The sequence below is a fragment of the Tachypleus tridentatus genome, chromosome 13 (genome assembly GCF_004210375.1).
Source record: "Tachypleus tridentatus isolate NWPU-2018 chromosome 13, ASM421037v1, whole genome shotgun sequence".
Taxonomy (NCBI): domain Eukaryota; kingdom Metazoa; phylum Arthropoda; class Merostomata; order Xiphosura; family Limulidae; genus Tachypleus; species Tachypleus tridentatus.
In genome coordinates, this window is record NC_134837.1 from 201,251,928 (window position 1) to 201,323,304 (window position 71,377).

Genomic DNA, 71,377 nt, shown 5'->3' on the forward strand with positions numbered 1-71,377 from the left:
CTATATTTGTGGTACATCTGCTGTAAAGAAACAAAGGCAAAACAATACAGAATTCGTCAAAAAGCGTATTACGCGAATTTTGCAATACAACGTTGAGACCAAGCCAAATCATAGGCTCTGCACTAAGTTTGTACTGTTTGTGTCTAAGAGTTGAGACAATGGACTAAAAATGACTGCTATTTTTACTCAAGGCCACAACACTAGAAATAAAAAAGAAATTTCAACCTATTGTTCATGGACCTGACGTACCTGTACGTAAGCCAATTTCATCTGATTCTAAATCTGGAGGACCGGCATGGCCAGGTGGTTAAGGCACTCGACTCGTAATCTGAGGGTCGCGGGTTTGAATCCCTGTCGCACCAAACATGCTCACCCTTTCAGCCGTGAGGGCGTTACAACTTGATGGTCAATCCCACTATTCGTTGGTAAAAAAGTAGCCCAAGAGTTGGCAGTAGGTGGTGATGACTAGCTGCCTTCCCTCTTGTCTTACACTGCTAAATTAGGGACGGCGAGCGCAGACAGGCCTCGAGTAGTTTTGCGCGAAATTCAAACCAAACCCAAACTCTAAATCTGATGTCAACGGAAATGATGATAGGGATTGTGTTCAACCTGAAACATCTGGTGAACCACAACGTTTCACACAAAGTGAACTTACTGGTGTAGTGACACATTTCGGTCTTCCAAAGGATTATTCAGATATTTTGGGGTAAAAGAAATAATACTTTGATTTAAGTAAGTTTTCCTGATTCGCAAAAAAAAAATATCGTTTTTGAAATCGTTTTCGCTGAATGACGGAAAATTTGTTATTAAAACCAAAACAACTGTCGTGAAGTATGAATTCGCAGGCTTGTGTTATTTACCATTTTTTGAGAAGGCGAAATGCTTCTAAAACACACTATTTACTGTAAGGTGTATATGTTTTTCTTATAGTAGAGTCACATCGGGTTATCTGCTGTGTTCACCGAAGGAAATCGAACACCTGATTTTGTAAACCTAAAGACTTACCATTGTACCAGCGGGAGACTCCAGTAAGGAACATCAAAGAATAAATAACAGATTTTCTTTTACGATTAAGAATATATTGTGACTGTGTCTTTGAATGACAATAAGAGAAGCCTCTAACTATGTACTGAGGGAGTTCAGGTGGTCAAGCGTGCTGGACTGTCACTCTGGAAACTCATGGTTCGCTCCCCGTTACGACCGAAAAATGAAATATCGAGCTTCGCGCTGTAGGTACGTTATAAAAGTGAAGGTCAAATCCTACTATTCGATTATTTAGCAATGAGTGGTGTTAACAATGTCCCTTCAAAATTAGGGACAACAGTAACTCTACCTAAGAATAATTAATATACTTTAACCTTATCGTCTCACTGTTCCTCTCTTCATTATTACTTAGTATTATGTTATTGGTAATGATTATGATGGTGAAAATCATAAGGATGTGGAAAAAGTACCACTTGTCACTACAACTTGGGTTTTCCAACCAGTAATGGAGAATGGTACCTGCTAAAAAGATAATTTTGCTACTTACAAACAAAAGTGCCTTAACGAGGCAACAAAGTTTCTCAGGTTAACATCAGTAAGTTCTAAAAGTTAATGCGAGCATGAATAAATTATCATATTTTGCATAAAATGATTTATTATGTAAATATCCGTAGCTTCAACAACAATTCACTAACTGAAACAAAACTTACAATGTCTAAAAGTTAAAATTTGTACATAAAATATTCGTTCCTTTGGCACTTTATTTTGTGTGTAACAGAAGTGGGTTCCGGTGAAACGGTATAACCTATAAACTGAAAGACATCAATACTTTGATGTTAAGTCTGGAACCCAAAAGGTTTACTAACATGATAAATATAAACAATAATCAACTCTAACTCACCGTTCCCTGGTGGGTCAGTGGGTACGTTTGCAGATTACAACACTAACATCCACGGTTCGATTTTCCACGGTGGTTACAATAAATAGTCCAATGTGAATTTGCTAATAAAAAACACAACAAAACGAAATACTCAAGACGTAAAAAAACACGATACAAACATTTTTATAAAGTTAAGCTTACTGTTCGTCAGTTAGAAGATTGAGAGTGTCCTGATGACATAGATATGGTCTCACGATGGTTTTTTTTGTTTTCACTGATAAAGAATAGAGGGAACATCCTTCGAAGTATTCTCCACGAAGGACAAAAGTCAACTTTTAAATGAAAAACAATTGTGGCAAGTAGGAACAAAAGTCAGTTTGTACAAACTGGGCAATAAGAGAGGTTTCGTTATCTTACATTTTGTTTGTTGAATTTCGTGCAAAGCTACTTAAGGGCTGAAGTCTGTTATTAAGACAGGATAAACTAGAGGGAAGGCAGCTAGTCAACGCTGTCCTTTTGACTACACTTTGCCAACGAACAATTATAACGTCACCGCGGCTGAAAGGGCTAGCACGTTCGGAGGTGGGATTTGAGCCTTCGACCCAGATATTTTGAATCGAATGCATTTAACAAACAGGTCCTTCGGAGTCTAATAGGTGGTAAAACTGGAATTTTAGTTCTTTGTTTATAAGTTTGGATGGTTTTGACAGAGAACAAATGTTTCTGATTGCATGGTATATAAGAATATCGTACGTTTTCATATTCCTTTTTGTAAATACAGTTATTTTGATATGTTCATATTTTCACATAATACAAGTCTAGCCGCCTTTGTTCTTTCTCATTCTTTTGATTTGATATTTGGTCTTACAGTGGGAGGTACGGCTGTTATGCTTACTTTGTGCAAGGATGTCGACAGCAATGTTATCCAATCGTAAATTGCGTGCTACCTCGTGGTTGCAACCGCCACTAAGTTTAAATTAGAAAGACCAATCGCATGGAAAGTGCATGTTTCTCAAAGTAAATCTGTTACTTTTAAATAGTCAAAGAGATTATTCAGGCACCTATGACTGAACGTCTGCCGTCAAACAAATAAATACTGTATTTGTGTTAATGCAAATAATATAACATTTATACATTGTATCCAGTCTTCTTACATCACGAACAAAATTATTGAGATAAATTCAGAAATACCCTCTTGCTATTAAGCTGGCCTATTAAAATATTGTACCACTTGAAACTGGGTTTTGATACCCATGATTGACAGAGTACAGACAGTCCTTTGTGTAGCTTTGTCTTTAATAATAAAATAAGTTTCACCTAATTATACCTAAACTGAACAGAGCAAAGCTGTATTTGATACGCAACGTTTTTAGATAGTAATTATTGGAAGGAATGGCCAACGTCATTACAAACTACTCTAGTGAAACAGAGCTAAAAGTAACAAAGAAAAGTGATGTTACGTAAACCCTGTTATACGTTCGATTTAAAATACTTAATTAAGTAACACAATAGGAAATCCAAGTTCTTGGTTCATTTCAGTTACGGTTGTATCTAAAAGTCAGGTAAATCGATTACAAAATAAATTCAAAGAAAAGTAGAGAATTTTCAGTGCACATCTATAATTACACGCAAATTAAGAGTTCCTCTATTTTTAAAGCTAACTCAATTATGGTTTATCCATTCTTTTTCTGAGTATTTTAGGAAATATCATGAGAATATTAGCCATTGACAGTTGTTTGACCTAGGAGAAATTATGTTGTTCGAAGGAAATACAAGTTTCTCAGCTTTCCGAATGCCATATTTGTGGTAAACTTTATTGTAAGGTTCTTTCGTTTTACATCAGGTTTGAAACTTGTCTTCTAAAATTCATGGAACAGATTAAAGCTAAAAAACAGCCAAGAAAAATGAAAGTATTTACAGATTTCTCATCGCCAATCACAAGCTAAGCCTAACAGTAATACGTAATAAGTAGACGTCAGTCACGCATGAGAAAAGCAGTTTTTTACCCTAAGGACGTTCAGGACAAGGAAAAAAAATATTGCTCTGTTAAACATTAGTGAAAAAAGTGATGAAGTAACTCTACACATTCAGGGCTAAAGCCAAACACCTACCATTGAAAAAACAAATGCAACCATCAAAATAGTCAAGCTTCTGTTTCTCATCACTAGGACTTTTATTTGTTTGATGATAAATAAAAAGCGAAACAAAGTCGCGGGGTTCAAACACAATTTTAGCGTCAAAAGCTCAGATATTTGTCGCTGAGGCGCATGAAGTAAAGGTGGAAGAACAATTGGGATGTAAAAAAAAATCTATTAGATAATACCAGACAGAAATCAATCAATCAAACCAAACGCTTAGCACCAAAATCAGTGAAATTATTTCTAAACGATTCTTGCAGAAGGAATATTCATGTTTTATCTTTAATGTTGTATGGGAGTAGATATTTTACCTTTAATGTTATATGTGACAAGATGTATTACCTTTAAAGTTAGATGTGACTGTATATTCTACCTTCAATGTTATACATGAATATATATTTTATTTTTAATGTTATAGATGACTATATATATTACCTTTAGTGTTATATGTGAGAAGATATTTCACCATTAATGTTATATGTGATTAGACATTTTATCTTTTATGTTATAAATGCTATATATTTTACATTTAGTGTTATATGTGACTAGATATTTTACCTTTAATGTTATGTGTGACTAGATATATTACCTTTAGTATTATATGTGATTAGTAATTTTATCCTTAATGTTATACATCACTATATATTTTACCCTTAGTGTTATATGTGACTAGATATATTATCTTTAATGTTATACATGACTATATATTTTACCTTTATTGTTATATGTGATTAGATATTTTATTTTTAATGTTATATATGATTATATATTTTACGTTTAGTGTTATATGTGACTAGATATGTTACCTTTAGTGCTATATGTGACTAGATATTTTAACTTTAATGTCATGTGACTAGATATATTACCTTTAATGTTATATGTGAATAGATATTTTACCTTTAATGTGATATGTGACTAGATGTTTTACTTTTAATGTTGTATGTGAGTATATATATTACCTTTAATGTTATATGTAATTAGATATTTTATCTTTATGTTATATGTGACTAGATATTTTCATCTTTAATGTTGCATTTGGCAAGGTATTTTATCTTTATTGTTATACATGACTATATATTTTACCTTTAGTGTTATATGCGATTACATATTTTATCTTTAATGTTATATGTGACTAGATATATTACCTGTAATGATATACATGACTATATATTTTACCTTTAGTATTATATGTGACTAGATATTTTACCTTTAATGTTGAATGCGACTAGATATTTTATCTTTAATGTTATATGTGACTATATATTTTACCTTTAATGTTATATGTGACTATATATTTTATCTTTAATACTGTATGTGACTAAATATTACTTGAAAACTGCTTGCATGTTTGTATTAGCAAAGAATTACACCCTCCACTCTGTTTCTTTAACATTAAGAATTTGGGGGAGAGAACTTTGTTTTTCAGGTTCAACACACATCGCAAAAGACGTTTCATATAGAAATAGACTTCCAAATAAACTGTGATGTAATGTTGATACATACAAGTATTCCATTGTCTGTTTAATGTTTTCAAATCCGGTTTCTTAACCGGTACAAGTTATTCTATGTTTAAAGGTACATCGGAGCACTTGTTGTTGCAGTTTTTAAGTAATAAACTAGATTGAAAACAAGACAGTGAACGCCACCACCGTCTACTGTTGGGATTCTCTTTAACAGAAGTGTGATTGACCGTAGCAACATAGTACTGCCACAGTTGAAACAACAAGCATTTTTAGTAACAGGTTTCGTTACGGTGACCCGCATATTTTGAGTATAGCGCCCTAACCTTATGAGGCCCTCTATTGGTCTAATCCATATTTTTAATTCTTAGTTGTATACTAGTTAACTAGAATTCATCATGAACTAAAAAGAAATCTTGAAGACGTCATCAGAGGGAATTGTGAAGCATGTTAAGATATTGAATATTAAAAGTGTGCCTTAGTTGGATTTCATATACCAAGCATTCACCAACGTCACTCATTCGATGGGCTATACAACCTATATTATCGTTTATTTAACCTAAACATTTAAAATTATGATAATTTTTAACTTGCTGAAAGATACTTTTTTTCTTTCGAATTTCGCTCATAGCTACATGAGGACTATCTGTGCTGGCAGTTCCTAATTTAGTAATGTAAGACTAGAGGGAAGGCAACTTGTCATCACCACCCACTGCCAATTCTTGGACTACTGTTTTATCAACAAACAGTGGGATTGATTGTCGAATTATAACGCATACACGGCTGAAAGGGCGAGCATGTTCGGTGTGATAGAGATTCGAGCTCGCGACTCTCAGATTATCAGTCGAGCGCCTTAACCCTCTGGCTATGCTGGACCTACAGACACTTAACTACACATTAAAGAAACACGTATATAGCTAGATGAAGAATTAAAGCGCTATTCACACCAGTTATGTGAGACGTATTAAGATAAACAGTGTAATAATAATTTAACTGTACGCACTGACTTTCGAAGCTAGAACTTTTCAGTGGAATAGGGTCTAAACCCCGAGAAGTTTCTATAACATCTCAGATTCCGGAAATCTGAATTTTCATTTCATTGATCATTAAGGGAAAATTTTGGTTCATATGATTTGATTTAGAATTACAAAAAGTTTACTTCCATTTTTGGGCTTAGAATTAATAATTTATTGTTTTGATTTTAACGATTTCCAATAGAAACATAAGTAGGTCTACAGATGTTAGGGTGTTTATCTTATATCATCAGCCTTCCAGTGGCGCAGCGATATGTCAGAGGTCGCATACCGTTAAAAACCTGGTGTCATTACTCGTGGTGACCATAGCACCGATAACCACATTGTGTAGTTTTATCTTTACAACAAACAAAAATATTACCAATCCAGATGTATATATGTATGTTTTAATACTATTATTTTACAAACGTTTGTGTGTTTCCGCTTATAACTGGTCAATCGCTGGCCCGATTGTCACCAAATCTGGTATGTACCATTAAGGTCTTCCGAGAGAGATATAAGATGTCAGCAATCGGGTCTGAATCAAGTCGTTCTTGTGGAGTTAACGGGCACATCAGCTAGTCTTACTTAGATTCATATAAAAAACACACCCACTGTAACAAAGTGTCCTTTCTTTTACGCTTGATAAAAATCTTTGACTTGCAGTTTAACATGCAAGTTTAACTTACTCGGGTTTTTCATATCTAACATTGTAGTTATATTTTTTAGTTACACAACTAAAATGTGTTTATCAATGGATTCTTCGAGTTAGCAATCATGACCTTTAACTGACTTTTCCCTCTGTGTGCTCTTTGCTATCGTATTATCAAACAGAATATATAATAGCAGATAAACATGCAAAGATACAAATACAGTAGCTTATCTCATTTCTTTATATGTCACTTGCTACAGACAGTTAACTATGTGAATTTGTAGTGATTGGTCTACAGAACCTATTATTCTAGCATGATAACTAGTCCTAGCTGTATTATTATAACGTGATAATTAGTTCTAGCTGTATTATTCTAACGTGATAACTAGTCCCAGCTGTATTATTCCAACGTGATACCTTGTCCTAACTGTATTATTCTAACGTGATAACTAGTCCCAGCTGTATTATTCCAACGTGATACCTTGTCCTAACTGTATTATTCTAACGTTGAAATTAGTCCTAGTTGTATTATTCTGACATGCTAATTAATCCTAGCTGTATTATCATAACATGATAACTAGTGATAGCTGTATTATTTTAACGTGATAACTAGTTCTAGCTGTATTATTTTAACATGAAAACTAGTCCTAGCTGTATTATTTTAACATGAAAACTAGTCCTAGCTATATTGTTCTAACATTATAACTAGTCCTAGCTGTATTATTCTAACATTATAACTAATTCTAGCTATGATGACAAACTGTTTACATCTGCTGTCTTTAAACCAGTATTGATGCAGAAAAACATTGTGTGTGTAGGACTTGTTTAACATACGTTAAAGTAACTGGGGCAATACAGAGAAAAAAACAATACACATTAAAATTATTTCACGATCAATTAACCATACAGTTACCAATATCAGTACAGTAATTGATGGGTAAAGCCGTTTCTATTGTTAAAATAAATACGAATTTCACTCCCACCTCCCCTTGTAAACAAAAGCATGCGAATGAGGGTACTTCTTTGACTGACTTATCTTCAATGGAGGCATATTCAAAGTCGTACTGACGCCCTAACAAATATACAAGTATTCCCCATCATACACTGAGTAAGTTGTTTTCTAGTTCTCTCCAAGTGTTTATTTTATGCAAGGTTGTTGTTCAATCGTAATGTGAGATGATTACTGGTTAATTCAAAGTATTTTTAAAACTATATTTATGGAGTTCCATTTGTAAAGTAGTAGCATTTGAACTTTTTGAAAGCGTCTTTCTTTAGAAATTGTAAGTTTAAACATATTCACTACAGAAAAAGTCAAAATTTTGTTTGTTTTTGTTTATTGGAGGAAAATATTATATAACCGTATTTTTTCTCCTCCCTTTCTTATTTAAACTGCCTACTGGTGGCTCAGCATTAAGATCTAGACATTATAATGCTAGAATTCGAGGTTAGATCCTCACAAAAGGACTTGAACACGTAGTATGTTGTGTAGTTTAATGCAACAGCAGAGAAACTAAATTATTTAAGTCTGTTTTTGATATTCAGGTATAAGAAATTTCATTTAAGAATTAAATTATAAATAGTGGCGCCGCCTGTTGGAAATGTAAAACTGGTAGTTATACGGCCTAACCGGGCACAAAACATCTAATAGTCGAAACTAAAATCAAAATAATTCTAATATGACTTTGAAAATACACATAGTATACAAGGAATCCAAATGGTTTCAAAGAAATTTACAAAAATATCTGGTGAAATTTTTAACGTGTAATGTAGAAACAATGACTTGTTCTTTGTGACCCAATCAACTGAAATTAAAATGCAATTAATTTTTGTTTTTGGACTTAACTTTATTTAAACCAGAAGGCGAATACTAAAGTACAGCTGAATTAAGTTTGAATTTTATTCGCTCAGAAAAGTGTTCTTTTATCATATTTATATATATATCATATATCACCAGCATGTGACTAATTTAAATATAAACACTATTTACTTATCCTACTAGCCCCCTGCTAGTACAGCGGTATGTCTACGGATTTACAACACTAAAATCAGGGATTCGATTCCCCTCGGTGAGCTCAGCAGATAGCCTCATGTGGCTTTGCTATAAGAAAACACACTCACTTATCCCACTTAATACGATTATTGTGCCCGACTGTGAAACCTAGAGTCCATGGTTCTTTGGATCCATTAGTGCGTTATAAGAGTGATCATTAGATAAGAGTAGCCCAAAAGTTGGCGGTGACTCCTCTATAGTTTATCAACCCGAAACTGGGGGCAGATAGATCGCTTTATGTGAATATTCAAATCAAATAACTTTTTGTAGACTACCTTTTGGTAATAATATGATTGACTTGCAACTATAAGTTCTGAAAGTTAAGGTTTATGATATGTTTACTGATATTCGGACAAGATCTATGTGGCTACAATTTCTAAGGAACTGTATAAAAATGCCGTGTTTAAAATGTAATAATAATAATGTTTTAGGTTAAAATTAATTAATTATATATTCCCTTTCATCCTAAACATTCGCCATTTCAAATGTGCATACATTATAATGTGATGATTGATCCTACTATCTGTTCGTAAAATAGTATCTCAAGAGTTGGCGGTGGGTGGTGTTGACTAGTTACTTTCGCTCTTGTCTATCACTACTAAATTAGGAACGACTAGCGCAGAACGCCCTCTAGTAGCTTTGGGCGAATTAAAAATACATTAGGAGAAGTTATATAAAAGAAGCTGATACAGAAGAAACTGATAAGTAATAGTAAAAGTAAGGAAAAGTTATATAGGAGAGACTGATAAAGTAATAGTACAAGTAAGGAGAAGTTATACAGAACGAGCTGATAAAGTAACAGTACAAGTTAGGAGAAGTTATACAAAAGAAAAACTGATAAAGTAATAGTACAAGTTAGGAGAAGTTATACAGAAGAAACTGATAAAGTAATAGTACAAGTTAGGAGAAGCTACACAGAAAAATTAATCTTCTGAAAATAAGTCCAATATTCTTCATTTACAAGATTCACAGTTCTGTACAAAATAAAGATATACAAGCACTCATGGGAAAATAATCTAGGTACGTCCAGCAAAGACAACACTTATTGGAAAATAATTTAAATACGAATATCCTGTAGCTGAACGTTCTGACAGAAATCTATCACCTAAAACCATGAAAGCTTGTTAGAATAGAAACACCATGAAGTGTTGCAGCACATTCAAAGGACTATAAAGATACAAAAGTAACTAAGACAAATCGTTATATGTATCCAATCTACTTACTTTAAGTGTGGCACTGGTTTAGTTCACTAAGTGTTTGTAGGCCAGAATATGCCACAAAAAAAAAAAAAAGAAAGATAAATTAATCTTACTGTAGGATATGCTCGTGCATATCGACGAAAACGAGTGAAATATGCCAGAATAAATTCAAATTCAACTCACTAGGCGGCACTATAAATAAAAGTTTCCAAATAATACGAACTACATTCGTAATAATTGGATTGTTAACGACAAAACACTTATAAAATTGCAACATATATTTTATCGCATGAACCTTGAGATAATTCTTCATAAATTCCAGCTTGGTTGAGTGACCTTGGTTTCATTTGAACTTTGAGCTAGTACCTTAATTACTGATGTTTCAGAATTCCACATATGGGCAACCTTTGAAATCTTCAGGTACAGTATAGTTGTGGCCTAACCTCATATTACATTAATAACGGCCTGAACCAACGTTCTTAGAAAAAACCCAATTTCTCATCTTACCTTAACATATGATAGCGTCGTTTTCTATATCTTATAACATTTAGATGAATATAACAAACACAAGTATGAATAAATTAGTATAAGTTCGAATTTCTTTGTTAATCTTTCTTAAGTCTGACACTACAGCAGAATTTAAGAGAGGACAACAACCCTATTATCAGGATTCGCATGCTGTCCAGAGAAGTACGTGTCAGCAAGTTTATTATTTATTTAAATACAGAGGTGAAGAAAGTATCTTGTTAATATTAAATATTGACCATGTATAAATACACACGATGTAAGAACTGTGTGTAATTACAAACACAATACATTATTGTTTAAGTTTGTTTGTTTTTGAATTTCGCGCAAAGCTACACGGGGGTTATCTGCGTTAGCTGTCCCTAATCTAGCAGTGTCAGACAGAGGAAAGGCAGCTAATAATCACCACCCGCTGCCAACTCTTAGGCTACTCTTTTACCAACGAATAGGGGATTGATTGTCACGTTATAACACCCCCACGGCTGAAAGAGTGAGCATGCTTGGTGCGACGTGGATTCGAATTCACGACCCTCAGATTACGAATCGAACGCCTTAACCCACGTGGCCATGCCGGGCCACTATTCTATAAGCTATCAAAAACATATCAATATTTTTGATGAGGTAGTAGTTTCGTATGAATTTCGCGCAAAGTTGCACGAGTACTATTTGCTTTAGCTGTCCTTAACTTATCAGAGAGAAGGCAGCTAGTTATCACCACCAACCGTCAACTCTTGGGCTACTCTATCACAAACGAATAAATAATTAACGGAAGTTATGTCTAATTACGCCTCAAGTTGCTCAATGGTAAGTCTGAAAGCTTGTAACGCTAAAAACCGGATTTCGATACCCGTGGTCGGAAGAGCACAGACGTACCCATGTGTAGCTTTGTGCTTAACAGCACAGAAACAAACGAGTAATTAGTTTACACAGTTTCTAAACAAAGATTCACTACGCGCTAAGTAATTAGATTCTACAATAGTGGTAAAAATATTTTTTGTTTTAGAAAGGCTCTGTCTTGTAATATCAATTAATATCGTGAAGGTGTGTTAAAGTTTAACGGTGATACCATTACAGATGGCGCTAGTAACTTTTTAAAAAGGGAACTGAAGTCAAATACGTGTATGTGATAACCATGAACACACGAATTAAAAAGACAACGCAGTGATTTATTTCTCAACATTCGAAGGTATGTTTGACGTACAGTCTAAATTGTTTGAATAACTATATGTGAAAGGATACAACAAAATGCTTCCTTCTTTATAATTTAATTTTGTTTGTTTTTGGTTGAAGTTACGCAAAGTTACTCAAAGACTATCTGCGCTAGCCATCCCTAATTTAGAAGTCATCAAGTGAAGGGAAGGTATCGAACGCTAACAATTGGACTCATGTTGTTTAACGAAACAACAGTATTTTATGAGGCAGTTTTTAAAAAACTTTTAATACGAGGTTCACTATTCTGGAAGATTGTGGTTTACTTGCGTAACAGAATGATACATTAAAACGATAAAAGGACAGGAGGACGGAATGAAGTATAACTAAGTTAAAAGGAACATGTTACTTATTTCAAGTGATAATTCAATAATTGACGGATTATTTAAAAACTGTTTCAGTTTAGAACAGCAGTATCGTTATCAAACACTACAGATTTGTGTGAAACTACTTTACTAAATGATAATATAATCGTTTCACGGAACTAACCAAACGTTTTGAATAAGTGGCCTGTGATGTATCACTAATACAACGATTTATTAAAAGACGATACTCTGCAGTATGGACGTTCCTCATTTCCATGCTTGACAACTTGACACTCGTGAAGCCTACTATAGTTTTATATTACCTTAATAATCGACCTTAATATTAATTCTTCGAAAAATACAATTTTTTGTCTTCATTTAAAGTCACATTTTGTATGCTACTTGTGAACTTTGTTTTCTGTTTTTCACTAGGACTACGTTTTTTTTTGTGGTTTATTCATGTCATATAAATTAGTCTTGTGTTGTTTTTTAATTACTGCAAGTCCGTTCTTCTCTCCCCTTCAAACTACCGTCCAATTGCTTTGATGAGTTGTCTCTGTAATATCATAGAGAGGATAGTTAATGCTTGTCTTGTTTGGTTCCTCGAATCAAATAACCTCATCTCGCCCACCAAGTGCAGGTTCCGACGACAGCGCTCTTCGATGGATCACCTGATTCGACTTGAAACATCAATCAGAGAAGCCTTTCTCAAACGACACCTTGTATCAATATTCTTTGACCTTGAGAAGGCTTATGATACAATATGGTGGTATGGCATTTTGTGAGACCTCCATATATATGGGTTATGTGGCCATTTGCCCATTTTTATTAAAATGATTTTTAATGGACAGGAGATTTCAAGTTCGTGTGGGTTCGACACTTTCCCGTTCTTTTCTACAGGAACTTGGGGTCCCTCAAGGATGTGTTTTGAGTGTCAAACTTTTCAGTATAAAGATTAATGCCATCACTGAACAACTTCCTCTTACTGTTCCAAATGGGCTCTATGCCGACGACTTTCACATCTGATGTCGTTGAACATGAGGTATATTGAGCAGCAGCTATAAACTGCCCTCAGTCGTTCACTGAAGTGAACCACAGCAAACTGTTTTAACTTCTTTCTCTAAAACCGTTTACATGCACTTTTGCCGCCAACGGGGTATTCACCCTGATCCTGAACTCCGTATCGGTGAAGTTGCGCTATCTTTGGTCCCTGAAACAAAGTTCTTGGGGCTTATCTTTGACCATAAGCTGACCTTTATACCACACATCAAGCAGTTATGGATCAAGTGTATAAGAGCACTGAACATCCTCTGTGTCTTCTCTTCCACCACTTGGGGAGCAGATCGATGTACTGTGCTAACGATATATCGTGCTCTTATTAGATCAAAACTAAACTATGCGTCACTGGTTTATGGCTCTGCCAGTACCTCGGTCTTGAAGATGCTTGACCCCGTTCATCATCAAGCACTTCGGTTCTGCACCGAGGCTTTCCGTACTTCCCCAGTCCAGAGCTTATACACAGAGCCGCATGAACCTCATCTACACCTCCGTCGTTTGCAACTGTCTTCGTTATATGCTTCGAAATTTCGATTCTTGCCTCCCACATGCGAATGTGTTTTCCTTCCTCAGTGGCCATACTTTTTCAGAACAGACGACTACCTCAGTGGGCCACACTTTTTCAGAACAGACGATCTTTCGTTATTCCTTTTGGTCTTCGTATCCGGCCAAAGGATAAATTGGGTCTGTCCTTGAATAACATTGCTGTATCCACTGGTCAGCCCATCCCACCATGTCTTATTACAATACGTTGTTCGCTCCTCTACTTAGAATTTTCTCAACCCATACCAGCCGTTTTTACACATATATTTTTCTCTACAAGTGGGTTTTCTCGTCATCACGAATCCCTGAATTTGACCTATCTTTAAGTCATTTTGAGAAAATCTGATACTCCCGATTGGAAATACTGTCTTTTATTTTCTGAACATCATTCGAAACATCCTTCCATTCCTATTTATACAGATGGTTCGAAATCAGGTGACTGTGTGGGCTCTGCCATGGTTTGTTGCGGTTCGGTGGTTGCGCGCAGAATTCCCTCTACAGCTTCTGTGTTCACTGCTGAACTGTATGCCATTTCTCTTGTCTTGGATCACATAGAAGCTAAGCAGTACTCAAACTGCACTATTTATACTGACTTGCTTCATTCTCTACTGGTCCTGGAATCGCTACACGTTAGCTCACACCCTGTTCTTGCTGATATTCAAACCCGACTGGCCCATTTCTCTTTAACATCTACTTCTATCCAGTTTTTTTGTATACCAGGCCATACTGGTATTCGCGGGAACGAGCTCGCCGACGCCGCAGCTAAATCTGTCTGTTCTGGTACTATCACTGCTGTGCCTATTCCATACATGGACTATGGTCCTGTATTCATGGCTCGGCTCCGTGCCAGTTGGAAGTCGACTTGGGGTAAGCAACGTGAAAACAATCTTTTCCAAATAAAACCCTCTATTGGACTTTGGGTCTATTGCTTCCTTAAGGTTCAGAAAGAGGAAGTTGTCCTCACTAGACTAAGTATTGGTCATGGTTTTTAACTCATCGTTTTCTTTTATCTGGGACTGATGCACCAATGTGTTGTCCGTGTGAATCGTAACGACGGCACCATTTTAAACATGTTCTGTCCCAAGGTTTATCCATAACGTTACACAGTGTTATTGGTGATGGTGACACTGTCCACCTTGAAAATATTTTTAGTTTTTCAAAAGCCATTAATCTTTTTAATGCTATTTAAGTTTTTATTTTATAAATTAGACCTTTTTTAATTTGATTCATTTTTAAGAATCAAAGTCCAACTAGTTCGATTTGAAATTAGAAAATGGCCGTAACGTCACATAACTCAAACCAGAACTGGAAAGGTCAACTTCAGGTGACTAACGCTGGTGTTTGAACTATCCGTTAGTCATCCTGGCGAGTTATGATAATTAACATTATGCTACAGAAAGTCCTTTACAATTTGTATTACTGAAGTTTCTCTCTTACTGCTGTACGCAAGATATAAAAATTGGATTTAACGTTATTTATATTTTTAATTTAAAAATTAAACTTTGTTTTGTTTTACCTTAATTCCTTTTTACGAATTTTACTTTAATTTTAACTTTTTACTGGATGTTTAGTGTAGATAGCCTAGTTGCTTTGTGCCACAAAACACCAACCAACCGTTTTCCTCTGAATATTTTTATTTTAGGGTAATTAATATTCTTATTGACTTCCCTATATTTTTCATCTTTGTTTCTTTGCTTATACTTTGGGCAGATGATTTAAATATTGTTACTCTGTCTGACTGTAGACAGGAAGATCCAAGATTTGAGACATGGTATGTCTTTGAACACTTCCAGTTACTGGACAGTTATTCCGTTAAAAGCAGAAGTGTCGTGAACTGATTTTCCATTTGTCTGAAGCTGTTAGACAGGAATGGCTATGTAAGAACGCTGGTGAACATTAACTTTTCTGTTTAACTCACGTATCACATAAGAACCGTTAGAAATACTAACCAGGAAATCAATGGAACATGAGTGAAACTTCCCACTTTTGACCCTAGAAACGTTTTTAATCAAAACATTCTTACTTAATACTGCCACAGAAATAGTTTCTTTAATACCTAGATGTCTCAGATTTTCCATATATTAGTTATCAGTATCCCTCTTTTAGCTAAACACTTGTTCAGAGCACTATTAAAGTCATTGAATTACATGAATATAGAAGCATCATACAGGATCTTAAATGTTGTATAAACACTAAGTCTTCCAAATCTTCCATCTGTTTTGTAATGTGTTATTCTATGCTAAAACATTGGCACTAATTGATTCTTTTTTCGGAAAACGTCAATAAATTATAAAGAACAACATGAATGTAATTATGTGGATGTCTCAGAACCTTCAGTAAGGTACAGATATAAATACTGGTAATTCACCGAGAATATTATAGATGTGTGTGATTTAGTCTGCATTACATATTGTTTTTTATTCAAATTCTTTAAAGTTGTTTATTAAACAGTATATAATGTTTCTGGTGTAATTATCATTGTTTATTTCGGTATTTTTAGCTTCCTGAAGATATAATTTTATTAAAAGTCTCATATAATCACGTTCGTGTTTTTTTCTATAATTGAACTTTTTGTTATAGGACAAATGAAGTTAAACTCTCTTGATGTACTTGTGTCATTGTACAAAGTTCATGTCATGTATAAACATGTTTACATCTGTAATGTGTAAAAAAATAATTCATTGTGATTTATAACGTGGTTTGTGCTTTTTTTTAGTCTAATGGTTTCTTTGTTTCAGAATTTTCGTACAAGCTACACAAAGAGTCATCTGCGAATAGCTGTCCCTAATTTTGAATTAATATACCAGACACAAAGCAGTTAGTTAACCAATCGCCAATCCTTGCCTAGCTGAATGGTACGTCAATGTTATAATACCGTAATTATAGCCTGTTTCTTTTCTTTTTTCATCAGTGTGTCGCGAACCGTATATTTTTCTAATGTAAATAAATAAAGATGGATGTTGAATTCTAAGAATAAACGGAAGGACGGGAGGGAGGACAGTAGTGCGACGCGAGTTTTCTGAATGTATATTTCATGAATATTTTGAAGGCGTCTTCAAAAGAAAAGAACACTAGGAATCCACTGTGGATGTAGGGAGACTGAACTGGATCCTTCTGAAACGTCGTTTATTAGATGATCAAATATTAACTATGGTTTGATTTGCTTGTTGAATTGAATTTTCTCTTCTTCCAGTTTCATATAATTACAACATATGAAGGAAAAAAAAATTATGATTCTGTCATATCATATTATCTGGGCAGCCATGTTTCAGATGTTTCTTAACCTTTCTCAGAGATAATTAGTTTTGAAGTAACCACACAACACTGAAGTGAACGAATGTATTATCTAAGTAAAAACATTTCTTTATGAGTTGATTCAAGGTGATATTTTCAACAGACAGAAATAAAAGTAAATTCCACACTTACATATCCATTTGATTATAATAGACTTTGAAGAAAAATACGTTAAGTTTTTGAAACGATAACTACGTCATACTTCGTGACCATAGTAACTGGATCAACACATTAACATGAGTATTGGAAACTATTCAGAGTCGCAGCCACCCAGTATTCTTTCTTATAATCATTTCATTCTTTTTTTAATTTCTTTCAGCGAAAAGGAAATAATTTCAAAGTTGATATTTCAAGAAATCTTTATATGTTCTATACAAATCTGTCGCCGTTACACCACTCCTCTCCTTCGTATAAACTCAATCACCTCACATTTGAAACTCATAATATTTGTCCAATTCAGCTAAAAAAAAAAACCTATAGAGAAACGCCAAAGATAAATATAGTATATGTTTGTTAAAGCTATCAGTGCACTGATATATACCGTGTGTATACATATTTTTAAATGCATTTGACATAAAAGCTTGTATATATTGTTATAATGTAACGTTATTCTTAAATCTTATTTGATGTTGATACTACATAAAACGCTTTATGTCACAAACTTCTACAGATTTCAATGTATAAACCAATAAAAAGCATTACATGATTCACAGTGTGTTACATGAAACGTCTTCCAGGTCATCCTAGAATCCTAAGTGCATGTCATACTTTTACTAACTAGCTTTATAATAGCTTCAGAAATATATCAGTATCGAATGGACGAAAATATTAACAACGTACGTCTACCAACTTACATGTTATATCAATATCGAATGGACGAAAATATTTAGAATATGTGTCTACTAACTAACACGTTATTGTAAACATGCGCGTGCATACTTATTTGTTTCTGGATCCCAAAATGAAGGCTTATAACGATAAAAATCGGGTTTCCATACACGCAGTTGGCAGAACATGGTCAGCTCATTGTTTAGTTTTCTATCTAATAATAGATTATGTTTCCTTAGACCAAATCTACAGAATGGGTTATCTTTAGGCGAGGAATCATACACCAGATTCTTGTGTTGTAGGTCCAGAGACTTGCAGATGATTCACTGGGGTCCATATAAAACAATATTGTAAATATAATAAATAATATCTCATCCATGATAGTCCAGCCAACGACTGAGGTTTCTAAACAGTCCCTTTGTAAACCGTTTGCTCTTAAGTTTAATTATAATATCGGTCGGTCATCTTTTATCTATTCCAAGTTTTAAAGTCATCACAGCTATGTCCACTCTGCTACCTGAGAGAAGTTTGAACTGAAAGTGGGTCATGGTTCCCATCTTATGGGGAGTTGTCAGAACTGACTCATCCTAAACTTAGAAAGTGATCCTTCATGTGGGAGTTGTTACACGCACGCTCTAGTGTTGAAGGCCATCGCTGGAAGGCAACTTCTTTGTTTCTTAACAGGTTGCACTTACTTGGGGTGCTAAATAAAGAGAGTTTCCCATAACAGTACATATGGGTTGGAAATACTGCAAGCCACCATTTTGGCATAAACATTTAACGACAATGGTGTCAGTTAAGATTCAGTGGTTTTAAAGCCACTCACATGTTATTGTTCTGAATTCATAAACTAATACAGATATCATTTTGATACATATCCATTATTCGGTACACACGTAAATTACTTTCATTTAGCCGGAGGATTTTTTGGTTTTTCATAATTCTTTTTGCGCAAAGCTATTCAAAGAATTATATACGCACACTTGTCCTCAGTTTGAACTGGTAAACAGAGGCAAGGCAGATAGTCAACAGCATTTGCCGCCAACTTTTGGGCAGTTCTTGTCTGACCGAATAGTGGGATTTAACCGTCAGCCTTATAGCGCCTTTCTTCAGTAACAGAGTTTTGAATTAAGCACAAAGCTACACAATGGGCTATCTGTACTTTGCCCACCACGGGTATCGAAACCCGGTTTTTAGTGTTGTAAGTCCGCAGACATATCGCTGAGACACTGGGGGGCACTGCGGCAACAGACCGCGAACAATGAACCCTCGTATTCATAGTCTGGGCACTCTAGATTATACCTGAGTAAAGACTGATATTTAAACATATATTGAGGAAATATTAGACAAATTCAAAGTCATATGATAAATTCAGTAAGGACATATTGTTTAACTACTTCGTACGTGTATATCGACAGTGAGAACTTAGAACTTATTACACATGGTAGTGTAATCCAGAAACCTATTTACTGAATCCAAGTAATACTTCACTGACTCGCATCCCGAAATCCCGGCTGAGATTCTAAATCTTTTCCGTTCTTTACATTTTATAATTCGCCTTTGTTTAAAGCAATTAAACTATCTTAATACCTTGTTTAAAGCATATAATTAAAAATACAGTTACTACACTCTTATCTCTCACCGTATGAAAGGGCCCCGGCATGATCAGGTGCTTAAAACACTGGACTCCTAATTCGAGGATCATAGATTCGAATTCCTGTCCCACCAAACATGCTCGCCCTTTCAGCAATGTGGCGTGATAATGTGAGGGTAAATCCCACTATTCTTTGGTGAAAGAGTAGTCCAAGAGTTGGTGGTGGGTGGTGATGACTTGCTGCCTTCCCTCTAGTCCTACATTGCAAAATTAGGGACGGCTAGCGCAAATAGCCCTCGTGTAGCTTTGCGCGAAATTCAAAACAAACTTTAGGAAAGATAGGGGGCGTCTTCCTCTAGACCTCCTCCTCCAGAAGGAAGAGGTCTAGTGTACCTGATTCTCTCGGGTATACAAATTTATATACCCAAACAACTAGAGAGAGAGGGGGCGTCTCTCTGCATGAAAAACACGAGAGGGGGCCGTCTTAACGATGTCTAATAAAAAATACATTGATTATACAACTCTTTGAAAGCTGGGACATGAGGAATCTTTCAGAAAAATACATTTATACATTTTTCATAAAATAAAAACGATAACAAAAATTTATTTGGTGATTTATATCGTCGAATGGTCTTAACTTGAAGGCTTAAACCACAGTCTGTTACGTGGACTATGTCACAGAACGAAATTTAAAAATTCACAAACATAAAAAGACAGAAATGTTAAATGAAATCGTATAAGTTTCATGAAAAGAAACCACGGAAGTTTGTCCGGAGTTTTATGTAACTTAGTTAAGTATCGTTACTGTTTGAAGAAAAAATCAGGGGATAACAGTAGCTCCCCACCCCCGGTCCGGAAATGGTTAGCATAACCCTAACAATTCCACGATCCTCTTCTGTACATCGATCAGTAAACGGAATTACAGCCCCGAATAATGATAGAGAAGGTGTTTGACAAACGAACAGAAACAAAGGTGTACTAAGGTTAAGTGAATGTTAATATATAGCGATGTTGACATATTTAATGTGTACTAGGGTTAGGTGAATGTTAGTTTATAACGATGCTGATATATACAATGTGTACTAAGGATAGATGAATGTTAGTAGATAATAATGTTAATATATATCCAATGTGCACTAAGGTTAGGTGAATGTTAGAATATAATGATGATCACATATCCAATGTGCAGTGAGATTTCATGAATGTTAGTATATAATATGTTAATATATATGATTTACTAAGTTTCGGAGAATGCTAGTGTATAGTGATGTTGATATATCATGTGTGTAGCAAAGATAGGTGAACGTTGATATATAATAATGTTGATATATTAAATATGTACTAAAGTTATGTGAATGTTAGTATATAATAATGTTGATATATATCCAATGTGTACTAAAGCTAGGTGAATGTTAGTATGTAGTGAAGTTGCTGTATCCAATGTGTACTAAGATTAGTTGAATTTTAGTATATAATGATGTTGATATATCAAATATGTAATAAAATTAGGTAAATGTTGGTATATAATGATGTTGATATACCCAGTGTGTACTAAGGTTAAATGTATGTTAATATATATCGGTATTGATATATCAAATGTGTAATAAGATTAGGTGAATATCGGGCCTGGCATGGCAAAGCGCGTAAGGCGTGCGACTCGTAATCCGAGGGTCGCGGGTTCGCGCCCGCGTCGCGCTAAACATGCTCTCCTTCCCAGCCGTGGGGGTGTATAATGTTATGGTCAATCCCACTATTCGTTGGTAAAAGAGTAGCCCAAGAGTTGGCGGTGGGTGGTGATGACTAGCTGCCTTCCCTCTAGTCTTACACTGCTAAATTAGGGACGGCTAGCACAGATAGCCCTCGAGTAGCTTTGTGCGAAATTCCAAAAAAAAAAAAAACAGTTAGGTGAATATCAGTATATAATGATGTTGATATATGCAGTGTGTACTAACGTTAGTTGAATGTTCGAATATAATGATGTTGATATATCATGTGTGCACTAACGTTAGATAAAATAATGTCGACATATCCAATGTGTACTGAAGTTAACTGGATGTTAGTGTATAATAATGTTAATATATATCCAAAGTGTACTAAGGTTAGGTGAATGTTAGTATACAATTTAATTAATATAAAGCCAATGTGTACTAAGGTTAGGTTAATGTTAGTATATCTTACTGTTATTATATATCCAATGTCTACTAAGATTAGGTGAATCTTAATCCGTGATGACGAGAAAACCCATTTGTAGAGAAAAATATATATGTAAAAACAGCTTGTATGGGTTGAGAAAATTTTTTATGTAGAGGAGCGAACAACGTTTCGACCTTCTTCGGTCATCGTCAGGTTCACAAAGAAAGGTAACTGACCGATAGCTGACCACATGTTTGAAGGAATTGTGTAACTGAGTGTAGGAATGTAAAGGGCGTGCTTAGATATTTATATTTATTAATATAGATATAAAGGTGTTCCTTTGTATTGGTTTATTTTGGGCTTGAGTTGTTGTGTAAATAAGGTCTTCTTTAATTTTACGTTTGTTTATGTTTGTTTCTTTATTTAGAATTTGGGTGTTTTTCTATGGTTATGTTGTGTTTTTCTGATTTGCAGTGTTCAAAAATGTGTGAAGGTGTTTTTGTGTTCTTTAAATTTAGTTTCCATTTTTCTGCTTGTTTTTCCAATATAAAAGACGTAGCAGTTGTTGCATTGTATTTTATAAATTATGTTGGTGTTGTGTTTGTCAGTGTAGTTTTACATGGTATGGACCTTAGTTTTGTACCTGGTTTTTGAATAAATTTGGTGTTTACTGAAATGTTGTGTTTTGTTATACGTTTTTTTCCAAATATTCATTATTTTTTCGCTGATGTCGGGAATATATGGTATGCAGCAGTATAAGGTTTTGTAATTTGTTGTATCTTGGGATTTATTGTTGTTTGTTTATTGTTGGTGTAGGTGTAGGCGTGTGTGTGTAATGTTTTCCACGGTTTTTTGAGGAAATCTGTTGATGAAGTGTTGTTTTATTTTGTTAATTTTATCTGGTGAGCATAGTTTTATGGCTGTGTTTATTTGGTTTCTTAGTTTGTTGAGTTTTTGTTTTGTTTCATGTGCTGAGTCCCAAGGAATTTATAGTCCAGTATGGGTGATTTTCGGTGGATTTCTGTTTTAAATTGTGTATCGGTTCTTGTAATTTTGAAGTTAAGAAATGATATTTGATTGCTTTCTTCCTGTTCATATGTGAAGTTAATGTTGGGATGTATAGTGTTAATGTGAGTGAACAAATTAAGTGTGTGTTCTGTAGATGTGAATTCCGCAATCGTGTCGTCTACATATCTGTACCAGTATACTGGTGGATGTAATGCTGTTTTAATGGCTTGTGTTTCAACTTGTGTCATAAAAATATTGACGAGAACTGGTTATACTGGGTTGCCCATGCTTAGGCCATTTGTTTGTATATAGTTGCGATTGTTGAACATGAAGTTTGTTTTCATCGTGGTGAATTCTATGAAGGTTGCTAGTTGGTTGTTGGGAATGTCTATAGATGGGTTAGGGTCTCAGATATAGAGTTCAAAGGCTATTTTGCAGGCTTCAGATGTTGGAACTTCTGTAAAGAGGGATATAACATCGAAACTGGCCATTAAGGCTTTATGATTAAGTTGATTAAGAGTAGACTTGAAATTAAAAGAGTCTTTGATGAATGAGCTGGCTGACGTTACATATTTGGAGAATGCCCATGTTATGTATTTACCAAGATTATAATTAAACGATTCATATGTGGACATTATTGGTCGTAGTGGACAATCTGGTTTATGAGGTTTGGGGATGCCGTATATTTGTCGTGTGCGTGAGTCGGTTTTGCGTAGGTAGAAATAAAGTGTTTGTGAAGTTGTGTTGGCTTTTTTCAATTTTAGTAGTATTTTGTTTAGTTGCGTTTCGTGTGGCTTTATTAGATTTGTGTGTATTGGTTTAAATTTGTTAGTGTCTGATAGGATGTTCTTCATTTTTTGAATGTATTCATTCGTGTTCATTATGACTATTGTGTTTCCTTTATCTACTTTTAGAATTTTTAAGTTTTTGTCTTGTTTTAGGTTTTTAATGGAATTAATGTCTCTTTTTGTAAGATTGTTTTTTGGTTTCTATTTTGTGAAATTATGTTGATGGTTTTGTGAGAAAATTCTTTGAAAAAATCGTTTAAGATGTTGTTTTTAGGTGTTTCTGGAAAATATAAATTTTTAATTTTTCTGGGAAGTTTGGCTGTTGGATTTCAGTAAAATTGTCGAAGTTATCTTTTTTCTGTTGGTTGTTTTCCATTGTTTTCTGTGAAAAGTATCACAAGTCTCCTGGCTAGGTCTTCTTAACATGTTTTAATTTCTGAGGTTGGAATGTACTTTGGTGCAATGGCGAAGTTGAGTCCTTTGTTAAGTAGATGCATTTCGTCTGTGTTTAATTGTCGGTCGGATCTGCTAATTATGAGGTTAGTCAGTGGTTTGTCATGTTGGTGTCTTTTCTGTTGTTTGTATATTAGTTTTTCTAGTTTGTTTTTTTGTGGCAGGTTGTTTTCTCCCTGTCATTCCTAGTGTTGATTTCGTTTATGTTTCTTGTACAAGTCCGTAAATCTCTGGTTTAATGCAACATGCCAGTTGATGGTCTAGGTTCATTTTTTTTTATTTTTGTAAGTCATGTAGTTCTTTGTATTTCGTGTTCAACATGGCTTTAAGTAGTTTTTTCTGTAAATTTTGGATAATGTTTGTGTATTTATTAAAATTTTTTGATAGTTTTACCTTTACAAAATTAGGGATTAGTTGTTCCTTTCTACGTTGTTAAATGAAAATTGATGTCATTTCTTCTGTTGATAATTCTTCGGTTTAAGTTTCTTTACGATCGTATGAGCATGTACTGTTAATAGTGGTGTAAGGTATGCTAGTTCAGACATAATGGTTACATAGATAAGTACAAATACATAAAGAAAATAAATACACAAAGATTTACACTTCTCGTACAATCGCTGTCATGAAATAATAATCAGTGATGACGAGAAAACCCACTTGTTAATATATATATCCAACGTGTACTAATCTTACGTGAATGTTAGTATATAATGATGTTGATATATCGAATGTGTACTAAAATTAGGTGAGTGTTAGTATATAATGATATCGATATAACCAATGTGTACTAAGGTTAGGTGGATGTTAGTATACAGTGATGTTGACATATCCAATGTGTACTGAAATTAGATGTATGTTTGTATACAATGATGTCGATATAACCAATGTGTACTAAGGTTAGGCGAATATTAGTGTATAATGATGTTGATACATCATGTGTGTACTAAGGTTTGGTAAATGTTGGTATATAATGATGTTGATACATCATATGTGTACTAAGGTTTGGTAAATGCTGGTATATAATGATGTTGATATATCATGTGTGTACTAAGGTTTGGTAAATGTTGGTATATAATGATGTTGATACATCATATGTGTACTAAGGTTTGGTAAATGCTGGTATATAATGATGTTGATACATCATATGTGTACTAAGGTTAGGTAAATGTTGGTATATAATGATGTTGATACATCATATGTGTACTAAGGTTAGGTAAATGTTGGTATATAATGATGTTGATACATCATATGTGTACTAATGTTAGATAAATGTTGGTATATAATGATGTTGATACATCATGTGTGTACAAAGGTTAGGTGAATGTTGGTATATAATGATGTTGATACATCATGTGTGTACAAAGGTTAGGTAAATGTTGGTACATAATGAGATTGATACATCATGTGTGTACTAAGGTTAGATGAATGTTAGTATATAATGATGTTGATACATCATGTGTACTAAGATTAGGTGAATGTTGATATACAGTGGATATTCAACTAGCACCGGTCAGAATCAAATTGTACTTTAAATATTTCCTACTTTGTATGAAGTACATGAGTGTATGTAATGCTGTGAGTAGTAATTTCTATTCTTCTTACGTTGTAAGTGTTTTAGTGAAGTAACGCCTCCTGTGGCTCAGTGGTATGTCGGAAGACTTATAACGCCAAAATTGGGTTTTGATACCCGTTTTGGGTGAACACAAATAGCCCGCTATGTCGTTTTGCTTTTAATAACAATATAATGGTACACACATAGCCGTGTAGTTTGGGCGCACGATTCGTTAGCTGTGGCTCGCGAGTTTGAATAACCATCACACAAAACATGCTCGCCCTTTCAGCGGTAGGGGTCTTATAAAGTTTCGCTCAATCCTATTGTTCGTTGGTAAAAGATTAGGCAGTGGGTGGTGGTGACTAGCTGCCTTTCTCTCTAGTCCTACTAAATTAGGGCCGGCTAGAGCAAATAGCCCTCGTGTAGGTTTGCGCGAAAATTCAAATACATCAAAACAACTCTAACAATATATTTTTGGCGTCATCTAGTGGTAGAATTTCCCAAAAAATTTCCAAATACAGAAACATCTTGCACAAACATAAAAATGCTACTTCTGAGAGTTCACCTGACTTCGTTATACATACATCGCGTGTTGTTTAAATGTTCTATACAGATAAATTACTTGTGGCGACATCTAATAGATGGAAACAATTTTTCAACAAAGATTAAAAACTACTGTGTATTAAATCTAACGGAACGATAGTTTTGTTGCCAATATTAAAAATGAAAAGAAGAGACGAAACTATTGCAGCTTTCTTTAAGTTCACACAGTTTACTCGTTATATATAAACCATGTGTGATTATTGTCTTCACCACAATTAAAACTGGCCGATATTGAACTTTATCCTAAACACAGAGCACAAATTGCCCGTTGTGTAGCTTTGTGCTTAATTCCAAGTAAACAAACAGTTTTTTCCCCATTTTTTCTTCTAGAACCACAAAATTTAATTACTCTCTGTTTGTTATGAACAATATAAATACATTGGACCAAGTACTCTTTTAATTGGTAGCATGAATGAGTAGAAGACAATTTATTGTGCACACTTTTCGAAAGTTTAATAGTCTCAAAGTTTTAATGTACTTTAAATTGCCTTTCAAAATAATATGCGTTTTGTCGATAAAAGAAACAAATTAAAAAAAAGTAAGTACACGAAATGCAGTAGGGAACACTGGGTGGAGCGCTTGCAACGCCAGCACCTAAAGTTCACGGATTATTACTTCAGCTCCTACAAATTTAACAAGATATGTATGGCCTGGCCTGGCCAGGTGGTTAAGGCACTCGACGCGTAATATGAGGGTTTCTGGTTCGATTCCTCGTCACACCAAACATGCTCGCCGTTTCATCCGTGGGAGCGTTATAATTCGACGGTCAAGCCCAGTATTCGTTGGTAAAAGAGTAGCCCGATAGTTGGCGGTGGGTGGTGATGACTAGCTGCCTTCTCTGTAGTCTTACATTGCTAAATTAGGGACGGCTAGCACAGAGAGCCCTCGTGTAGTTTTGTGCGAAATTCAAAAAGCAAACAATTAACTGCAACATTTCATTCACGTGCTGTAAAACAGAACTTACCTGCAGTTTGACTGTACTACAATCGACGAAACTAAGATGAAAGTAAACTCAGGTTTAGCACATCAATAAACTGATATCATGTGAGTTACAAGCTGCTTTATCTTCCTGTGTTTATGAAATATCACCTACATTTAAGTTAAAAAACAGAATACTTATTACTTTATTTCTTTTGTTCTCGCGCAAGAGTTTCAGGACTGAATTTAAGTATTTAATTCCATTCATTATGCAGAAATAGAAGATTCACCTTTTAAGCGTTCTTGGCATGTGTCACAATTCATGGTCAAAATTAGACTTCCTGTCTTCAGTCAACTTTTCTTATTGAAATAGAATAATGGATAAAACTTGTATAGGAGAGGATAAATTACCTATAAGAGATGAAATTAATTTTGAACTCGAGGGTTTTACTTAAATTTACTATATTTTTTCTTGGTTGATGGAACAAAAAAGAAAAATTTACGTAACCATTTTAGGAATTTTGAGATGTACGTTAGTACATTTACACAACTCTCTTTTTATACAATATGAGCGTTGTTTCTTAACCAGGATGAAGATTCCAGTTTTGTTTATTCAGTTTTAGTTAAGCTGAAACTATTAAGGTACTTAAAAAGTTTTCAATCCATAATTCATTTACCTGTTGGTAGTCAGCATTTAGTTTTCCTTAACTGAAACCATTAAGTTATTTTTAAAAAATTCAATCTATAACTCATTAATCTGTTAGCATTTTACAACAGTCGTTTTATGGTTTCGTTAAATTTGTTTCCAATATTCGCGCAAAACTACACAATAGGTTATTTCAGTTTTGTTAACAGCGGGAAGTCGAGCCTCGGATTTTAGCGTTACAAGTCTGTAAACTTACCGCTGACTTGAATGGGACGAACAGTTTGTGGAAAACGTATTTAGTGATATGCAGGCAAATTTAATATAAATATAGACGAAAAACACCTATTTGAACTGAAAACATAATTAACCATTTTTTTGAAAAATAAATAAACCTAAAAAGAAGTGGTTTGTTATATAAAGTCGAAATTTGTACGTCAAAACTAGCTAATCGTTATAATTTGGCATATTATAGTGGCTTACAAATTTCAGCGGTAAATTTACAGGCTTACTTAGGGTTCTATTCACCGTGGTAGTGAGAGTGCAGAAAACCCATTATGTTGCTTTGCTCTAAGAAATCAATAACAATAACGTACTTTAGTTGACACGAGTGATTCTCAAACTAGTTAAAGATAAACAAATGAATAAAAATTGTAATGTTTATTGACTTCCAGCTGAGGTACTAATCCCCTGGAAGGAATGTATGTAAATTCAGTACTGTTTTATTTATATAGATAAGTAGTTACATGGACATACAACAGGCAGTACTGTTATAAAGGTAAGTAGTTGCGTGGCCATACGACAGACAGTACTGTTATATTTATATAGACAAGTAGTTACGTGGCCGTACAACAGGCAGTACTGTTATATTTATATAGACAAGTAGTTACCTGGGCATACAACAGGCACTACTGTTATATTTATATAGATAAGTAGTTATGTGGACATACAACATACAGTACTGTTATATTTATATAAATGAGTAGTCATATGGACAAAAACAGCCAGTATTATTGTATTTATTTAGATATTAATTAATTTTGATAATAGATGAATCTCATTAACTTAATACTAATGATAACTACAAATAACTTACTCTGTTTAGCTACCTTCAGTTCTGAAAGTCGGAATTTAATAAATTATGCAAACATTAACGTGTTAAGACCAAGATATATTTTTAACTCAACATGGTTTTCCTTGTCCTAGGCTCCTAGCTGCTGATACCTTCCGTGACAATAACAGGATTTTACAATAAACAAACTGCATATCAACAGTCAGAAATATATATCTTCCAACTGCAGTAACATATAAGTCAAGTATGTATGTTACAGTTTAACATTAAACTTTAATATTGAAAATCATGTATGGATGTTCTGTGCATAACTGTATCATTATTATATTCTGTACGTCACCGCCATCCCTACATCAGTTTACATTTACAAAATGTGTTATATTATTTGTTCTGTGGCATTTCCATCCGACAGTTTACTCCTGCATTTCATGAATAATAGAGGAATTAGTTCCTTAAAAGATCGATTGTATAATGTACAAACCAATAAGTATTCTACATGTTACAATTATCTAATATTCATCTATTATTGGTTAGTAATTCTTGTTTCACTACTTATTTAAGGTTTTTGAAGGAATTGCAGATGTTTGTAAAAAAGCTAACTTCAAGGGGTAATTATAACTTCTTTTTACACAACAATTATGATTTTGTAATATTTTAAACAACATGTTACACTGTCCATGAAGAAGTAATACCAACTTGTGATAGTCTGGAGACAACGTACCCTACTGCTACAGAAGATATTCGCCATTTTTTACCGTTAACTCTACATGTCTCTGGATAAAGTTACCATAAACTAATAAATACCAGCTACGATAAATTAATACTCCAATTTTCGCTACTGATCAATATTTTAACCTTGTTTCTCTTTCCTTTATTTTACTTAAAGATAAACTCAAAATAATTTGTATTTCAGATTTTTCTGTTATATATATGAATACTTTAGAAAAAATAAAGCGTTCTAACGTGACTTGTTAACCTGGCATACTTAAAATGGTATAAGTGAAAAGTAGATTAAGGTGAAATTGGATTGTTTTCAAGTATGTTTTAATGGTTTTATACACACTAACACACAATAACTAGATAATTTAAAGAGCACACCTGTTTGGTATACTTATATAAGAACACGACCAGAAAACTACATTTATAATACGACAGGCAGTAAATTTTGGATGACTTAACAGCAATACGTTGAGTTACTTTAGATTTATGTACATCTTAAAGGGAAGGAAGAACTAAGCTAACATATAGAGTTGATTGGAGTAAAAGAGCGGGAACAAAAAATTTAGACAGCAAGAAATTTACATGATGTCGTTATAAATTTGCCCCTCGAGGTTTCCATGAACGTCCTCGGTTCCTTTGAACTTACGCCGGCGGCGTCTTTGTACAGCCCTGAAAGAGCGGTCACTGCATTAGGAAGTTAAAGAAACTCATTCTGTGAATCAAGAAGCTGTATTATTGCTGACATGAACTAAAACTAAAAGAAACTTTCGTTCTAACTTACTTTAAAATAACTCTGTATCACTGGTGTTTCAACTCACTGAGTGTATTAGGACTTAAGTTTGTATTAGTCGCCACACGAGGGACGGGTATGAATAAATAGCTGACGTCATGCATAAACCAACTGAAAATATCCCCCTTACGTTTGCTCTAACTGTAGCATAACTAGCTTCTAATAGGTATTTTCCTTTGAATATATCCATACCTATCGTTTAACATTCACACACAGGAGGATACGTGCTACTCTTTAAACATACCACAGAACTGTTTCTTGGTTTATTTGATTTTTTACTTTTGATAAGTTTATATTAGAACAGATAAATTTGAAGATATTAAAAACCTAATTTATTCACACACTGACCAAACCATTCTTCTGTTACACAATTGAAAGAAAAAACAAAAAATAAGTAATTGTAGGAAAACCCAACAACGAAACTTTCGTATAGAGAAATTGTCCATTTTATGTTTGGCCTCAATGTATATATTTTATTGTCATATCAACAACTGTAAGAGCAAAATATATAATCCAATCTACAGAATAACTATATGTAGACAGATTCTGATATTCACAAACCAAATCAAACAACAACGATTTTGCCTTTCAAAATCAAGCCTCTAATAATAAATGACAAAATAGTTATCTAACTGAAGGTTTATATACAGACTTACCGGTAAGACTTCACTGACCATCTATAGTACAATCATTATATAGACAATAAAATCTTTCTTCAAACATTAAAACAATATTACAATCATTATATAGACAACAAAACCTTTCTTCAAACATTAAAACAATTTTTAACAATGCAGCTTGGAGGAAAGAAAAAGACATGTGGAATTAATGTGTGTGTGTACTTTCGCTCACGTTAACATGTTAATACATTAATTTCAGTTAATTAATACCACTCTTGTGTGATGTTCTAGACAGTTGATCTAAGTACACCTACGTGTGTGATGTCCTAGACAGTTGATTTAAATACACCTACATGTGTGATGTTCTAGACAGTTGATCTAAGACAACATACTTATGTAATGTTTTAGACAGTCGATCTAAGTAAACATGCTTTTGTGATGTTTTAGACAGTTGATCTAAATACACATACGTGTGTGATGTTTTAATCAGTTGATCTAAGACAACATACGTGTGTGATGTTCTAGACAGTTGATCTAAGACAACATACATGTGCGATGTTTTAGACAGTTGATCTAAGTAAACATACTTGTGGATGTTTTAGACAGTTGATCTAAGTAAACACGCTTTTGTGATATTTTAGACAGTTGATCTAAGTACACTACACATTTTCTGCCACCTTACAATGAGTTTCTTTACCAGGGGTTCGTCACTTGGATGAATGAAATGTTCAACCCTTCTTGTTGGGTTTTCTTGAACAAGTAAAATGTTTAAATCACTGATTCGTCGAGATACTCGTCATGAATGAATAAAAATTGTTGTCCTTTCCTTGTCGTGGAACTCCTTTTCAATGAGTAAAATGGTTAATACCTACTTACGAGAGTTCAGGAGTGTTGCTTGCGCCCCAAGAATCAGTTACTACTCAATGAAATTAAAAATGTAATTCCAATATAATATAGTTTACTTAAGGTACATTCGGGACTTTTTTACATGAATAAAATGTTTTATACTTCCGTATTCTGGATTCGTGTCAATTTTTTTATATGTTTATTTTTCTTATAACAAAGCCACATCGGGCTATCTGCTGTGTCTACAAAGGGGAATCGAATCCCTCATTTAACTATCTAAATTCGTGGATTTACCGTTATTCCAGCGGGAGAACGCCTGAATTCACTTTGTGAGTGAGTTTTATGTTTAGTCAGTGATTCTATAAGATTCTCTTTGTGAGTGTGTTTTATGTTTAATCATTGGTTCTACAAGGTTCTCCTTGTAAGTGTTTTATGCTTAGTCATTAGTTCTACAAGGTCCTCCTTTTGAGCGTGTTTTATGTTTCGTCATTAGTTTTACAGGGTTCTCTTTGTGAGCAAGTTTTATGTTTAATCAATAATTCTACAAAGTTATATTTGCGAGTGTATTTTATGTTTAATCAGAGATTCTACAAGGTTCTCTTTGTGAGTGTGTTTTATGTTTAGGCATTGATTCTACAAGATTCTCTTTGTGAGTGTGTTTCACGTTTAGCCATTGGTTCTACAAGGTTCTCTTTGTGAGTGTGTTTTATGTTTAATAATTGGTTCTACAAGGTTCTGCTTGTGAGTGATTTTTATGTTTAATCATTGGTTCTACAAGGTTCCCCTCGTGAGTGCACTTTATGTCTAGTCATTGACTCTACAGGAATCTCCTTGTGAGTAAGTTTTATTGTTGTTGTTTTGAATTGAGCGCAGATGGGCTATCTGTACTCTGCCCACCACGGGTATCGAAATTCGATTTTTACTGTTGTAAGTCCGCCGAGATATTGCTGTATCACTGGGAGACAAATATGATGTTTAATTCCCCATAGCTGGACCACATATCTTATTTGAAAATATCTCAGATAGTCTGCTGGCTTCAAAGAAAGTAATAGTTATTATTTTTCTGGGATAGATTACGGTACTTATTTGAAGATCTCGGCTTTATGTGTAATAAATAAAATTCAATAAAAATGAACATTTATCAACATACACAGACACGGTTAGTAACCTAATTATTAATTACTAGAAACTGATTAGCGCAGAAGCAGCACAGTATAGTAGACGATATATAGGATATACGACCTAATTAGTGTCCAGTAACAAAAAAAACACAAAAAAACACAGTAAATAACTAACAATTAAACTTAAGTGACGCATAGGTTATTTTACTGTTAAAAACATCTGGCTCTAGTCCATGTTAGAAACTTGTTACTTAAAGAACTGGCTTTGTTGTGTTATTTAACCATCAAACATGTTGATATATTCACTGAAAAGTAGGCGTATACCTAAGCAACGGACAAGTAAAATACGACGAAGGACAGTATTAAACATAGCACGTGTCAGGTGTCAATCACAGAACAATAACAGTACGAACCTCGTGAAAAACAACTTAAAACTAATCTCACTAGGTCGAGATCAAACTTTTCAAGTGATTAATAAACTGTTTTTAGTCCCCTGGTGAGCATCTTTATTAACTTAGACTCTTAATAACCATCACTTCCAACAGCAGATACAAAAATTACCCAATGAAGCTTTGATATATATGACACCTGTGTATCATACTTTTATGTGAATGATATATTTTTACAGCGTGGTTTATTTGTATCATATCTTTAAGTGGATGATATATTTTTATAACATGGTTCATTTGTATCATATCTTTAAGTGGATGATATATTTTTCTAGCATGGTTTATTTGTATCATATCTTTAAGTGGATGATATATTTTTATAACATGGTTCATTTGTATCATATCTTTAAGTGGATGATACATTTTTATAGCATGATTTATTTGTATCATATCTTTAAGTGGATGATATATTTTTATAGCATGGTTTATTTGTATCATATCTTTAAGTGGATGATACATTTTTATAGCATGATTTATTTGTATCATATCTTTAAGTGGATGATATATTTTTCTAGCATGGTTTATTTGTATCATATCTTTAAGTGGATGATATATTTTTATAGCATGGTTTATTTGTATCATATCTTTAAGTGGATGATATATTTTTATAGCATGGTTTATTTGTATCATATCTTTAAGTGGATGATATATTTTTATAGCATGGTTTATTTGTATCATATCTTTAAGTGGATGATATATTTTTCTAGCATTTTATTTGTATCATATCTTTAAGTGGATGATATATTTTTCTAGCATGGTTTATTTGTATCATATCTTTAAGTGGATGATATATTTTTATAGCATGGTTTATTTGTATCATATCTTTAAGTGGATGATATATTTTTCTAGCATGGTTTATTTGTATCATATCTTTAAGTGGATGATATATTTTTATAGCATGGTTTATTTGTATTACATCTTTAAGTGGATGATACATTTTTATAGCATGGTTTATTTGTATCATACCTTTAAGCGGATGATATATTTTTATAACATAGTTTATTTTGTATCATTATGTTACTAATCCTTTTCTGTAGCATAACCTATTTTGCATAATACCACCTGTTTCAAATGTTTTAATTTATGTGTTTGTTTAAGAGATGGAGATAGTCATTACGCCATAATCTAAAAAGTTATTGCACCATGTGCGATAATCAGTGAAGTAGTATATCAATCATTTAGTTATTGAGTTCGGTATTAGTAGTGAGAATTATCGTGCTACATAGTTAGTTAGGGCCCGACACGGCCAGGTGCTTAGCAATCTGAGAGTCGCGGGTTCGAATCTCCTTTCCTACCAAATATGCTCGCCCTTTCAGCGATAGAAGCGTTATAATTATAGGGTCAGTCCCACTATTCGTTGGTAAAAGAGTAGCCCAAGAGTTTGTTGTGAGTTGCGATAACTAGCTGCCTTTCTTCTAGTCTTACATTGCTAAATTAGGGACGGCTAGCGCAGAGAGTCCTTGTGTAAAAACATACTCTACTAATAACAAAAGTTGGTTAAACAACTACCAATGATGGTCACGTTTGACTTCACCACTAAATAAGTACTAGACTGTTTACATGTTTTTACTATTTTTTTCCTAATCTAACAGGTTATGCTAAGATTTCTTTTGTATATCAATGTGCCTAGTTCTTAAAACTAAAATTCAAAAACTTAGACCATCTGTGACTGTGTCCCACATAGGTCAATTGTCGCATCAAAACAAACAAGGTTCACCCCATCCATGAATCTTCTTTGTCTGAAGTTACCAGCACGACTCTTGAACACTTTCCATTACCTCTCTGCAGTGACATACTGGTTGTATATTGTTTCTTTTCTTCTAAACACTATTCGTACATTTCTCGGTGGGTTATTATACCTTTGTCCAATACGCCCACATATATTTTAATTTTGCTTTGACTTAGGAATTTTAAAGAATTTTATAGGGTCAGATTTTAAATAACCCAAAAATGTATATTCTGGGCTCCTGTGCGGTCATATTACAGCTATCAAGATGACATCTGGGACAAATAAATGTTTCATAAGCCCAACGCTCTGGTGTCAAAATTGGCCATATTTTGAATGAGTGCGGAAACATGTTGCATTCGTCCGCGAATGTTGCCCTATTTAATGATGACATACACTGCTGGCCAAAATCTTAAGGCCAATGAACATAAAGAAAAAATATGCATTTTGCGTTGTTAGACTCAACCATTTATTTGAGTAGAGTTTCGAAAGATGAAAATAAGAAAAGGGAAAATAAAAATAAAAAACATTTTCAGCATTTAATAGGGTAAAGGTGAACACTATGAAATTAGCCTAAATACCAGCTGGTCAAAAGTTTAAGACCATACTGAAACAAAGCGTTAATCGGTCAACACGTAACGAAATTTAGTCATTTGTGTTCAAACATTAGCGTTGTCAACATCTCCCACTGACATCTCCTGTGTTACATTGAGTAAAAACATGGCAAAGGCTAAAAAGTTGACAGATTTTGAATGTGGCAGAATTGTCGAGCTGCAAAAACAAGGTCTTTTTCAACGTGCTATCGCTGGTGAGATTAGGCGTAGTAAAACTACTGTTGCAAATTTCTTAAAAGACCCTAAGGGATACGGAACGAGAATTTCAAGTGGTCGGTCCAAGAAAATTTCGCTGGCGTTGAGCGGGAGGATTCGATGGGCTGTCCAGCAAGACACCAGCCGATCGTCGAACCAGATTAAGACCCTTACGGACGCAAAATGCAGATCAAGAACAATAAGACGGCATCTACGAGAGAAAGGCTATGAAAACCGCAAACGTCTTCAAAGGCCTTGCCTCTTTTCACACCAAGAAACAGCTCGGTTAAACTTTGCTGAGAAGCACCAAACATGGGACGTAGAAAAGTGAAAGAAGGTTTTGTTCTCTGATGAGAAAAAATTTAACCTGGATGGTCCAGATCGCTTCCAACGTTACTGGTACGATAAGGATATCCCACCGGAGACAAAGTGAAGGAGGATCCATCATGGTCTGGGGTGCTATCTCCTTCCATGGAACATTGGAGCTTCAGGTTATACAAAGGCGTCAAACAACAGCTGGCTACATTTGCATGTTGGAGAGAGTATCCTTATTGAGTGAAGGCCCTCGCTTGTGTGGAAATGACTGGATCTTTCAGCATGACGACGCTGCAATTCACAATGCCCGCAGGACAAAGGAATTTTTCATGACAAATAACACGATTCTTTTGGACCATCTAGCGTGTTCGCCCGAACTAAACCCCATTGAAAATGTTTGGTGGTAAATGGCAAGGGAAGTCTATAGAAATGGACGTCAATTCCAAACAGTGCATGATCTTCATGAAGCCATCTTCACAACTTGAATAACATTCCAGCCAGCCTTCTGCAAACGCTTATATCGACCATGCCAAAGCGAATGTTTGAAGTTATACGCATTGACACCTGCAACTCACTACTAACACCTCTGCATTTTCTACCCTGTTTAGGACTTCTTTTTGGTATGGTCTTAAACTTTTGACCAGCTAGTATTTAGGCTAATTTCACAGTGTTCACATTTTCCCTATTAAATGCTAAAAAAAGTTTTTATTTTTATTTTTCTTATGTTCATCTTTCGAAGCTCTACTCAAATAAGTAGTTGAGTTTAACAACGCAAAATGCATGTTTTTTCTTTATGTTCATTGGCCTTAAGATTTTGGCCAGCAGTGTAGGTTAAAAACTTCGACTATAAAGGTTTCTGTTTGTTATCGAGATGAAACGATCAAAGAACGGTTCTGTTCCCACAAATAACAGAATGAGGGTGTTAAGTTTGTGTAAAATGTCTTGCATATCTGCTCGAGAGCTGTTTGTGCTAACTGTACCAACCGTATAAGACAGCTAGTCAAGACCACCCATCGAAACTCCTAGGCTACTTCTACCAAAGAAGTGTTGGATTGACCGTTACGTCACAGCAACCCCAGGGTTGAAAGTTAGAGCATGTTCGATAACGGTATTCGAACCCACGACCTCAAGAGTCCAGCCCAGGGTGTTTACATGACAGATGCAGAAATGCTTGGAAAATAGTATTTCCTAATTCGAATAATATTCTGTATCACAAACTAACGTCAGTATCATTACACATCCATTTAAGTTCTACATCTCAACAAAAAATTTTATAAACTTCTTGGAATGTTTACGCAAAATGTTCAGTAATAAAATTAGTAGAATTAAAAAAACAGGGATATCCCACGTTACACTAGGTTTCTGTGTGTATTACTAATGTATATATTGTTTTAATTCAACATATGCTGCCGTCTGTGGTTCAGTGGTAAGCCTAAAGGCTTAAACGATAAAAATCAGGATTCGATACTCGCCCTAGGTAGAGCACAAATAGCTCGTTGTGGAGCTTTGTGCTTAACAACTAATAAACCATGTGTGCTGTCATAAAACAAACACATAGATCGCGACTGTGTACGTGTTTGGAATAGCTTGTGAAACGACTTAAGTGTATTAGTGTAATATACAGAGAAATATACCACACAAGCTAGCGCGAAAGTCACCAGGTGCGTCATTGTAGCGACTGATCAATCCAGTCATCGCCATTTTGGATTACTGAGCTCATCCCGATGACATTTTCTCCAGGGATCACCCGACCACTTGAAGCTATGACATAGATCCAGTATATCATCAGGATCTCGCCAGGTCTTATTAAATAGTGCTAATTCAAAGGAACTGATAATTACAAATACATATTCAGTGTTAAAGGTGAATACATAAATTATTAATCCTTACTCTAAAAATCTGATTGTTAGTTTGGCCTCGAATTCCTGTAGACGGGCGGCCTTTGGGTGGCCCCCCTTGGGTCAATCGGCTGGTCCACTTGGGCTAGAGTCAACCAAGTACCAATGTTGGAAGTTCTCAACGGGTGTTGCGGACATTGTGCCTGATGCTGGTGTATGGGTATAGTGCTCACGAAACCCTGACGTTGCTGCATTGTCCTTGCGTGACTTTGTAGTGCGTCCCCTTGTAGGGCTACATGGTGGGTGGGATCAGTGGGTACCGAAATTTTTTCTTTTTCCTATGGATCCTCTAAAAAATTTAAATACAATTGTAAAAAAAACAGTCAATGGGTAAGCGACCACGTCTTGAATACTCAGAACAGCAATCTTCAATATCAGTAACCCACGTACCTCATTTTCTTATATTACATTCTCTTTCGGAAAAACCTTTAGGGCAAATGTCCCCTTTTTTTTTTATTCAAAAGGGACTAGAGGGACTTGCTGGCTCTCCAAAGTCAGTAAAGAAACTTCGATCTGGTGACATATTGGTTGAAACATCCACATCCCAACACAGTGAACTCCTCTTGAATTCAAAGGCAATTGGGGATATACCTATTGAGGTTACACCCCATGCTACCTTGAATTCTTCACGGGGAGTTATTGTTAAAAGAGATTTGAAGAACGTTCCCGAGTCAGAGATTTTCGCTGGTCTCTCCACTCAAGGAGTTTCTGCAGTGCGGCGCATCTCCACTCGCAAAGATGGAGTTACACTGCCAACAAATACCCTCGTTTTAACATTTACTTCACCACGTGCACCTGCCACCATCAAGGCAGGTTATCTCATTTGCAAGGTTCGGCCATACATACCAAACCTTCTTCGATGTTTCCAATGTCAGAGATTCGGCCACTCAAAGACATCTTGTCGCGATTCCCTGACATGTGCTCGTTGTGGAGGCAAGGACCACGATGCCTATGACTGTGACATGAACCCACATTGCGTAAACTGCAATGGTTCTCACCCCTCTTACTTTCATTCTTGCCCAAAATGGTTGGAGGAAAAAGAGGTGCAGCGTTTGAAAACGACACATAACCTTAGTTATCCTGAGACTCGGAAATTGCTGTCCACAACTCCATCTCGGACATATGCTGCTGCACTTTATTCCACAACTACAGTGGTAGTGCAGACAGATCTCTCTGTGCTTCCAAGAGAATCGTTTTCAAAACAAATGAAAAGCCTTTTGACCTCTGTGGTTAAAAAGGTTGATGAATCGACTTCCACACCCATCTCTGTTCCTCCCATACCTGTCAGCAAACCTCAAGATCCACGTCCTTCAGTTTCAAATACAGGCATTTCTTCTGATACATCTTTTTCTCCCACCACAAGAGACAAAACAATTATTCGTTCGCGTCCTCAGTCACTGGATTCCCCTTCCAATAACAAAAACCTGCCCACCCGACCCAGAGCAGGATCCATGGAGGTTGATAGACCTCCTCCGACTAAAGACAGTAAAGAAAAAAGACGTGGTCGTAAACCGAAGGGTTCTCCAGCCACTTCACCTACCCGTTCTTAAAAATGGCCAGCTTGATACAATGGAACTGTCGAGGTTTACGTTCTAATTTGGATGATATCAAAACGCTGATTGCTTCCTACCATCCTGTTTGTCTTTCTTTACAAGAAACATTTCTCAAAACTGCTGATACTGTCTCCATTCGGCAGTTTTCTCTGTACAGAAATGACAGGTTGTGTGATGGTCGAGTACATGGAGGGGTGGCACTGTTGGTTGATCAACACGTACCCACCCTGTCTTTGTCACTCAACACACCATTGGAGGCTGTAGCCATCCGTGTTTCCTTGGGTCATACCATCACTGTTTGTTCTCTGTACCTGTCCCCTGGAGAGACATATGATCAATCAGATCTTGATGCTCTCGTTGAACAATTGCCATCTCCATTTCTAATCCTAGGGGGAATTTAATGGACATCATCCCCTCTGGGGAAGTGCTATTATTGGTGGGAGGGGCCGATCTCTAGAGCGGATGCTCTCTGATCACAATCTTTCTCTTTTCAATACTGGTTCTTCCACTTACTTTCATGCACCTAGTCAGTCCTTTACCGCTATTGATCTCTCAGTTTGCTCCCCTTCATTATTCTCCCATTTTTCATGGAGGGTTGACAGTAATCCACTAGGCAGTGATCATTTTCCGATCCTTTTGAGAGAGACTGGCCGTGGTCGATGCCACCCTACCCGCGTGCCCCGGTGGAAGCTGGATCAGGCAGACTGGTCCACTTTCACTGCTCTCGCAGAACTTGATCCTGCCATCGTAAATCAGCCATCAATAGACGACTGTGTAGCAGCGGTAACTGACTGTATTACACATGCAGCTGCTCAGTGTATTCCTAAAACCTCGACACGTTTTCCACGATATCCTCGTCCGTGGTGGAATCCTGCTTGCCACTTAGCACGGAAGGCTCAAAAGCGGGCCTGGGATACTTTTCGTAGATATCCCACACTTTCAAACCGGTGCTTTCCAACGGGCCCGTGCACATGCTAGGTAGGTAAGACGTCAAAGCCAGAAGGAATCTTAGATTAAGTTCACAACCAGCATATCTTCTACCACCAGTTCCAAGATCATATGGGACAGGATTCGAAAGGTTAATGGGCACTACAATTCTATCCCCCTCTCGATCTTACTCTCTGATGGTCAGGAGGTGACTGATGTTCGGAACATCGCTAACACTCTAGGTGAAAGCTTTTGCCGGGTATCTAGCACTTCTGCTTGTTCCTCCACCTTCCTGACCATCAAGACTCGGGCAGAGCGATCACATCTTTCCTTTCGAACTGACTGTTTCTTTAACTATAATTGCCCCTTTACCCTGGTGGAACTAAAAATGGCCCTTCATCGGTCTGCCAGTACGTCTGTTGGACCTGATGATATTCATTATGACATGCTGCACCATCTATCTCCTGCTTCTCTTGATGTCCTTCTGATTGTTTTCAACCGGATCTGGCAGGAGAATGTTTTTCCTGATGCCTGGCGCCAGGCTATTATTTTACCTTTCTCTAAGCCAGGGAAAGATCCCAAGATTCCTTTAAACTACCGTCCAATTGCTTTGACGAGCTGTCTCTGTGAGACATTAGAAAGGATGGTTAATGCTCGTCTTGTTTGGTTCCTTGAATCAAACAACCTCCTCTCGCCCACCCAGTGTGGGTTCCGTCGACAGCACTTCACCACAGACCACCTAATTCGTCTTGAAACATCTATCAGAGAAGCCTTTCTCAACCGCCAACATCTTGTATCAATATTCTTTGACATAGAGAAGGCTTACGACACAACATGGAGGTATGGCGTTTTGCGAGACCTCCATACATATGGGTTACGTGGCCATCTACCCATGTTTATTAAAAACATTTTAATGGACAGGAGATTCCAAGTTCGTGTGGGTTCGACACTTTCCCGTTCTTTTGTACAGGAACTTGGAGTCCCTCAAGGCTGTGTATTGAGTGTCACACTCTTCAGTATAAAGATAAATGCCATCACTGAACAACTCCCTCTCACTGTTGCGAATGGGCTGTATATCGACGACTTTCACATGTCATGTCAGTCGTCAAACATGAGATATATTCCGCCCTCAATTGTGTACGGAAGTAGACTCTGGCGAACGGCTTTAATTTCTCTCTCTCCAAAACTCTATGCATGCACTTTTGCCGTCGACGGGGTATTCACCCTGATCCTGAACTTCATATCGGTGAAGTGTTGCTGCCAGTGGTCCCGGAGACCAAGTTCTTGGGGCTTATCTTTGATCGTAAACTGACCTTTATACCACACTTAAAGCAGCTTTGGGTCAAATGCACAAGAGCACTGAACATCCTCCTTGTTTTCTCTTCTACCAGTTGGGGGGCAGATCGCTGTTCAATGTTAAAGGTATATCGCGCTCTTATTAGATCGAAACTCGATTATGGATCAATGGTCTATGGCTCTGCCAGACCCTCGGCCTTAAAGATGCTGGACCCCATTCATCACCAAGGACTTCGACTCTGCACTGGGGCTTTCCGTACCTCTCCAGTTCAAAGTATATACATTGAATCTCATGAACCTTCTCTACAAATTCGCAGTTTGCAACTATCTTTACAATATACTTCGAAACTTCCTTCCTTACCAAAGCATCCCACCTGGAAATGTGTTTTCCTTCCTCGGTGGGCAGTACTTTTTCAGAACAGACAATCTGTCATTGCTCCGTTTGGCCTTCGCATCCGGGCGCAATTGGATGAATTGGGTCTGTCCTTCGATAACATTGCAGATTCCACAGGTTGGCCCATCCCACCATGGCTTATTACAGCCCCCAAATGTGACCTTTCTTTCAGTCACCTAAAAAAGGCAGATACTCCAGATTGGAAGTACCGTCTTTTATTCAATGAATATCTTTCAAACACTCATTCAGTTCCCATTTATACAGATGGTTCCAAATCAGGTAATTCAGTGGGCTCTGCTATGGTTTGCTATGGGTCAGTAGTTGCGCGCAGAATCTCTTCTACAGCTTCTGTGTTCACTGCTGAACTGTATGCCATATCTCTTGCCCTGGATCATATTGCAGCTGAGCAGTACTCCAACTGCACTATTTATACTGATTCGCTTAGTTCTATACTTGCCTTGGAATCGCTACACGTTAGCTCACATCCTATTCTCGCTGATATTCGAAACCGACTGGCCCATTTCTCATTAGCGGCTACTTCAATCCAGTTTTTCTGGATACCAGGCCATGTTGGTATTCGCGGGAACGAGCTTGCAGACATGGCAGCTAAATATGTCTGCTTCAGCACCATCACTCCTATGCCTATTCCGTACATGGACTATGGTGTTGTCTTCAAGGCTCGGCTCCGTGCCAGCTGGCAGTCCACTTGGAGTGAGCAACGTGACAACAAACTTTTTCAAATCAAACCCAAAATTGGACTTTGGCCATCTAGCTTCCGTAAAGTTCGGAAGGAGGAAGTTGTTCTCACTAGGCTACGCATTGGTCACAGTTTTTTAACTCATCATTTTCTTTTATCTGGAACTGATGCACCAATGTGTAGTTTGTGTAACACTCAAATCACTATCAGCCACGTTTTACTTTCTTGCCATCGTTACAATTCTCAACGACGGCAATATTTTAAACATATTTTTTCCCAGGGTCAGTCTGTAACATTGGACAGAGTTATTGGTGATGGTGACTCTGTCCACCTTGATAATGTTTTTAATTTTTTAATGGCCATTAATCTTTTTAATCTCATTTAAGTGTTGCATATTTATTCATTACACCTTTTTAATTGTGGTTCCTTTTTTACAGTTTTAATCTCTCTCCTTCAATTTGACATTGGACAATGGCCAGAACTTTAAATAACTCGACACCAGGACTGGAAAGACCAACTTCAGGTGACTAACGCTACTGTTTGAACTATCCGTTTGAACTACTCGTTAGTCGTCTTGGCGAGTTGTTATTATACTTTTGCTGCATATCATTTCACACTTTTACTACTTAACTTTTTAGTACTGGCCATATTGACTCATAACCCGGAACCAGGACTGGAAAGACCAACTTCAGGTGACTGACGGTGGTTTTTATACTTACCTGTTAGTCTTCCTGGCGGGTTATGATCATTACCATTCTGCTACAGGTAGTTCTTTACAACTTTGTTGACTGGATGTCAACATTGGTTTTTACGCCATTTTCTGTTTTAATTGCCGTTTTGCTTTTATCTTCAATTACTTTTACAAATTTACTCCATTTACTTGACTTTTATCTTTTTACTGGACATTTGGCTACTCATTATTACGATTTTGCGGAGTGTCTTTTAAAACTTTTATTCTTTTACATTTTGATAATAGCTACTATGACACATAACCCGGAACCAGGACTGGAAAGGCCAACTTCAGGTGACTGACGGTGGTTCTTGAATTTACCTGTTAGTCTTCCTGGCGGGTTATGATCATTACCTTTTTGCTAGAGTAAATACCTTACAACTTCTTATACTCTGCCTTCTATCTTAACATTGTAGACTAGGTGTCAACATTGGTTTTATACTTTTTTGTTTTACCTTCATTTCCATTTATGTCTATTACTACATTTATTTTTTTTTTACATTTTTACCGAATGTCTGGCGCAGATAGCCTCGCTGCTTTGTGCCATAAAACACTAAATCAATCAATTAAGAACTTACCCCGCTCCTAAATCACCTTGTTTAGAACCTTATTATTTTCTATCTTGTTTTCAACGTACAGGTCGTATAACTATTCACTCTTCTTTTGTTGTGAGCACGTGGTCTAATAGTATGTGTGAAAAACTAAAGCATTTGTTTGTTTGTTTTGGAATTTCGCACAAAGCTACTCGAGGGTAATCTGTACTAGCCGTCCCTAATTTAGTAGTGCAAGACTAGAGGGAAGGCAGCTAGTCATCACCCCCCACCGCCAACTCTTGGGCTACTCTTTTACCAACGAATAGTGGGATTGACCGACACATTATAACGCCCCCACGGCTGAAAGAGCGAGCATGTTTGGCGCGATTCGGGCGCGAACCCGCGACCCTCAGATTACGAAGCGCACGTCTTAACGCGCTAGGCCATGCCAGGCCGTAAAATATGTGTGTGTTTTCCTTATAGCAAAGCCACATCGGGCTATCTGCTCAGCCCACCGAAGGGAATCGAACCCCTGATTTTAGCGTTGTAAATCCGGAGACATACCGCTGTACTAGCGGGGGACAAAACGAGAACATCCCATGCCGAAACTAAAGCAAAAATTTCAACTTCAATTATTATAAAGTAAAGAAATCAAACTTAAGTCAATACTTAAATGACAGATATATATAAATATATAAACTGGAACTGAGATTTGTGTTATGAGGTTAGGAAGAAAATTGTCCACAGTCAGTTCATGTCGTTATCTTCAACGGAACATGTCTGTGGTCATAGCATCCGAAGGTATAGCCGGTTGTGAGAAGGCATTTAGCCATAACACACTAACATAAATTATAGAGTCTAAAAAAACCACATGGTAGGCCGGTAGAGACGGTATCAGTTCAGACTTACCTATATTACAATATACTGTGCACTATTATGTAATTTTATAGCATCAGTACGATTTGCCTGTATATATTGTAATGTGGTAAATATATTTTTGTGCACATGTTTCTGAAGTGGTTTTATCTTTACAATACTTTTCAGGTTGAATGAATATTCTAAATTCAACACATTATCGAAGATGTTTAAACACACAACAAATATACGTTTTTTATCAAGGTACAGTTTTTCGCACTATAATTTATCTCCTACAGTTTTGTCTCATGAACCATGGTTCATTATAAACGTGGAGTGTAAAAAAGTACTTAAGGAAGCCTGGATATACTGTAAACATTACTTACTCAAATTACAAACCATATTTTGGTTCTATGCTGTTACCTAAAATTACATTTGATGCAGTCCAAACAGGTAAATAACGTCTACATTATCCCTTGTCTTGTTTTCTTAGTTTTTTTACGATCTCTGTTTGTGTTTTTAATTTCTCAGTTTCTTATCTTATTTCGTCCTTTATAGTGCCCCAGCATGGCCAGGTGGTTAAGGCAATCGACTCGGAATCAGAGGGTCGCAGATTCGAATCTCCGTCACACCAAACATATTTGCCCTTTCAGCCGCTAGGCGTTATAATGTGCCATAAATCCCACTGTTCCTTGGTAAAAGAGTAGCCCAAGAGTTGGCAGTGGGTGGTGATGAATAGCTGCCTTCACTCTAATCTTACACTGCTAAATTAGGGACGGTTTGCGCAGATAGCCCTAGTGTAGCTTTGCGCGAAATTCAAAACAAATCAAACATTCAAATCGTCCTTTCTATACGACGTCCTACTTTTTGGTCTTATTTGAAAAGTTATTTTATATATATAGAGAGAGAGACACACAAACATACATATCATAGTTGTTATATGTATCCACACATAAAAACATGCATGTTATAGTTGTTATATGTATACACACATACAAATATGCATGTCATATTTGTTATAAGTTAAACAGTTACACAGGATTGCATGAAACATCCGTTATATAGTGGTACTCGAAACACCAACATTTCTGTTCTAATGACTCAAAACACCAGTGTTATTACACACTATCGGGTGTACTCGAAACACAGCATTCCTCTTCCAACTTTCGAACGACTCAAAGCACCAGTTTTATTACACGCTGTCGGGCGTGTTAACTTGCTCTTGTGGTACGAGGGCTTATAGCGTACTACAGGTAAGAACACTTCATGATAAATCACCTGAAGATCGGGTCGCAATGAATCAAAATTATTTATGTAAAAAATTAATTGTACATCTCGTTAAATCCACGCTCGCTAATGAAGAACACCCGAGTAAACCTTAATTAACTACCAGAAACAAAGACAGGAGGGGTAAATCATACGCGACCGGCCTCAACATGGATATGTTTCCTAGCGGAAACAAAGCAGTTCAGATGTTTGAAACGCGAGCAAATATTATTACTACCCTAATAAGTTGTCCTGCTAACACGCATGTTATGAAGCAATAATCAATTACAACTGTCACATTTTCCAGACGACAATACTTTTGACAAACTTTATTAAAAACAGGAAGACTCGGATATCATATAATTGTCGCTAGATTACTTGCGCAGGTCCCCGAAAGTGTTTTGTTTCAAGAGAAAATACAAAAAAAATTAAGAGGAAGAAAGAGTTTTTCTTCCTCACTTTTAAAGTTAATATGCCATGCTATGCTGCAGTCTACAGAGTACACAATTCTTCTCGTGATTCATTATGTGCGCACGTTTTACTCACTTCACGGTAGTACAAATTGAAACGTTAAGCATCCCTTATGTGGCGTCATTTTTAGTGTCTACTGACTAACTGATAGACAGAAAACAGTATAGTGGTACGGTGGTACGAGTGATTAAATCAGGTGATCACTTCGGGCGGCCTTTGGTCCATTTTGAGGAAATAAAAATAAGCTAATACTCAAATTATATTCGAGTTGTTTCACGAACCAAACCTGGTGTAATTGTTATCGTATTGGGATTGTAAATTAGAGGTTCCATGATTCGCGCTCTGTTGTTGCAAGGAACTTGTTTTGTGGGTACGCTCTAATAATTGTGTTTGTGTGTTAGCTTGATTGTTGTTAAGCACAGAGCCATACAATGAACTATTTGTTCTCTGCTAAATATCACGAATTTTAGCATCATAAGCTCTCAACCTTACCTTACCAGCCACATGCTAGTGTTAGTTCAAAACTCAAGATGGTCCCGCACAGAGTTCTTTGTTTAAGCTTTCCACGAAAATACTCATATTTATTTAAAAATAAGCAAAAGTGGCAGCAAAGAAAAGTGTGTATTTTTCACACGTACAAAAAAAAACTAGGCATTTACAATATTACAGGCGAAACTTCTCTTTGTAATGAGTATAGATTTAGGTTCTGAGAACTATCTTCCATTAATATTTATAAGCAATTAAACCAAAGTATTAGTTAAATAAATGCTGTAACTAAAATAGTAGAATTCTTCAAAACATTTTAGAGTGGACTGGAGTATCAAACAATACAACCTATGAGCTATCCAGCCTCAAATTAAAGTTTTATTGTGAAAAAAAGAGTACTATAAGTTGTCATAAACAAAAATATACAACACTTGAAGGTAATAACTTTATCTTCGACCGAACTGTAGAAGAATATCGTCGGTGTTTGGATAAGAAAAGTTCATACCCTGGAGGGTCAGGTTCTCTGTGACCTCTTCCTCCTCCCCGTACTTATGTTCTTGACGGATTGGTATTTATAACTGTAGAACTGAATATTATTTTGATCCTTTTCAGGGCAATGTCCATGTATTGTGGCTTGTATACAGTGATTATTTTATTCTATCAGCAGAACGTCAAGTTTGTTGGTGGCATTTTTTTAAAAAATTGTTTAATACATATATATATATGTATATATATTTTTATTATTTTATTATTATTATTTAAAATTTATATTTTTTATTTATTTTTATATTTAAAATATAAGTTAACTGGGGAGAGATGTTTAGGACTAACTTCATCATGTATGAGGTACCTGTCTAGTTCGCATAGTAATTCGCTTTTCATCCAATTCTTATTAAAGTACATTATTGTAATATGTAGGAGTCTATCTGGTATGGTTGGTATGTTCGAGTATTTGTGAATGAACTGAGATGATATAGTTCTTCAGTATGCTGTTGTGAGGAGTGTGTTTTGGATTGTTTGTAGTTTAGTTTTAATTATTTTATTGCTTACAGTTATCCATGCTGGAGCTGCATAATCTATTACAGGTCTAATATATATTTTATAGATTTTTAGTATGTTATCTGTAGATGCTCCACTGTTTTTACAAGTTAGACTCCTAGCATAGTTAGTTCTTCGCCAGACTTTATTTTTAATTTCATTCACATGACTGGTCCAAGTTAATTTTGAATCATAGGTCAGACCTAAATATTTTGCCGATGGGGCGATCTGGAGTAGTGTGTCATTCATATATAATTCTGGCTGTTGTTTTTTGTGTTTTGTCAATTTCGTAAAGACTACGAGTTGTATTTTTGTTGTGTTTATTTTTATTCTATATTTTTGACAGTATTCATTTATTCTATTTAGTTGCGGTTGTATGTTAGTGGCTGCTATCGTGGGTGTTGCGGCACTTTTCCAGACTGCCACATCATCTGCGAATGGTGAAAACCGAACTGTAAAGTAGAAGGTTTGTTTGTTTTTTAATTTCGCGCAAAGCTGCAGGAGGACTATCTGCGCTATCCGTCCCTAATTTTGCAGTGTAAGACTAGAGGGAAGGCAGCTAGTCATCACCACCCACCGCCAACTCATGGGCTACTCTTTTTACCAATGAATACTGGGATTGACCGTCACATTATAACGCCCACACAGCTGAAAGGGCGAGCATGTTTAGTGCGACGGTGATTTGAACCCGCAACCCTCGGATTATGAGTCGAGTGCCTTAACCACCTGGCCATGCCGGGCCCGACAATTAGGGTTTCGAACAGTTTACCGACCTTCTACTGTGGTCCACTTGGTAAATGAGTAGCCCAACAGTTGGCGATGGGAGGTGATGATTAGCTGCCTTTCCTCTGGTCTTACTCTGCTAAAGTAGGGACGGATAGCGCAGATAGCCCTCGAGTAGCTTTGCTCAAATTCAAAAGAATCGAAATCCTAATTGACAGATTGTCAAAGAATTTTATCCAATTTGTTTAAATAATTACAGTGTAAAATAGCTGAAAACAAAAGGCTAAAATATATGTTTAAGTTAAAAATATATACATACAATATACACATAATATTAGACGGTCAAGGCATTTTATAATATAAATTAAAATCCAAATGTTACACAAAAACAATATTTTAGAAATTACCTTACACGAAAAGCGAATAGTTTCCACCAGATGGCACTCATGAAATGCTCAGACCAGAATTATTCATGAGTACATGACTTCACAACTTGACAATCTGTTTGATTAAATAAACAATTTTGAAAACCGCATGCCATCTGTGTTATTAGAAAACACACAAGTTTTGTGTGTTTCTCGCATTAGAACAAATCAAACTTTGTTACAGTTCACAAAAGTCTATGTTTGGTGAACACAATTTGTTCTGTTATGAAACAACCCAATATTTCTATTAATTTACAGTAAACCTTTTTACGGTGATATTTACACAATTTACAGCTAACCAACGTATTTTTTGCACGCTTTTAAAGAAAAACGTTTGTTTTTTCTAACAATAAGATAAGCGAAAATTACAATTATGTTGGGAGGTAAAATATAATACAACAATCATTCGTTAAGTGTGAAATAGTGTAAAACGTCATGCAAAAATCATTCGTTAAGTGTGAAACAGTGTAAAACATGATGCCACAATCATTCGTTAAGTGTGAAAGTGATATTTGGGTGAGAAGTTCTATCAGGTAAATATTTATATTCATTAACTACTGAAACACCAAATTGTTAAAAGACCTTCACATTAATGACACATATTGAAAGAGTGGCAAATACAGAACTTGACGAAATAAAAAATATGAATTGCTCTAGTAATAAAATCTTGTATTAAATATTTATCTTTTATAATTTTTGCGCAAAGCCACACAGAGGCTATCTGCGCATATCCGTCCCTAAGTTTTAACTAATATACTAGAGGGACAACAATTAACCTATCAGGAAAAACTTCCAGGAATGTTTGGCTACAGCGAGATTTGACTGTCACTCTTATAGCGCAAATAAGAAAGTACGAAAGTGTGGATTGGATTTTGGCTGTAACAAACCACAAAACACTAACCTTGTGATTCATAGTCCAAGCACTGCATTAACTGACTCTCTACCAGGAAAAAAAAAATGTAGTTGTTTTTTTAAACATCTCAGTATTTGTTTTAATATATGTTAAATTACTAGTGGTAGCTTTAATAGCAAAAACAATGACTTGCTGTTGTATGGCTTATGGTATTCAATTATTTCGGAATAAAATATTTTGAATATTATTACTTAAGTCTGACACACATTTCAGAATATTCCTTGATTAATCGTAATGGGTTTACCGCATGATTATAACAAAGTACTTAGTAGTAACGTGAGTGATGTGTTTAAACTAAAACAAACTAATGATATACATGAATGAAATAAACACTTAACTGTACCATAACTTCATAAAAGTAATCGTAATCGTCCTAATGAATATAAACCTATTCGTCGACTACAATTAAAATTCATTAGATTTAACCACTTCAACGATTTATAAAAGCCTTAATTCAAATATAAACTGGTAACTTTCGCAAAATATAGGGCCTAATTTTATGTGACCATACAATCCAAACAACGAAAACCATCTTTTGAAAATGTCACAAGACCCACAAGAGAGTTCAAATGGACTATTTTTTTCTCTCCTCTCTTGACTAAATGAAATTCGGTTGGAATTTAAAAAAACGACTGTGTTTTTCTATAACTTTGAAACAGAAAGATCCATTTCCCCCCTTTAATACATGTTTTTTGTTCTGGCAAAATGATAATGCTTCAAACTTTTGTACTCAAAGATATGTTATTAGTCTTATTAATCTAGTCTGTTTGTAACAGATAATATTTTAAATTTATCTGTTTTGAATTTCATATCAGAAGTGTCTTTATCTGTAATTATGCTTTTTTGTTACCTGTAATAGACTGTTCTAAACTTTATCGACTGTGTTAAAAATATGTCGTCAAATGTAACGTTTTAGCGCGTTTAGCCTAATTAGGCCTTTTGGTTTAGTAGGCTTAGTGAACTCTTTGATCAAATAAAGTACTAAGCTGCTTGTTAGCACACTGCACTACTTAAATATCCAATCAATTTTGAGGAATTTATAATCTAGATTAAAATTAATTTGATACCTACCAAAAAGTTCGACATATGGCGAGTGAAATTAGTTACAACTGACTTAACTGGTTTATCTAAGCACTTAAAACCTAACCTCACTCGCACATAACTTTTCCCAAATATGTATCGATAACTTAAGTAAAAATCTCTGTAGCATAATCGGGCCTGGCATGGCCTAGCGCGTTAAGGCGTGCGCTTCGTAATCTGAGGGTCGCGGGTTCGCGCCCGAGTCGTGCCAAACATGCTCGCCCTCCCAGCCGTGGGGGCGTTATAATGTGACGGTCAATCCCACTATTCGTTGGTAAAAGAGTAGCCCAAGAATTGGCGGTGGGTGATGATGACTAGCTGCCTTCCCTCTAATCTTACACTGCTAAATTAGGGACGGCTAGCACAGATAGCTCTCGAGTAGCTTTGTGCGAAATTCCAAAAAACAACAACAACTGTAGCATAATAAGTATTAATCATATTTATACGCAATTTAGTTTAATTTTAACTCTGAAGAGGACAGTATCCACTTGATCGATTAAAATCATCTTAAATAATAGGTTGAACAATCGCTTATGTTTATGTTGTTATAATTATATGTTTCTTTTCACCAAAACGTCCACGGCCACGTAATTAAAGCACTCGACTCGTAATCCAAGGATCGCGGGTTCGAATCCTCTTCATTCCAAACATGCTCGCCCTTTCAGCCGGGAGTGTTGTAATGTATGGTCAATCCCACTATTCGTTGGTAAAAGAGTAGCCAAAGAGTGAGCGGTAGGTGGTGATGAGAAGCTGCCTTACATGGCTAGCGCAGATAGTCCTCGCGTAGCTTTGCGCAAAATTCAAACAAACCAAAACATCTATTAACTAACAAATAAAAGTTGGTACAGAACATAGTTTATGGACTTCCATAACGATAAACTTCGTTATAGCATAAAATTTATGACATTTGGAAACTTATTCAGCTTCGAAGTGATGAAGGTTAAATTCGAAAGAACCATATGGGTACTTTCAATTATGATTACTAGATGGCATCACAAAAGCATCCGTAACCTAAAGCTTTTTTCGAATAACTATGAATCATTTGTAACAACAAAGTCAAGATAGCAAATTTGATTAACGGTGCTTATTTGAATAAATAGCGATAAGTCTACCTAAAAGTTATTTAGTGAAAACTGTTTGGAATACCTCTCCCATAGACGGAAATTATGTAAATTCATGCTCCCCACACAAGCACAACGGTATGCCTGCGGACTTACGATGATAGATTCCGAGTTCCAATATCCAGGGTGGGCAGAGCACAGAGACCCCATTTTGTTGCAGACATGGAGGGTTGCTTCCCTCATATGTAGTTGTATAGAACACTAAAAAACTCATAGAACGTTCAAAACAGAAAATGCAAAACTGAAAATTTCTATGTATTCTTGGACGGACGTAATGAATCTCCACACCAATGCTCTGAAGATCCATTCACACTTTGCTAAGTAGCTACATGGACGTACAATAGACAGTACTGTTATATTTATATGGATATCTGAATCAGGGTTTGTTAAAAACTCAATATAAAACCACAAACCCTTTTAATTTTGAGACATTTTATCTAACTTTGTTCTTGACAGAACTTAAGGCTTACTTTACATTATCAATTTACATTTTTGTACCTTCACTGAAATATTTTAGAAATAACATTTATTTATTTATTGTGATGCAATAAAATGCGCTTATAACCTATATATGCTGTGTTCACCGAATGGGCAAATTCCAGGTTTTAGCATTAAAAACACTAAAATGCACCACTAACCCACCAGGTGTAGGAAAAATAAACACATCTAAAGTGTGTTTGCAAAATAAACTATTATATATTAAGTCAAATAATTACACATTATTCATGACTCCAAAGCCTAGAGAAATATATGTTCATAAATTACGATAATTTAAAAACGGAATAACCCTTTCGCAGATTTTCTTCAAAGATTAATTTAGTAATCGATATTGCCCTTTCTAATGGCTCAGTTGTAAAACTCAAAATGGCCCGGAATGGCGGAGCCATAAAGGCACTCGACTCGTAATCTGTAACCTAAAGCTATTTCCGAATAACTATAAATCATTTGTAAGAACAAAGTCATGATAGTAAATTTGATTAACGGTGGTAGCCCTTTCAACCGTGGGGGTGTTATAATGGTACGGTCAATCCCACTATTCATTGGTAAAAAAAGTAGCCCAAGAGTTGGCGATCGGTGGTGATAACTAGCTGCCTTCCCTCTAGTCTTACACTGTTAAATTATGGACAGCTAGTGCAGATAGCCTTCGTTTAGCTTTGATCGTAAATAAACTGTTGATACTTGAAAACAAACAGATATTAACCAATGAAGTAATTTCCTGTAAATTTAAAAAACTAGAAGTTATTAGCTATTTAATGCTTTTAGCAATGATTGTTTGTTTGTTTTAAATTTCGCGCAAAGCTACTCGAGGGCTATCTGCGTTAGTCGTTCTTAATTTAGCAGTGTAAGACTAGAGGGGAGGCAGCTAGTCATCACCACGCACCTCCAACTCTTGGGACGTTCTTTTACCAACGAATAGTGGAATTGACCGTCACATTATAACGTCCCCACAGCTGAAAGGGCGAGCATGTTTGGCGTGACGGGGATTCGAACTCGCGACCCTCGATTATGAATCGAGTGCTTTAACCACTTGGTCATACCGGGCTTTTTTGCAATGAAAACAGGAAATCCAAAAAGGGCTGAGGGCAGGGATGAGATTCAGTACTTTACGTTACACGCACAATCTGGAACACGTTTTGTAATTGACTAAAAACACAAATATAACAAAAACTGTCCGAAATTACCTTATAGCTTATACTTCCTTTCCCATGTCACACACCTTAACTCTAACACTCATGATTTTCTACTTTTCCCATGTCACACACACTTACCTCTAACCTCCATGTCACACACACTTACCTCTGACCTCCATGTCATGTACCTTAACTGTGAAACTCTTCTATGTGTATCCACATCATCCGCACCACAAACACACCTTAACTCTAACACTCATGATTTTCTACTTTTCCCATGTCACACACACTTACCTCTAACCTCCATGTCACATACCTTAACTGTGAAACTCTTCTCATGTGTAACCACCTCATCCGCACCACAAACACACCTTAAGTATGAAGCTGCTCTTATGTTTCTTTGTTTCATCCATATCGCTCACACAATTACACTTTAAATCTAAAGTTCATTCATAATATAATTGCAGATTTGTATATTTAATGAGAATTTAGGTATTTAAACAAAAGAAAAGAATTTATTAGCTATACGATGCTTTCCAAACAAGCCTATTTCTCAAACGATGTGATTCATGGTGACTTGTTCAAATGATAAAACACAGAGCTATGTCACCAACCATTTTGCCACAAAGTGGTATGGTTACCACAGAGTCTTAGCTTTGAACATGGCCGCCTATTATTTACCCAACTAACGTATAGATACTTTATATATCTGTATAGTTTCCAAACTAGCAGGCTCAGCATGGGAAGGTGGTTAAGGCACTCGATTCGTAATCCGAGAATTGCGAGTTCGAATCCCCATCACACCAAACATGCTCATCCTTTCAGCCGTAGGGGCGTTATAATGTTCGGTCAACCCCACCATTCGTTGGTAAAAGAGCATCCCAAGAGTTGGAGGTGCGTGGTGATGACTAGCTTCCTTCCCTCTAGTCTTGCACTGCTAAATTAGGGACGGCTAGTGCAGATAGCCCTCGTGTAGCTTTGCGCGAAATTCGAAAATAAATAATCAAAATCAAATTAGCAACAAATCTTCAAGTCGAACAGACCATACACAGTATTTCCTAAATTTTCTTACATATTTTATGGTATATAACGGATGTACCACTTAGAGAGAAAGCTGGCTATAAATGAGACCAAAAAATAATTTATTTTGGGTGTAATAAAAAATGCCAAACAGTCGAAGGAAACATTTCTATAAAGAAGAGAGTATGATCAAAAAATTGTCTAAAGACATGGATAGAGCAGTGAAAGTGGTTAATTTTCAAAAGATAGAAAACCATTTCGACAAATACATCCTTAGGAGGAAAAAACGTTCTGAGATCAAGTCCTAAAGACTTCTATATTTTGTTTTAAGTTTTCAATATCTGTTATGAAAAATGAAGCACATGATGAGGTTTAGTAAATGATTCGTTTTTTAAAACGTATTATCAATTAATCTCCAGTTCGACTAATTATTCAATCAAAGAGTTATTAGTATTATTAATTTTTACGTAAACAAGACCTTGGTGACGAGAAGACTTGTTCAGAAATAAAGTCTTGCGATTTATTCAAAAATAAAGCAATTCAAGTTCGGTACTTACTTTTATAAAATTTATTATTTAAATCAAAACAATAATTGAAAAATCTGCGTCTCTTCAGATACCACAACTGGAACATCATTTGGACTTTTTATTCTCAGTGAAAACAATGGGATGGAATAATGAACTAAGAAATCAAATTTGGACATATTTTGGCCAGTGTGGCAGTTGAAACTAATAGGTCAAATTTAGAGCTACTGTAAGTTATAATATTTTTTAATTAAAACAACTTTACAAACAAAATTAATCTCATTAAATGAAATAAACTACAAAACTGCTATAATAGCCAAAAAACAATAGTATTATTGACTTGAACATTTTGCTAAACACACGTAATTTGGAGAATAATACAGCAAGAAGGGTTGTCTCTACGGCATACGCAACCATATTATTATAAAAGGATAAGTGATTTGTAAAGTATTTGAAGTCATTAATTACTTCTATTTTTCGTGACAAAAGTACACCTTAATAAGAGAAACATGATTACAGAACAAAGATTAAATTGAAAAGCGAAAGATATAGCATTTAAAAATTTACCGAATCCATTTTAATTTTTTTTTCGGATCAAAGCCACCTTGTCCTCAGTGGGAAGTCGAACCCCGGATTTTAAAGTTGTACGCCCTTAGACTTACTGCTGTCTTATCAGGGTTCGTTGTTTAATGCAATAATAATACATTTTCTCTGCCTGGTTTGCGTTTGTAGATTTTACTATTTACGGCGGAAAAGCTCGACCGATTGCAGGTATCAGTGAAAGTTCATCTATTCAAACTACTACGAACTTGCTCTATTATACTACTGTAATTTATGCCCATCTACTCACTGTCAAATTTTCGGAATCCTATCAAATAGTTATGTTTTTAGCACTAAGGTACACAGTCAGATAACCATCTGAGCTCCGTCGACCGTGTACAATTTAACCATTGATATTAGTAAATTCGGAAATATGTTGTTGACCCATCGGGGGATTCTCTTAGACTTGAAATCTTTAGTTGACTAATTTCCAATGATGTAATAATGTAGGCAAAAATTAGTGGCGAACATAGTTCCAAAAATTACGATTTGTCAACCCGATTAACTCAGAAGTTGAGGCATAGACCTATTCAAATTGTTGAACCAATGGCACTTTTGTTGCTATGAAGATGAAATCGAAAACAAAACATCCAAACAATTTTAGTTAAAGATTTCAAAATATGGCAAATAACTTACTATATTTCCCGGTGTTGAAGACGCTATTTTTTTCTTCCAAAATAAGTCTCAAAATTTTACCCTGCGTTTTCCAGGCCGAAGGTTACATTGCTCGTAAGCCTAAACTGAAACCTAGAGGAAGTGTTTCGATACTAGACCGTAATCTAAGCCCCTCTGTATAACCCAAAATGAAATGTGTAAGTATTAAATAACAAATAAATAAACAAGAACAGGTCACCATACATATGGTGTTGTAATATTGGCACTCTTTTTAACTCCTCAGGCTTAGAATAACGTTATTACTGGTAATAATACAGATATTCCAGTGATAATATAAGACATGCTCTTTCAAAGGTTGATATGATAAGCATGTAGCTCACAAAAAACGAGAAGTGGACAAGAGGAATTGTGCACCACAAGTCACTGAACGATCCATGAAACATATTAGTAAGACTGGTGGAAATGCTGCGACTTTATTCTTATGTTTATATATTTTTTCAAAATTTAGCTTATCAAAATGAGGTCGCGTCTTCGACGTCGGCAAATATGGTAGTTTGGATTGCAATAGCAATATGTAGTTTATGTTTTCACCTAAATCACTGAGGTTCCTAAAATTCATATACTGTGTGTAATTAAAAGCTGCTAGGACTCTTATTATCAATAATAATGAAATTACTTATTACAGTAGCATGTTTCTTTGAGTTTTCAAATATTATTAACAATGAACTTTCCTGAGCTAGTCCTACTGATTATAAAATATATAAAAATGTGAACAAATAAGATAAATTGTACAATAGCGATATCTAGGATTAAATTTGCAACACATTAAACAGCATTTTTGTTATGTAAAGCAATAGTATGTCCTATAATTATATTACTGCAACGTGGCTGCATAACATTTTAATGGCACTGTCAAATCATAAATATCACACAAGTGTATTTAAAGCCTGGAATAAATCATAGCAGGATTATCCACTACGCTACAAGGCCTATGTCCTAAGTCGAATTATGCTCTTTCTTCATATTTTTGCATGACTGCCTTTATGTTATGTCTTCATATACAAACGGTCACTTCATACTTCAACTTAGTTTGTGAATAATCAGTCTGTTGGAATTTGAAAAAACAAACAAACAAACATATAGTGTTTATATTCTAATTTTTTATATTATGACTAAGTTTTCATTGTTTGGTTAAATTTATATATATTTTTATTATTTTTGATATAAAAAACGGTTACGGCGATGTTGAATATTATGAGGGCCTTGTACGACCCTGTTGTTATTTTTCTCAGCTACGTAACATTTGATTCAACATATTGACTACAGCCCGGCCTAGCCAGGTGATTAAGGCACTCCACTCCTGATCTAAGGGTCGCGGGTTCGAATCCCCGTCGCACCAAACATACTCGCCTTTTCAGCCGTGGGGGCGTTATAATATAACCGTCAATCTCACTATTCGTTGATAAAAGAGTAGCCCAAGAGTTGGCGGTGAGTGGGGATGACTATCTGCCTTCCATCTAGTCTTACACTGCTAAATTTGGGACGCCTAGCGTAGACAGTCCTTGTGTAGCTTTGCGCGAAATTTAAAGCCAAACAAACATATTAACTTTCTTGAAGGTGAGTCTTATCACGAATCTGATCGTGTCCCCCAGTAATATAGTGGCAAGTCTTCGTATTTACACTGTTAAAATTAGGGGTTCGATTATTCTTGGTGGACACAGCAGATAGCCAGAAGTGGTTTTGCAATAAGAAAACGCATTTATATCTGGTGATTGTACCCCCATGGTAAAGATTTATAACGTTAAAGAAACGGATTTTGATACTTGTGGTGAGCACAGAACAGATACCGTGTTATGTAAATATTTAACTGCATATAACTGACAAAATAATTTTAAAATTTTTGTAGTTTCATTTACGCACTAAGAATAAAATGTTTTAGTTTAAAAACTGAAATTTGTAAAATGTTATCATTCGTCCAATGAGTGCTAAAATATATATATTTTTTTCATAAAAGCAAACATGATTCATTTATCAAACAGGTTCTTATATATATATATATATATTAAATATTTGTATAAGTGATGCATATATAGCTATTATTAAAATAAAGGTTTAACCGCACACGGTCCTTCGTATCCAAGTGAACCCGAAAACAACTGAAAGTGTATTTGGCTGTAAATGTTGTTTCTTCCGTTTAGTTATTAAAATCCCACAATACAATTCGACTTCCTCTTTTGGAACCATATTTGTATGGTAAGTGTGTGTACGAGTTGAAAGGAATATTAATCGAACATAATCGTATACTGAGCATAATATTAAATCTATTTATATGTGTCATATTTTTAGTGTGGTTTGAATCTTTGTTATAAACAATATTTTAAATAATATTGCCGTTTTATTCGTCGTAGACAACATGGTGCAAAGACTAACTTACAGACGGCGTCTCAGCTATAATACTAAATCCAATAGGACAAAAATGTAAGTATTAACACGTTGGTTGTACTCCTATAATGAGGAGTTTGTACATTTTTTATTGTGCTTGATAAATCCTAATTATTTTAATTTTATTGTTAAGTTTGAGTTCTGTTTTTTGTACATATTTTATTAATTAGAAAAAGTATTCTGAAGGTGCATCACTTACTGATATAGCTCGTTAGGGCTAAGTATTCAAGTGTAAAACTGTCTCGCAAGTTATTTACAGGTAAGTGTTCCACTTTGACACTCGTTTAGTTCATACTGCTACTTTTTTTTGTATTTCTACAGCACAGACATTGTCCGTTCTATGAACAATAATAAAAAATACACCTGATTTAGCTAACAACTTACGTTAGGCTTACCCAGCTCTTTCTTCTACACTTCTCGAAGTAGAAGGAGAGGTTTTACTTTGGAGAATGTTGATTAGATATATTTTGAAATTAAAAATCCAGACCTTCATGGCTGATTTGACAGTTATACTAATATAGGATACACAAATCTCTTAAGTGATGCGACAAAACTGGCTGGGCTTCCACTAGAAAAATAACTCTCTTAGCAACTGTGACTAAACAAAGTAATTTTCTTTTAGCCACAATTTTAGGTTGCCAAAAACTTTGTGGTGTGTGACTTTTAGTATGCATCAATTCCATCCAGTAAAAAATAGTTGTAATTATGTGAAAATCTACAAGACATTAAGTTTTGTACTATTTTTTTATTCCCCAACAATCGTCCCTGCCAGAAAAAACAAAATAAACATGATAGAGGAAAATAAAGATACATTTCTCAAAATAATGCAGAAACAACAAAAAAGACTTAAAACTTTGTGACTGTAGTTTCTTTAGAGAGGTCACTCCCTGTTAAAAATATATAAGAACTTGTGTTTTGAAATAAGACAACCAATTAAAGTAATAAACAAAGATATTTGGAAGAGTTGGGTAGCTACTTAATTTTTGATAGATATTTTCAAAATGTTTCACTTTTAGAAAATTGTCAAATTGCCTTTTGTTTTAAGAAAATACTGTAGAAAACAAAGTATCTTATTAATACTAGAATGAAGAACATTCTTCATTGAATACTTGTTGTGAAAGAAGGGAATGAAACTTCACACTTGGGAGAGCTTCCTTTGCTTGTACAAGTAATGTGGCCATCTGTGTCTGAATGCCACCTTTACACCCCACATACACATTCACAGCAGCAGTTGACATGTCCTTCTTCAAAACTTGAGATGCATCTGCACTGCAATGATATTCTAACTGTGCATGCTTCACCAAGTTGTCTTTTTTAGGCTTAGTAGCAGTTTTCCCAGTGGTAGCATAAATATTTGTCTTCTTGTTGTCCTTACATAATTTGCAATGAAATGTATTTTGTTGGGAAACATGTTCCAGTCAAGGAAACTGTGAAAACCAAGTTTCTTTAACAACTCTGTGAAAATCACTGGTATATATTTTTTTCACACTGACAGTCTAATCACTGCTGCAAGCTTCAGTTTCTTCAGAGCTGTCTTTTCTTTTGGAAGTGGATTTCCCACCATCAGTTGATGTTGTTGCTTTGACCTTCTTTTGAAAAAAAACTTTATATATCTAACTGTTTAGACATCTTTTTATCTGATCTAGGAGTTGTTATGATCTCAATTCAAACACACATCAAATGAAACTTGGGATTTCCACTTTTATACAGACCATATGTTGGTTTGATGAAAGTCAGGTTTTCTCTGATTACTGTTTGTGTACCACGGGCAGAATCAAACATGTAGCATAATTAATGAAAATAAAAGAAATCATTAGCACAGCTGAGTAATTTTTTTTTTTTTTATTTAATTTGTTAGTTGTCATCCCTGAAATCATAAAAATACATGTATAAAGAAAACAAAGATTACAGTCAGTGGTAGTTTTTAAAGACATTTCTTGTTTCTTCAACTTGCTGGGGGGCACCTCTGGTCATTTGTCATCATTAATGGCGTGGATGGCGATAAAAACCACAAAAGCTGTTAAGACCAAAACTTGAGCAGAATAAATAAAGAAAACCATCCAAGACCGGAAAATTATCTTTTGCCACTGTGGCGAAACGAACACTAGATTTTTTTAGCAGGCTGTTTCTTTTCGCCAGTGGCGATGTTGCTAATGGCTAGTGGAAGCCTAGCTTCTTTTATTTAATGTGATTTGATCTGGTAGTCTCTCTAATTTTCTTTTTATTACATTTATGTTATAAAACATTGTTTTGCTAAAGAAAAGTATGTTTTTCATTTACTTAATTACTATAAAACATTTACAGTTCCAAAACACCTGGAGGTAAGCTTGTTTACCTGTACCCCAAGAAACCTGGAAAGGTACCAGTATGTGGAGACTGCAAACTGAAATTGAGGGGGGTAAGTTTATAACCCCTTGTTCATAACTGTGAAGACCATTCATGTGAATATATATGAATAAAACAGTCTACAGATGTGGTCTGGTGCTATGTTTAGACTTATTGTTCTTACAAGTATTGATGTAAATAAAATTTTATTGCAAATGTGTTAATGGTTTATGGATACCTTTGATTTATTACTGAATTATATACATTGTGAAATGTTATTTATAATAACTGTTGAGAAATATTTTGGTAAATATCTTAAATGTATTAGAATTTTTAAGCTAGTACCATGAACCATGATAGTGGTTCATAATAGAGATTGCAAGGAATTGCCAAAAAAAAAGTTAGGGTAAAAGTCACTTTAAACAGTAAAGATTTAATCCAAACAACACTTTAAAATCTCTACTATTGACAGTTAAGATTGTACACATAAAAATACACAAAAAACCAGGATGTTAAATGTACAAAAAAAAGAAAATTTACTCAGAGTGGCCATTTGTAATTTTTATTCTCTTGCTAGCCTCCAATAAAAATAGCTGGGTATACTGTACCTAAAACTTTTTTAAAATACTAAAATAAAAGTACTGTGATGGTTATTGGAGTATTAAAAAGTTGATTTCTTCTACATAATGTGTAAGCTAAAACACACTTCTAATGCAAATTATAATCACCCCTTTGAAGCTAGCCTTCTTGCATATATTTGATGTTCCTTAAAAGACCCCTTAAGAACAGAGTAAAACAGATATTATCAGTCAAGTGACTGTAACATGTGGATAATCAGTGCTTTTTTATGCTATACAGTTGGTGTCTAGAGAACTAACTCATATGAAGTGAAAACTGTATGAACTAGCTACAAGCTACGTTTATTATCATTACAGTGTATAAAGTTAACTATCACATCAAGTAATCTATAATAATACCCCAGTTTTGAGGTCTGACCAATTGCCAGTAACTTTTAGCTTTGAAGCTAGAGATATTTACTTGCTTGTCTCGAATTACAGGTGAACAAAGGAATTTAATGGGAAGCTTTAGAACACTAGTGACTTATCTGTGAAATGTATTAATTTTTTTATTTTCATTTGATCCATAATATGCTTGTGTGAAAATGAACTGAATGACAGTCTCTTTGATTAACAATATTCAACGAGTGATTTGTTGGTCTTTCTATTTAATTATATTCTTCCTATTTTCAGATTATTTTGGGTTTATAAAGATATTTTTGTTTAATTAGGATTAATGTTTTTTAATCTCAAACTTTAATTTGTGAAATTGTATGTAGTGTAGAAAAAACCTGTAGATGTCATATGTTATTAAGACTTGTTCTGGAAAATAAACATTGTCACATTGAATATAAGTTGGAAAAATAGTAAATATACAAAGACTGTTGCTGTTATTGATAGTTACAGGTACTACAGCAAGTTGTATCTATTTAAGTACCTAATGATATTTATTTTCAAACTTAAAACTTTTTAACTGAATCTTTTTACCATGAACCTTTTTTGTTTGTTATCTATACAGAAACTATAAATCTTGTATGTATTGTAAACCATGATGTCTGTCTCCCATTTAAGAAACTGCAAATGCAGATGAAGCTCAACATTCTCTTTTGAAATGATATGAGAACAGTACATGAATAATGTTGGTGTCAAATTTTATTTCGCCAGCAGGATATTCTACACTAAATTGTTAGGAATTAATCACCTATCATACATTTACTAAAATGTGACACATTCGTTATGTAGATTGTAGGTTTACTGTGTGTAATTGTTGAGTAGCTCTTAGCATGAATGAAATATTGAACTATTACTTTTCACAGTGGGTGGTATAAGTAACTTGGAGCTTTGACTGTGAGTGAAACCAAGAGTACAACACAATTAACCTTTTAAAGTTCATGAAATAATTTAAATTGATAGAATAACTTAACCTTTTCTTGTTGCTGGGGTTGGATATGTTGTACTTATGAACAGATAAAATACAAGTTTAGAATTTAAATGAGGGAACAAGAGCATGTGTTGATATTAGAATGTGGGTATGATAAATTGATTCTTTCAGTAATGCTAAGTAAGTTTATATTGCAATTCTAATTTTACATGTTATTGTGGTAATTTTATCTGGGAATGAACCTAACCTGTTTGGTTTGTTACTTATTTCATATCAAATTATTACCAATACCAAATCACAGCTCCTTCATGCTCTGTGGGAGAGCAAACCAAAGAAATGCAGTAACTTCATAAGTTGATGGATGTTTTCTGTAATTTAATATTTATTTATACTTATCCATAGTAAGCTATATTACTTTTTAGTATTTCTCACTTGTTTTGTTATCATTGGGAACTATTCTTTCATTGTGAGATTCTTTTAAATATCTAACTTGTACTTTATCAGATCATTTGTAGTTTCTAAAGCTAGCACCTGAAGAAAGCTTATGGCTCAAGCTTTTTGTGTTACTTTAAAAAAAAAAACTAAAAATGTTTTTTATTCTTTAATGTAAAGTAAAGGTCACCTATTGTGTAACAAACTGGTAGTCTTGGGAAAAGACTTGAATTTAAAGAAGTCTTACACAGTTACTTCTTGGATTGGGTTTGATTTGAAGTGTGTGGATATTTTAAGTGCTTCTTCACTCTACAGGGGGACAGTAAAAGTACAGTTTATTTAACCTTAAGTTAGCCTAGGAGTTAGTGGTGATGCTTTCAACTGTTTGTCATCCTTACTCTCAACATCTAAAGTTACAAATGGTAACAGATATTCCACATAGCTTTTTCCCTAATTCCGGTGTTGAAAGGAGTGGCACACTTGTGGCTTCAGGAATCAAACCTGAATCAGCCCCCATAATTCCTAGATTATGCTGTCTCAGAATTGAACAAACATGAATTAATTGAAAGAGTGATAATGAGAACTTGTAATGACAATATTTTAATTGAGTTAGTCCTAATTTTCATTAACCCATTTGTTTTACATGGCACCAACTAATGTGACTGTGCTCATAGATTATTTAAGAGTTAAACCTTTGAGCTCTAGTGTTAAATTGAAAATTGAGACATCAGGTAATCTTAGTTTTAACAAAATTACTACCAAAAAGTGTGGATGGACATGATTCACTTTGAGGCTCACTGGTTATGTAATAATTAAACTTTCTGATTACCAATACAAACTGAAATAAGATTAAAGGCATCTTTAAATGTTTTTTTCAGGACAATATCTTATGAAATGTTAAGTTTCACAACTGAACAGTAAATGCTAAATCATATTAGATACTATTTAGTTAAGCTTGTACAATTCGGTTTTGTTTCCTCACTGTGAGAAGGAAAATGTGATGGTGTTTCTATATTGTGTTCGGCCAAGTTGTAAATTATAATAAACTAAAGATTCCAAGTTTAATAATTAATCACTGTGATGTGATGGTTGTCAAAGTACTGTAATTCTATGTATTCTGCAAGTAAATGTAGAATTACTTTAAATATGAATCCAGTAGTTGTGTGAAAGTGTCTAATAAAGACATTTGGCAAGTGGGTTTTGAAATGTTTTATTTAAGTAAAACCAGTTCTAAAGTAAGTACTGCATTTTGTAGCTTATAAGACATCCAAATTTTGGAATGTAATATTGGGAAAAGGTTTGAGGCAGAATACCAAATAATGTGTACACCAACAAAACCTAATGTTATCTGCTTTATTAAAATCTACATCTGTCATTAACATTTTGTTGCCCAACTGATGATGATAAAAATCATAGATAACACCAGTACTGAAATAGGTTTTAAAATACAACATGGAAAATAATATGAAAACAGATTTAATTCTTTGCTCATCTTCAAATGTAGAAAAATGACCACTTTCAATCTTCAGAATCATCAGTGCTGTCACTCAAAAAGGTTATCTTCTGTACCATCCATTGCATTACTGATACCACATTTCTTGAAGGACTTAATCATTGTCTCTGTCTTAACTGCTTATGAAACAGTGAATGGAGGACCCACATGAATTTTCACTCACTCTGGGTGTATGAAAGTTCATGTGGACCCTCCATTCTTCCCTCATGAAAGCTTTGAAGGGCTTATTAATTGATACTTCAGTGGTTGTAGTCAGGATGTAGGACCAGTTTCTATTTTTAGTTGCTGTACTTTCATCCCTTATGAACCCAAAACTGGTCTGACAGTAATAGAGCCAGTTTCTTAAGCCTACCACTTTGTCTCCTTTTCTAAAGTTTGACTCTGTCATCATCTATTCACCCTTTCTGATGAATGTAAACAAAAATTCCTACTAGAATTTTGTCTTTTGGCTCATAATTTGTTTGTATATGAAAGAAAGTTCCTATAATTTTAAGTTTGCTCTGAATGCTAAGAAACATGCATTTTCTTATTATAATTCATCATAGTAGAAGTGTTACCACAAATCCAGGATTACAAATTTATCACAGTATGATAAAAATAATCCTATACCATTGCTTACCAATTAAAATAGTGTGATCTTAGTATCATGTTGATTAAAACAGGTTTATGTTAGACGTAAGCTGAACACTGACCTTAAATATATAGGACATGTTGATTTTTACGAATTTGAAGAAAACAAGCTTTTGTTATAAATGGCAAAATATCGTCTTAAATGTTGACAATCATCTTTTTTACTTGTATTAAGATATCACAGGAGCATTTGTCTGCAGTAAATAGAGATGTGGCACTATTATTTTATTTATTAAGCTTCAAAACAACTGAATATTCCAAAAATAGTATTATTATAAGAAATGTTAAGTTTTATACAGAATATGCCTTGCACCAGTGACTGTATTTAAATACACCCTGGTTCTTTTATATGCAAAAACGGCTTGTTTGGGTTGAGAAAATATTTTACATAGAAGAGCGAAGTTCTCAACCCAAACGAGCCGTTTTTGCATATAAATTTCTCAACAAGTGGGTTTCTCGACATCACATCCTGGTTCTCAACAGTTGTCTTGTAACCCCTTTCAGAATGTGTATAGAACAAAATCGTCAAACCTGTTAACTGTTATAAGTTGATTTTAAAGACATACATCTGTAAATCTAATTCGAACTGTTTTTACAGAATGTTTGAAGTGATCATGTAGTCTAATGTAGTAATAAAAGGTAGGTAGATCCACAGAAATGTTAAAGGTGAACACAATACAGTCAAATGCAAATTTTTCTTAAACTTGGATGGGATAAAAACCCATAACTCTAAAATAGACAGATGCTTTAATCAACCAACCTCATTCATTCTGAATATGGGCTTAGTAATTTTGGCCACCAAGTAAAATGAACTGTAATTCAGTATACTAAATATAGTTCAATCTTTTATTAAACAAGCCTGTCGTATACAGAATATCGGATTCTTTAATGAAGTATTTCTACCCAAATTTTATTCGTGAATTCATAAAACTTTTACAATCTGAATGAAAGGTTAGCTTTATATTAAGTAAATACATTTTCATATTACTTTCACATAATTTCAAGATGTTGAAAGTGTAGTTGATGTTAAGAATGATTAAAAATAAGAATATGGAGTTTTTTTTTAATCAACCAAAGTTGAGAAATGTTTTGAAAGGTTTTAATTCTAATGGCAATGAAATAAAATGTGTGAAGGTTGTGTACCATTTTCAATTTACAACTACAAATAAACATAGAGGGCATAAATCTTAAATTTAAATGTTGATGTTTACAGATACTTGACTCATTAGTTCATTAATGTAATGTTTACTGTTATGTTAAAACTTAGGTTGTTAACTTGTCACCCAGAAGTAGGTATAAATCAAGTACTGTTAAGTTCTGGATGTGAAGGTGTACAAACCTTCAGACATTGTCAGACTTTCTGAAGAGGTGTTTTAAATTTATTAGATCACTCCAGCAAGACCGAGAGAGCTGTCGGCTCTTTCCAAGAGGCATAAGACTGTAACAAGAACTTACGGTGGATCACGTTGTGGAAAGTGTGTCAGAAACAGGTATTGTTTATGTATATTTTAAACCTTGCTTATAATTAATGTATGTGAGCTGTTTGTAAATCTGATGACCTTGGTTTCTAAATACATCTTAACTTTGTAAAAGATGGCTTTTTAATTAAGTAAGTTAATTGAAATTCATTTTTATTGTAAGATTGTGGCAATTATTAGACTTTTTTCAGGTGTTCATGAAAGTTGAGTATGGTGTTATGAAAGCAAGCTGTTTCACCCTAATGTTTTAGTCCGTGATTCTTAACCTGTATGCTTCGGCACACTGGTGTGCCACAGTGGTTTTGAAACACATTCAACTTTCTTGGGATTTTACAAGCAAGTTGAACACATTAGTTAATAAAAGCTACTATAGAGACACTCTGAGACCTTCCAAAACATTTGATGGTTTTCATGGAACTCGAGCACTGAGAAGTTCATATTTAAATTTCATTCTCGATTGCAACGGTTCAACTATTAGTTTAATTGTGGCACAACAAGCTCTTCGTACGTCATAAATGATGCATCAAACAGTCAAACTGCTTTCTAGAATATGTTCTCACTCTGCAGTAAGCTACAGCTACTACGCTGTAGGTAGAAATTTTATATCAACTGCAGAACTTTGTGCTTATCGTGTATAAATGAGCTTTATCATTTATCCATGGAAAATATTTAAGTCTGGTACTGCAAAGGAGAATGTGTTGAATCAAAAGCAAGGAATCAAATGAAAGTACAAAAACGAATACATTGAATACAGTTTTATCGCTTTGGAATTGGAACATTCTCAATTACCATTCTGCCTACTCTGCAATGCAACTTTATCGAACGAGGCGCTTGTTCCTAGCAAACTGAAGAGTCACTTGGAAACAAAACATTTAGTTGTGAAGGTTAAACCAAAAGAATACTTCGAGAATCTCATGGCTCAAAAACATGAACAATCAAGGAAGCTTTGTGAACTACGTGAAGCTGCCCAAAAAAGAATTGATTGCAAATTATAAGGTTGCTCAATTGTTGGCAAAATGCAAGAAAGCACGTATGGAGGCGAAATCAGTCATTGTACTAGCATTAGCAATCATCGTTGAAACTATGGTTGGAACGGATGCCACCAAAAAGGTTAAGCAAGTTCCACTGTCCAATGATACAATTTCACACAGAATTGTAGACTTGTTGTCAGATTTAAAAGATCAAGTTTGCAAACACTTCGAAGCGCCTGAAGATGAATTGTCTCTGCTATGTTCTCTTTAAGTTGGTCAATCTACTGACATAAGTGGAAAAGCTCAAGTTCTGGCTTTTGTTCGATTCATAAAAGATGGAAAAATGGTAAAAGAATACTTATTTTGCAAAGATTTAAACTGTACAGCGAAAGGCCAAAACATTTTCGAGTTGTTGAATGAAAACATTTTGCTCTTCAAATTACATTGGAATAACTGTCAATGTTTGCACTGATAGCTGTCCTTCAATGCAAGGAAAAAAGAAGGGATTTGTCACTCTGGTGCGCCAACAAAATCCAAACGTTAGGATTGTTTACTGTTTGAGTCACAGAGAGGTGCTTGCCTCCAGAACTTTGCCGAAAGATTTGCAGTCTGTTATAAATCAAGTTATTCAAGTGGTGAATTTCATCAAGTCTCGGCCACTTCAATCTCAACATTTTCTCTCTTCTCTGTGAGGCGATGGATTCAGACTACAAAAAGCTACTGTATCACACTGAAGTTCGATGGCTTTCTAAAGGAAAGGTGTTAAAGTGTCTTGTTCAATTAAAAACTGAAGTAATTTCTTTCTTAGAGGTTGAGGAAGCAGGTTTTGAATTTTCTTTTCATGATGAGGTCTGGTGGCTGAAGGTTCAATTTATCTTCAACTTGTTTGACAAACTAAATTCTCTGAACTTAAGTCTCCAAGCACCATCTGTAAACATTATTACTGCAATGTCCACACTGAAGGCCTTCGATGAAAAGGTGGCACTGTGGAAGAATAAGATTTCGAAAGGAATCCTTGATTGTTTTCCTTCTGTTAACGAATGTCTGTCAAAGAAGAAAATTGTCCCTCAGATTTTGAACAGATTAAGCGACTTACAGTTCACACTAAAACATTACTTGCCGTCACTTGCTGTCGACGAATATAACTGGGTGAGCTATCCATTCGGAATCAACAAGACAACAAATCTTACAACTGAGGAGGAACAGCTCATTGATTTACGAAACGACAAATTTTTATCAGTCATTGTTTCCCAAAAAGAGCTTGGATGAGTTTTGAATCTCCATTAAAAATTCATGTCCTGTAATCAGTTCAAAAGCATTTGAAATTCTGCTTTCATTTGCACCTTTGTGGTTTTGCGAAATTGGATTTTCAGCATTAACTGAAATTAAAGCCAGAAAGAGAGAGGTTTCTTACAGTCGATGATGAAATGCGAGCTTGTTTGTCAACGTTAGAGCCTCGCTTCAATTTGATTTGCTCTCAGAAGCAGGCACAAGCATTGCATTGAAAAAATATGTAAAAATAAAAAGTTTTGATTTTTCTGCTATACTACAAAATCGTTAAAAAGCCTTAGAACAACACTCGCAGCCAAAGCAGCGATAGTATTGTCAATGTGCAGATGACATTAATATCGCTTGCTCTGGCCATGATTTTCATTCTAAGGCTTTTTAAGTTGACTCTTTTGTGTTATGTGTATCTGAACATGATGCACAATGACATTATTATCACTTGCTTTGACCGTGATTTTTGTTCTAAGGCTTTTAACGCTTGCCGTATAATGTATACCCAAAAAAAATTGTTAAGGCTTTCCAGGTCTGCTGCAAAAATTTTCAGATTGTCGTAGTGTGCCACAAGTCAGAAAAAGTTGAGAATCACTGGTTTTAGTGAACATTGTCAAGATGTACAGAAGAGCTAGACTAAATGGTTAGCAAAAGAAATAACCTTTTATCAGTCTGGTTAATGATTGAAACTACTGGTCTGACAACATTCATGTTTGTGTGAGAAATAACCTTTTATCAGTGTGGTTAATGTTTGAAACTATTGGTCTGTCAGTTAAGTGATGTTATAAGAAAATTGCTTATTAAATGTTTATTTGTCTATATTTGTAACTGATGTTTTTGCATTCTCTTGCTGGAACTTGTGAATTGCATTATTATTTTCATTGTCAAGTTTAATGATTCGGGTTTTTTAAATTTGGTAAGTTTTTTTTACGTAGAATTGATTTAAGGTTTGTTACAATTTCAAGCTAATACCTGAAGAAGGTATGTAGCATCTGTATGTTGGGCAAGTCGTCATAGTAGTTTAGGAAAAATTCTTACTCAATACACTGAGGTCTAGCAATGGGATAAATATCAAGAGACTGTTAAAGGTCAGACTGTTGAATGTCGGAGCATAACTGCATGTATGGATTCCTTTTTTCTTTTTTTTGCATTAGATTTATTTAAGCATATTGTCACATTTTCCTTGATTGGTTTTTTTCTGTTAAATTTGAAGGTTAGTGTGATGTTTTGGTCAGAGTTTTGAAGTAGTGTTTTTGCAGACAGACTAATTTGATGTTC

The 71,377-nt window shown here is 35.0% G+C and overlaps 1 protein-coding gene and 1 long non-coding RNA gene across 2 annotated transcripts in view; both read left to right on the top strand.

Annotated features, from left to right (window-relative positions):
* The first annotated feature begins 2,350 nt into the window (after positions 1-2,350).
* Positions 2,351-29,143, top strand: LOC143240074 (uncharacterized). The gene is made up of 4 exons (XR_013021550.1): positions 2,351-2,523; positions 15,759-15,891; positions 16,753-16,869; positions 29,035-29,143. It is a non-coding gene; the product is annotated as an uncharacterized LOC143240074 (long non-coding RNA).
* Positions 29,144-59,253: 30,110 nt separating this feature from the next.
* Positions 59,254-71,377, top strand: part of LOC143236015 (large ribosomal subunit protein eL34-like) — a 13,622-nt gene continuing 1,498 nt past the window's right edge. The window contains exons 1-4 of the mRNA XM_076474206.1: positions 59,254-59,345; positions 59,501-59,570; positions 61,839-61,932; positions 67,759-67,862. Of these exons, the coding sequence (XP_076330321.1) occupies positions 59,506-59,570; positions 61,839-61,932; positions 67,759-67,862 (263 nt within the window). The 5' untranslated portion in view covers positions 59,254-59,345; positions 59,501-59,505. The remainder of the gene's footprint in view (positions 59,346-59,500; positions 59,571-61,838; positions 61,933-67,758; positions 67,863-71,377) is intronic.